Source organism: Gymnoscopelus microlampas (assembly GCF_963454915.1).
Source record: "Gymnoscopelus microlampas genome assembly, chromosome: 4".
NCBI lineage: Eukaryota > Metazoa > Chordata > Actinopteri > Myctophiformes > Myctophidae > Gymnoscopelus > Gymnoscopelus microlampas.
In genome coordinates this window covers 24,787,881-24,859,969 of record NC_139941.1, presented here as the reverse complement: position 1 = coordinate 24,859,969, position 72,089 = coordinate 24,787,881, and the positions used below count along the sequence as shown (strand labels likewise).

Below are 72,089 nucleotides of genomic sequence, written 5' to 3'. Positions count from 1 at the left end.
CTGTATCTGTCTGCACAGATACAGTAGTTTATCTCAACAAAAGTTTGGGACTGTGGCACTTTTACTTAAAACAAGAACAACAAAACAAAACACTAAGAAATCCTGACTGATGTTGTGAGACCCAGTCTCTTGAATCTGCATACAAATAACACAGCTTTATATATGCCATATGGACTTAGCCTGGTAAACACCTCCCTCCGGAAATCTCATTTGGTTCACCAGGCTATTATGGACCGCCATACAAGTCCAATTTATTTAAGCTATTGAGCTTTTGGGCTTTTTTTTTTAACCTTTATTGGGTAGTTACAGTGTAGGGAAACACGGAGAGAGAGTAGGAGAATGACATGCAACAAATAGTCTTGCATATGCGGCAAATGGTCCGGCCAGCTGGGAATTGAACAAGGGACTTAAGGCATTAGAGCCCATATGGTACACACCTAACCTCTTGGCTATATTACATGCATATGACAAGTAATTCCCATTAACTTCTACAGAGAGCAGATGTGTGCTTATACAATGCTTGAATGTCACATTACTGCCAACTTTCCACTGAACATGTACTATTTAAAATGGTTTTGGCATTTAAATGCAATTTGGTAACATTGGAGACGTGCATACTATTTTTTCAATGAATGAATGATCTTTAGTTTGTTGTTACAAATTGTTACAAATGGCTCAGTTTGTAACAAAATGAAGAAGCTCACACAAACGTAGAATGATTAAAATATTTTATTAACATCAAAATGCAAACGGTAAGACTTTATATTAAGGTTGGGTCTATAATGCGTCATAACCACATATACACTGCATTATAATGCACCTATACGGAATTATACCACATATTATAAATAATAAGTTATAATAAGGTTTATGAAGTATTCCAAATTGCTGGTCATAATTCATTATAAACTCAGTGGAACAGCACATTATAACTACCAGGTAACACTTAAAGGCTGGTTCTATGATGCATTATAATCACATTTATAATGCATTATAATGCATTGTAATGCTTTATAACACTCATTATAAATGTTTATAATTATGCATAACAACTTAAAACAAAGACACTATAACTAACTAAATTACGGTAGTTATAATGTGCTGTTCCACTGATCTTATAATGCATTATGACCAGCACTTATAATACGTTATAAACTGTGTTATAAGTTGTCATACATGATTATAAACATTTATAACGAGTGTTATAATGCCTTATAAGCGCATTACAAGTACAGTTTTACCGTATGGAGTGTGTGTGTGCAAAGCATAGTTTAACCAACAAAAAACAAAGGCTGGAGCGCCCCCAGTGAGCTACATGAGAGAGCTGAAATCCCGGCCCAGCAGCCTCTTATATAGAGGGCAATCCATCCAGGTGGGCCAGATCTCCACTGATGACATTCTCCGAACCCCAATCACTGGAAGACAGACACCAGATTAGTTACCATGACAACCAGGTTAGTAACCCTGACAACCCCAGGGTCGTCACAATCAGTGCGATGATGTTTGCCGCAATCACTATGCTGCTGCCATGCATTTAAGATGGATATTTTTGAAATGAGCAGCAGTGAATGGTGCCTTTTTTTATTTGAGATTGGAGAACGTGCAAAAGGATATTTTGGATTTCAGGAACTGATGTTAAGCATTTCCAGCTGTGAATAAATGTTTTAGCTTCTCCCTGTGCTTGGTGGATTAAGTGCCCTTAAGTGGGCATATGCCTGAGTGAATATTTTTTTCAAATATATTTATGCAAGCAATCTTACAGATCATGTATGTCCTTCCATACACGTTCATATCCAGCTGTTACACAAACTCTGCATTTGGGAGTCACGCAGTATGACCAAGGCCTTTCATTGCTGGCTGAGTGAATTGTGCATGTGCATGTGCATGTTTGTGTGGATGAGGCATGTGGGCTTCTAAACAATATCTTATTTCTTCTTATAATCTTATATTAATTGCTTGAGTGTGTGAGTGAAATATAGTATGAGGCAGAGAGAGAAATAGATAAAGGCCACAAGAGCCGGAGAGAGAAGAGAGAAAAAGAGAGAGAGCGAGAACCCTGTTGGAAGCGTTTTATTTTATTTTATGTGCTAGTTATCCTTCCATCCTCTTACCCCCATTCCATTCCCTTGCTCTCTTCTGCGCTCCACCACTTTCCCTTTCATCTCTTCACCCTCCACCTCTCTCTTCCTCTCTTCTCGTCTCCCCCACTATACCCTCCTACAGCTCCTCACATTGCTCCCTCTCACCATCCCCCATCCCCAACTAAAACCATCCTCCTTGGTAAAACCCGAGGTACTGGGTGCCAACTGCCAATCAAAGCATCTTTCATTTCCTCTTCCCATGATGTTGCACGCACGCACGCACGCACGCACGCACGCACGCACGCACACACACACACACACACACACACACACACACACACACACACACACACACACACACACACACACACACACACACACACACACACACACACACACACACACACACACACTCTCTCTCTCTCTCTCTCTCTCTCTCTCTCTCTCTCTCTCTCTCTCTCTCTCTCTCTCTCTCTCTCTCTCTCTCTCTCTCTCTCTCTCTCTCTCTCTCTCTCTCTCTCTCTCTCTCTCTCTCTCTCTCTCTCTCTCTCTCTCTCTCTCATTCTTGCTCAGGACTTAGATGTGTCGGAAATGAAAGTGTGTGTTTGACTTCTATGCAACACTGATGGTGGTTTTCAGTGCGGTCATCAACATCTGAGAGGGGGATGGGGAAAGAATAAAGAAAAAGTTAAACCCCAAATTATTGAAGACATTCCAAATAATAAGTCAATTCACAATTCACCTTAGGCAACAAACAGTAGACAAAATCAACAATAAAAGATATAGGCCTTTTATTCAGGCCTGCATGAGGAAAGTCTACACGACCGAAACGTTGCTCCCATATTAAATACCTTCTCTTGAACATGCAAGTGGCAGTGTGCGGGTAAATCTTTTATTGTTGACTATCAATAGAAAACATGCATTAATTGATAAGTAATCATGTATTATAAGTTAAGCTACCGAGCAGCACATCAGCTCCACTTTTACCAGCTGCAACATTAAAGTGATGAACACATTAATGAATTGCTAATTACTAATATGATTGTGAAATGGCCAATTCTGCATGACAAGTAGGCTACTTAGATGTTTAGATTAGATTAGATTAGATGTCTTTATTATCCACAAGGGAAACGTGTTTTGCTCTGGTCAATGCATATATTCAAACAAGACAATACATAAATATACACCACAATTAAAACACCATTACATGTGTGCATGCATGTATGTAAGTCCATGGAGCGATTAGCACAGAGTCCAGCTCATCCAGGTGCCTGTGTGTGTGCGCGCGTGTGTGTGTGTGTGTGTGTGTGTGTGTGTGTGTGTGTGTGTGTGTGTGTGTGTGTGTGTGTGTGTGTGTGTGTGTGTGTGTGTGTGTGTGTGTGTGCGTGCGTGCGTGCGTGCGTGCGTGCGTGCGTGCGTGCGTGCGTGCGTGCGTGTGTGTGCGCATGGGGGGGGGCATTAGCAAGCAAGTCCAGTTCAACTAGGTGAGGTGGATCAGGTATTAGGGGGTTTGTGTTTATTTAGGAGCCTAATGGCAGAGGTGAAAATGGCACTGCCCTTTGCCTTCCTAAATAGAGAGGCACCATATCTCCTACCCGAGGGCAGGACCTGAAAGCAGGTGCTGAGGTTATGAAATGGGTCTCTCGCGATCTTTCCTGCTTTCTTCACTGTCCTCTGGTCATAGATATGCTGAAGGGCAAGCTTTCTATATGGCAGATGTAAAAGCTGCGAAGGATGGGAGGGGTAACATCCATGCGTCTCAGTAGGTCTGCTGCAGTGCTGCTGGCACTTTGTGAAGATGTGTTGTCATTAAAGGTCAACCCACTGTCAATAGTGGTCCCAAGGTATTTGCAACTGCTAACCCGCTCCACTACCTCACCACCAAGTGTCCGCTGTGGAATCGGGTCGAGGTCATCCTTCCACTGGGGGAATGTTACAGTACATTTTGATGCCAATACTACACCAACTACCCTATTGTGCTAATCCAGCAGGGAATTAAGGTAAAAGAAACTCCTCCTGTGTCAATATGACACAACTACTGTACATATTTCAAGGATCGCAGAGGGCCTGAGATCAATACAGTATAACATTACAATCTTTACTTGTATGAGAATCTAAGCTGGCCTGGTACCTGTGAATAATCCCAGAGCGTTTAAACAGACATTCTGGGCCTCGGGCTGACAAACATACTCAACTGATCCAGCAATGTTCATGCTGGAGCTCCCTAAACCAATGGTTCTCAAACTTAAAAGTGTCAAGGTCTCCCCTTAATTCTGACAGTATACAAATGGAACCAAATGGACCTGTCAGGGTCCATTTGGTTCCATTTGTATAATGTCAGAGTTACAGACTTGTAAGGGTCAATTTAGACCCCCCTAAAGCAACCCAGAAAGTCCCTGGAATCCAGAAACACTGCCCTAAACCCTGTGTGAACCTACTGCACTGGCAGATGAACTTCTCGAGATCTCTGCCTATTGATAGTCCAGCTATGCGAGACTAAGAACACCTATAACTATTCAATCCAAAAACGAGTGGCATCTGTGTTGCATTCTAAATTGGCAGCTCATGTACTCATCAAATAGGACAGTTCAATGTGTGTCTTAGCCCACGTTAACTTTTATTTTGTTAATTTAGGATGTAATGGATGCTTAATGTGCATATACACTTTTGTTACTTTTCACTTAGACACAGCCCTGTAAGCACGTTCCATAATAACAGTATAACTGTTTGTTTCTGTCTAATAACGCCTTTTGTTACGTTTCATTCAATTTGTAATTAGAACATAATTAAGGGATAATAGTGGAAAATAAGGGTATAACAACGTTTGTTTCTTTCTAATAAAAAACATTATTGCTAATAAGAAACACATTATTTGTAATAACGGCTTATAATGTCAAATTAGTGTACCGTAAATTGTGCTGCGACCCATTTTCTTATGGTGGAGAATGTTGTGATTTGTGTAGTTATCACACCTATTTTATGCCTTTGGAGAATTAGCTTGGATCTTTAGTACAAGCGTACCTTTGAATGTCACAGAAATTGTCATCAACTTGTCATGTCATCCAGCACGCTGTTCTATCTTAACTCCACCAGTTTGATTTTATTTTATTTTATTAAGGATCCCCATTAGCTGGTGCCATAGCAACCAGCTAGTCTTCCTGGGGTCCACAATATTATACGTCAAACGTTATACGTTTGATAAGTTGCCTTTGAACCATTTTCCCATGGTGGCTATTTTGCTCTTACTTCATACTTGGGGAGTGTGGGTTCTAGTAGTGCTGTTCTGAAATTTATTTTGTTAATTCATCTTCCCTTGTGTAGTGATCTTTTATTCCTCCCTCCCTCCTCATTTGTTTTCATCTTTATTTCTGCATTAGTTGGCCTACATCTGAACTGGAGCAATTACCCTGTTTGTTCTCTTATCAGCACCTCCTATGTGAGTCTGATTCCAGCGTTGCTAATTGCATGAACCCTGTGGTGATTTAGTTCTAGCTGGCTCTCTGCTGACAAATTTGGTCATATAGGCCAGTGGTTCCCAAACTGGGAGTCGGGACCCAGGGGGGTCCCCAGGTGATTAGCTTAATGTGCAACATTGTTTTCTCACTCAACAGTAAACAAACCAACTTACAGTATAAGTGTATACACAGGGTATCTTCACATTCTAAAGTGACATTTTAATGACTTTTTAATACCTCTAATAGTCAAAAGTAACCAACATACTATGCTTTTAAAAATTGTCAAGAATTTTGAATATAGCCGATCTACAATCTCACAACCTCGCAGTGCGAGGTGTTATGAGCTTGTAGATCAGCTAATTTCACAATATTTATGGAACCGAGTCAAACTAAATGTAACGCCTCAACTCCAATTCCGAGCTTGTCAGGGTGGGGGTCCCCAGTTCAAATATGATTCTTTTGGGGTGTCACAGCCTGAAAAGTGTGATAACCCTTGATATAGGCTATACAATACAGTGGGCCCATAAGATGAACACCCCCCAAAAATGTAAGGGATATTTCTTTCTTTCTTTCTTGCTTGCTTTCTCTGTTTCTCACTATTTCAGTATCTTGCTGTCATTTTGATCACAAACAAAAAGTACTGAGGGTCGGGACAAACTGGGGGGCGTGGTAAGCTAATATCATAAGTGCAATGCAATTCAGTGCCTCTATTTAAAAAATAATTAATCATCTCCTTTTGCTCTCAGATTGAGTTGGTATTGCAAAAGATGGATGGAACAGTGGGGTGGTTCAATACCCATTTATAGAGCTCAAATTCACCATGCACTGATAACCTAATCACTCTCAGTTGTCATCAATATGGCCTGTCAAAGCAAATTGATATACAGCTCATTTTTTATTGGCTCAAGATCACTTGAGATTGGAGGTGTATGAGATATATTAGATTTATTGGTATAGATCTAGACCTGCCTAGACCAGGACACACATCTCATGAGATATTTTTCATCAACGTTCCCCATGGGCTGGACTTTACTCAGTGTGTTTTTATAAAGGACGGCAGGCTGTTTATCAATTATTTAGTTCCATTGCTTTTATTGTTTCAGTGCGACAAAGCTCATGATGTAGGACGGAAACACAGCTCTGGTCGTCTGATGGAATGCATGGATTCAGCACACTGTATGACACGTCTTGCATGGTAACACAATGATGGTTGCCTACAGGGTTAGCTACAACATTGAATAAACAGGAGGATGCGCAGTAAAAAAATGTCATGTCTTGTGTCTTGTCTCTTGTTATCATCAGTAGCCGAGGAGGCCAGATTTTTTTTTCTAACAGACTTCATTAGTCAATTACTCGCAGCAAGGAGACTGTCCCTGAAAGTATAAGTCTGCATGTTCTTCTTTTTTTTGCATTTCACACAATCAGTAAAATGTAACATTTCAGGCTGTCCTTTAAATCAATTGTTCAAATGAAGTCAACACAAACACAAATGGCAGGATTTTGCCAGGTCAAGGTCTAGAACAGTGGTTCTCAAACTTTTAATTTTCAAGGTCTCCCCTTGACTCTGACAGTATACAAATGGAACCAAATGGTCCCCAAGGGGTCCATTTGGTTCCATTTGTGCACTGTCAGAGTTAAGGGTCTTGTAAGGGTCCATTTAGACCCCCCTAAAGATACCCAGAGAGTCCCTGGAATCCACTTTGAGAACCACGCTGGCCTAGAATTTGCATTTGATGATCTTCTTGAAAGCATTTTGAAAGTCTTTGTTGAAGTAAGCATAAATGATGGGGTTGAGGAGGGAGTTGGAGTAGCCCAGCCAGTTTATAACGGCGCCCAGCCACTCGGGCATGTAGCAGCTCTCCGCACAGAAAGGCAGCACCAGCGCCACGATGAAGAACGGCAGCCAGCAGAAGATGAACGTCCCCATGATGATCCCCAGAGTCTTGACCGTTTTACGCACCCTGGCGATCGCTATTTTCCTCTTCGCCTCAAGATTCTTGTCGTTCATGTTGTCGTGCCCTTGCGAGGAGGACTGCGGCGTGTTGGGCAGAGGCAGATGAGTCTTTGAGTTGTTTGCAACTTCGACGATTTCCAACGACTCGCCCTCCTCGCCGTGCTTCACCGCGCCGTTTACGCACGCCGGGGAGCCGGGTTTGGGTTCTACGCTGCGCTTCCAGCCTTTCACCGCGGTTTCTCCGTTGGGTTTCTTGTGAAACGCCACCGGGGACAAAGTTAAGCACTTGTCCGGCACTTTTGCTTTCTCGGCGGGTTTCTTCACTGTCTTTCGAATTCGGAACCGAGCAGCCTTGAATATCCTCCCGTACAAGACCAGCATGAGAATAAGGGGGATGTAGAAAGCCCCGAAAGTGGAATAGATCGTGTAGCCCGGGTCCGGACTGATGGTGCAGGCGTCCGGGTTAGCCCTGTCCTCGGCGCTCCTCCAGCCTAACATAGGCGGAATGGAGATGGAGAAACCGATCAACCAAGTCACGCTGATCAGAAGCGCAGCTCGTCTAGGCGTTCGCTTGTTGACATAGTCAATGGGGTCCGTGATGGCCCAGAACCTGTCCAAGGCGATAGCGCACAGATGCAGGATGGACGACGTGCAACACAACACGTCCAGGGAGATGAATATGTCGCAGACCACCTGCCCCAGGGTCCATTTGTTCAGAACCTGATAGAGGGCCGCCATGGGTAGCACCAGCACCGACACCATGAGGTCCGTCACGGCCAGAGAGCCGATCAGGTAGTTGGCCACGTTCTGGAGCGATCTCTCCAGGGCGATCGCGGCCACAACGCACGCGTTCCCAAACGTGGAGCAGAGGATCAGCGCCCCCAAGAACAACGAGGTGATGATCTGGTAGCTCAGGTCCGGCTGAGACGAGTGAGAGCCACCGGACGCCGCTGTGGTGCCGTTGTCGACCCCGTCCCAGTCCGTAGCGACGACGTCGGGAAACCCGGTGGTCGCGTTGCTGTCATTGGTGCTTGTTGTTGTGAAATCCATAGTGCACCCCTCACGGCGCGCTTAGAGCGCACTTTAGGGAACCAAGCAACAGGGGGGGAGCGCCGGTACCAGTCAGTCCCTCACGCCGGTACTGTTGCGCTTACTGTCAGGGTCCATCGGAGTCTCCGACTCGGTGCCGTCGCTCTTGGGACGCATGACGCAGACGTGTTTATATGTGTGTGTGTCTGTGTGTGTGTGTGGGGGGGAGGGGGGCTGTGACTGTCTGATGTATAGCCTGTTGAATGTTGGCTCTCACTGATACACTGCGAATCATCTGAGCCTGATGGTGACGCCGTGCATTCATTTATACCAGGAGCTCTGGATCCTACGTCAGTCCGTGAGGAGGTCGCTCTGGAGTTTTGTTCCTGTGCGCTCGTGTCCTTCGCTGCAGACAGACAACCGATTGGGAAGCGATGAGAGCTCTCCTCTCCTTTTTACCTTCTTTTGCATGTCTCCAGACTTTTAGGTTCCTTTTTCTTTCTTAATTTTTATTTTTTATATTTTGTGGATTCAAAATGTTTTTTTTAATTAATCACTTATACGGTTTAAGTGATTAATTAAAAAAACATTTTGAATGTTTAAGTTAAACCCCATATGGGTAACCGGAGTTCCTTTAGGGCTCAATACTAGCGTATTTTCTGTTTTCTGTTATTGTGGGGAAAGCTTTCGCTGAAAATAGCAGATCGACAAGCTTACAATGTTGTGAGCTTGTGATCTGTTATTTTCAGCGAAAGCTTTCCCCACAATACCGATGCTGGGGTTTAAGTGGGTAATAAATAGTTGTGTGCCCAAATACAAATAACATTGCTTAATAATAAACATTCAGACACTGGAAAGATGTATTCGACTTCGTTGAGAAATATTTTTTGAAGATAACGTGTCTTTATTAATTTCACTTAAGCTGCTTTTAATTTAAAACAACGTTGAACAGGAATTGGGACATATTAATTCATAATTAAATACGAGTTGAGACACTTATCAAAGGACACAACAAACAACAAGTCATTTGGGGGAAAGAAGCAACATGTTGAAACAGCAAGTGGATTCAGTACCAAGGACAGCGCCACGCTCCAGTTCAGAGCGGAAGCTTGTTGCCATCTGCTGGACATGGCAGATACTGCATGGCACACACACACACACACACACACACACACACACACACACACACACACACACACACACACACACACACACACACACCTACCTGCTACTATATTTTAGTGTGCCTCAAACTGATTGCTTGAAGTGAGCCAAATGATTGTCCAGGAGTCGTGCGCGTGCGTGCATGCATGCATGCCTGCCTGCGTGTGTGCATGCCTGCGTGCATGTGTGTGCATGAGTGTGTGCGTGCGTGTGTGCGTGTGTGTGTGTGAGAGAGAGAGAGAGAGAGAGAGAGAGAGAGAGAGAGAGAGAGAGAGAGAGAGATATTTGTTGAAAGAAAACACAATATATGTGACAGATTCCCCATTTTCAAATAAAGTATGATAAGAATCACAAGATGACCAGCACTCACTTCAACATCTTCTGAGTTATTACAAGGCACTGGCAGCACGGATACAGGACCCTGTGGGTGGAGGTATGCAGGCTGCTGCAGTCAGTGGTGTAAAGTCACTAAGTACATTTACTAAAAGTACAATTCTGAGGTATTTTTAACTTTACTGGAGTATTTCCAATTTTCAGTAGGCCTACTTTTACTTCTCCACTCCACTACACCTCAGAGGCAATTTTACTCCACTACAATTATTTGAAGACTAGTTACTTTGTAGATTTGGATTATTATTACAAAACATACATTACCCACTTCAGCCCTTTTTTTGGCCATTTGAAAATAGCCTACAAGCTCACAATGCTATTTTCAAAAGATTTTTATACATTTTATACATTTAAAAACTTGTGAAATGTGAGATTCTGCATAATGAGATACTTTCTACTTTTGGTACATTTTGATGCAATACCTTTGTACTTTTACTCAAGTAAATTTTGAATTCCGGACTTTTACTTGTAACAGAGTATTTCTACATTGCAGTATTGATACTTTCACCTAAGTAAAAATGTGAGTACTTCTTCCACCATCACTGGTTGGAGGTATACAGGTTGCAGTTCACTACAAACTATAAAAAGTGCTCCACGGAGCACAGGTCTTCGCCAGGTCAGGTAGGTTATTGTGGGCTAGAAATGTTCGGATTTCGCCAATCTGGATGGAATATGAAAAATAGGACGGATCCGTCTTGATCGCTTGACTATAGAGATAGTGTGTAGGCCTACCTATTTGCGTGATGTTTGGACAACAAACTAAACAAACTTTAGATGTCAATCTTAGTCAAAAAATGTGGGGAAAAAAATCTGATTTACGTCATTCCGTTTAATGACTATAGAGATAGACACCTCAGACACTCAGTCACTGGCTGCACCATAGACACTGCTCTTGTTTCCTCATACAATAAGCTGCTGTGAAGAAGCTCAGTGCACTTCATCACAATAAGGCATATTGCATTTGGCATCTATAGGATCTGCAATATGACGCACGTCATACACGTTGAAGAAAAAGGAAATGATGAATGACACACACCATTTTTGCTCCACCGCAATATATACTTTTATATTAGTGGCCGAACTAGTTTAGACATGGTGTGGCTCATTTAACTTTTAAATGAGCCACACTGAGCCTGCACATAAGTGGCAATTGTTGGTAGTCAGCTCTTCAGACAGTGATACTTTGGGGGAAATAATCTTTCTTTACCACTTTTATTTTTTTAAACCTGGATAAGGATTTCATGAAAAAATGCATATAATTTAGTTTGTATGATTTTCTCAACTGTTTTGGGGACCTTCTGTATACTACTGAGTTTCTTTCTGTGACTTGATATACCTCTTTAATAAATAAAAATACTCAATAAACACTGATCAAGTCCTTGGTTCACATACATGGATTTGATAGAATATATGGAAAGCTGTCTTCCCTAATAGAACTATTGAGAAACACGGTTGTGAAATGTCTCCCTTCTTTACACATGATCACAGTCAAATGTATCTCAATAACGGAACGTCTGAAGCCTGTACTGGATGGGACTCTCCAGACGTAAAAACAGATGATGATGAAAGTAAATATTAAAATGAAATAATAGCATACATAATACTAGCACCAGCAACTATGGAATGAGTAGCCTACATTAGAGAACAATAAAGTAAGTTATGGACAAGAGTTGCTTATAGCAATATAAGAATTGTTGAATATATAAAAATAAATGGATGATGGAACAATTGTAATGCAAATGCATTAAGTCATATACATTCACCTAAAACGTTGACTGGCTCAGAAGAGCAGACATCTGAACATCAGCAGGTTCCTGGGTTTATCCTGGCTCCCTCTAGTATGATGAAATGTGCGCTTGCTGTTGACAGACACACACACACACACACACACACACACACACACACACACACACACACACACACACACACACACACACACACACACACACACACACACACACACACACACACACACACACACACACACACACACACACACACACACACACACACACACTGCTGCATGTGCAAAGCTGCCTTGCCTTGCAGAAATGAAGCTATCTTGCAGATTATGGAAGATATTGGATTAAGGCACTTGGAAGCCTCAACAATTTTGTTTATCTACGACTTCTGTCAAGTATAACTTAGTGGCAAAAGATATTCTTGCTCCTTAAGTCCACCAAAGAGCTCTAAAATGCACCAGCTTTCCAAAACACAAATTCATTACGTTTTTGATCAATGCAACAGCTGTGGTACTTGTTCACTATGCATAGGGTTGGGTACAAATCTCAATGTGAAAAAACTAATTAGAGGGCCAAGCAGTGCTTAGGCACCCTATTGTATTTGTTAGTTTTGTTATGTTTTTTATTATGCTTTTTGCAGTTCTGGCATAAGTGTGCCTTCCTTTTTACGAAACTTGGCAGAATGACAGATGACCATGGCAAAAGTCCAAGAAACAAAGCTCACAAACATTGGGTAAATCTTATTTTAAATTTTTTATTTTACCTTTATTTTACCACAAAGTCTCATTGAGATCAGAAATCGCTTTTACAAGAGAGACCTGGCCAAGATAGAAGCCATATAAAACAACAAAACTCACGCATTAAAACACATGGCTAAAGGGTGGCGCTGTAGCACTCAATTGAAAAATGCTAATTTGAACAGGTATAACTCATACCTCGTTTCACCTACAGCCATGGAACTTACTTGTGCTCGTCCTCAAGAGGAACAATTGCTGCTTTGACCTATGATCTCTGCCTCTTTTTTCGCCATTTAAAATGTTATGAAAAACAGTTAAATCCTTACTCTATTGGTATTATTTTTGTTAGCAAAGTTTTGTCTTAACTGAATTTTTATACTAGTTTGCAATCTGCTATTACATTCAAAATAATAAAGAGATAGACTTCAAAATCCACAATCCATCAGCACTCTGTTAATTGCATGAGCTTCTTTCTGCTCAGGAGTTACAGTGTCAACCTGTGAGTCAGAAGGTCTCCAGTTCAAACCTCAGCTTATCCAAGCTTTTAATTGTCGCACACAAATCATGACCTAATTAATGCACACTTTTTAAACGTGAAATGGCATTTTTACTGAATTTCATTTCAGTATTGTGACGTGAAACAGGGGCTTGGTGCATGACAGATAGAAGGCAGTAGCATAATTAGAATACTACAATATATGCTTTAATTCAGTGTGAATATCAGGATTTTGCTAAGCTCGGCCCAAATGCAGGAAAACTCGATTGGACTCTACTTTGTGCAAACAAAGTTCTTTATTCTCCAGTCCTCATATACACAGGGTGGCAAAACCGACAGAAAATAGAAAAGGATCCAATAAACATTCTTCTTTTCTTGTCTACATTCCTCCTTGCAGTTTTCCATCTACCACACCTCCTACTTCCCCAACAAACTGCAGTGACATGTCCGTACTGCTAACGACAGAAACACCTGAGTGGTGCTCTTTCGTAGGGCCTGACCCTATAACATCAATAATCCAAATACACTCAAGCTGGAAGTGCATCCCCTTCAAACGTTAAGTATATTGATGTAGTTTCCTCCCGAACCCCTTCTCTAAACCATGTAAGTCTTTTCGCCTCACATACACCGTCAACATTATAAAGAAATGCTTCCTGCTTCACTGACAGTGGTAGCCTACAGTACATAACGTATTACTCCCTCCTTTCTTTTATTCCAGGCAAGTCGAAAAAACATTCAACGGACACTAGTCTCGCGTTACCAGACTGTTGCCTCCCACAATTTTCAAATGTTTCCGACATACAGTCTGGGACTCGGAAATTCTGATCATGATTAGAATATCATGATCAGAGCCTCCTCTCCATTTCCGTTTCGTCTTTACAGTCGCGCAAATTTATCCTAATATAAATACAAATCATCTAAGTATACATAGCTTGCCGCTTAGCAGAAATGAAAATTGAAAAGTAATGTGTAAAGATATTTTAAAATATATTTTCGTGAACGGAAGTGCCAGTTTCCTCTCTCGGATTTTGGGAGTTGTAGTTCCAGACTCTATATAGCATTCAGAGATTATGGAATAGTTGTATGGCTACGTGAGACTAACTGACACCCTCCAAACCAATATACCTGTATATCCAGAGCTTTGTACATCTGATCCCTGTTTTTGCATTCTACTATGACCATCCCTCTTCTACTTCTTCTACTCTTCTTAACTCTCACTGACTTTTCAACAACAAACTTTCCCACAGCATGTGGATCACTGAAGAGGCCATCAGTGTGTTTCTCTGCTACCATCCCAATCACATATTTCTGTTCTTGGTCACTTCCTTCAATTATCTTTATTTTCTTTTTATTTTCATAGCCTCTTGTGTCTTCATCCTCAATAACACTGACAGCTGAATATTCAGAAACCGATTCCATTCCGAAACGCCCACTTCCGACAAACACTCACAGAACCAAACAGGAATATTACAGGGAACAAATTATACACAGAAAGGTGCAACTCAAACACAATCAACATTGGGATTGGCTGGGGCAAACAGGACACAGGTAACATAAATGAACAATTTAGGTGAGACAAGACAGACAACAGCTACAAGAACGACAGGAAACATCAAGTCAAACCTAAGTACACTACAGAAAACACAAACACATTGCTACAAAATATAACACATGGAAACAGATCCTGGCAGTAAATCCATATAGTTTTTTCACTTGTGAGGCCTGGGTGATGCGGAATGAATATGCCATCACCTACTCAGTTATTGTGTTTTGTGGATTAGAGACATGCTTTCACATAACACCACAAAACCTTATGATGAAAAGGTAGAGAGGCCGCCTGGGAAACAGATGGTCCCAGGTTTGATTCCAGGCCTCGGCTATTTGTTGAGGTGTCCCCCCACACACACACACACACACACACACACACACACACACACACACACACACACACACACACACACACACACACACACACACACACACACACACACACACACACACACACACACACACACACACACACAAACAAGTAACACTGATTCACAGCCCTGCTGATCAACCAGAAAGAGAAAAAGCTGACACCATGGTAGTTGGAGAAAAATAGGTGACTCTGGTTATTTCACCTTTTTTTGTGTGTTCAGTGTCTATATTGTTGCGGCACAGCAGTGTGTTTTTCATAGGCCTCCCGGGACAATGGTGAGTCTGTGAACGGTGCACCCATTGTAGTGGGGCTCAGGGGGGGAGGGGGGCTTTGGCTTTGTCAACATTGTGGAATGTCCCAGGGGAGCTAACTGGGGCAGGACACGGCACAGGGCTGAGAGCTACACTGCTCACCTCTGTTAATGACTGGGGGGTTGACATTGAGCTGGAAGGCTCTTCTCTCAGCCCTCAGAACAAGAGCTCCGGCCTATGCCATCCAGAACTACTGCAGACACAACCAGAGAGATGGGGGAAGGGGGAGGGGAGGAGAAGAGAAAGTGACAGAAGGAAAGAGTGAAAGGTCAGAGGGCAAGTTAGAGCAAGGCAGAGAGAGGGGCGGAAACAGGGTAAGGGAGTAGGAACCAGGCGAAGGATAAGGCCATGTTAGCTGGTTGGGGCTGGACCGGGTAAAAGCATCATCATGAGTTCCCGTGTGGGAGCCACTTGTGTACATGGTCCTCCAGACAGAGGCGGAGGTGGTGGAGATGGAGATGACACCAGTGGAGAGAGCGGTGAGAGAGAACGGACACGGCCGTCCGAGGCTCCGTTTCTGGAGGTACACCTGAGGAGTGCAGGCCCCGCTGGAGAGGGAAGTTCCTCTGTGGTGGGGCAGCTGGTGAGGCCTGCCCTGCTGGGGAGGAAAGCCCACAGAAAGGCTCACGGCGTGGACAGGAACAGGGAGAGGGAGAACGGTGGTCTGAGAGGGCGGAACAGTGACAGGGACGATGCAAGTGAGGAGAGTGTTGGTGGAGTCAGGCAGGGGGATGACATGGAACGAGAAAGGCGAAGGCAGAGGAATACGGAGAGAACTGGAATGGACCAAGAGAGACCCAGAGACAGAGAAGGGAGAAGGACTAGAGGGATGGAAAACGAGGGATTGGAGAGAATGCAGAGAGATCAAGTTTCTCCTAGGCCACACAACAACATCTGCTCCTCGACGAGCAGCACCAGTACTGGCTCCCACTCCCCCCGACCAGCCGCGGGCCCCACGCCCTCGGACCTAGAACGATCTTCCATCCGGACCGGAGCTACAACTTCGACACCACAAAGACCATCACCAAGAATGGCTGCCGGGGTGCCTAATCACAGCACACGTCACACCTCCACAGAGCCAGATGCATTCTGGGTAGCGGTGAGGGCGGGGGAGGGGGCGGGCCAGTCGACGTGGAGCAGCCGTGGGTCCCAGACACGCCTCCGGCCTCAAACAGGCTCTGAGCTAGGAGAGGAGGAGGAGGAGGAGGAGGTGCAGGAAGAAGGGGTAGTGGAACTGGAAGAAGGAGACGAGGAAGAAGAGGAAGAGGAGGAGGTAGTGGAGGTAGGGATGAGTGGTGTGTCGGAGGTCCTGACCCCGCTGATGCTGACACCTTCTGCTCTGGCGCTGGTGGATAGGAGGACGAGTAAAAGAGAGAGAAACAGGATGAGGTGTCTGAGGAGGAGGCAGAGGAGGAGGGAGAGATGGAGACAAAGTCAACTGCAGGAAAACAGACAGGTGAGACACGTATGGAGGAGGGTCGGTAGGAGGTGCACTCTAAAAAATATATATACTGTATATTAACTCTGAGATTGCACAAATGTAACCAAAATGTGACCAAAAGGACCTTGTCCGATGTTTGGTAACATTTGTACATTCTCAGAGTTACACATTCTTTTTTTGGTTTGGGGATTTACTATGCTATTTCAAGTTCATTTTACAAGGTGTTTTTGAGCGGTGCCAGCCGCCCCAACAAGTAACAACAGCTGCAGCTGATTGCAACACAAAGATGCAACCAGTTACACTAATTAAACACAAACATGAGACAGTGCAGCACATGCAGCACTTAAAGACAAGTCAAGCACACACACACAAAGTAAACATGCGTGCACGCATGAGTGTGTGTGTGTGTGTGTGCGCACACACACATACACACACACACACACACACACACACACACACACACACACACACACACTAAAATGACTGATCTACAATTTGAGTAAAAGTACTTTAACTACTTAAAAGTAAATACAGTGAGTAAAGATACTTAAAAGCAGGCACGGACTGGCACAGAAAATCGGCCCTGGCATTTGTGATCTTCACCGGCCCATAGCGGGGTCGGCCGCGCGCCGTTCTGGCATTTGCCAGAAGTGCCAGACCGTCCAATCCGGGCCTGCTTAAAAGTAACAAAAGTCAGAAACAGTAACTACTTTAAGTAAAAGTACTTGAAAGTCACTAAACTGAGTACAGTATATATATATATATATATATATATACACACATACACACATACGCACACGCGCGCGCGCACACACACACACACACATTTTTTTATCAATGCAGCCATCAGTGACAGGCTATTTGGACTCTGTTTGGTAGAGTGCACCCATAACAATCTAAATAATTGTATACAAAATAACTCTAATAGTGCATACAGTAGCTGTATTGTAGCTTTAAACTATGTTATTGATGGATTAAAAACCTAACACATTTTATGGTGCTTATGTTTGCGTTTACATTTATTGTAATGTACGGTACATTGACCGGCGTCCGTTTCCGCCAAGGCTCTATACTAGAACCCCTTCTTTATTTCCTCTACACCAAATACGTTTGCCAAAAATAGCTGAATCGTGACACAACGAATTGTGAACTTGTAGATCTGCTGTTTTCGCTGAACGTTTGCCCCAGAATAGGGACTCTAAGGGTTCATTTGGTTAAACAAGTCAGCCAGTTTTTTTATTGAGGGTTATCTGACATATGGGAGTGGATGGGGTGGAGTTCACACCCATTACCTGGCTCTCGGTGGTGTTGAGGACACGTGTGTGTGCGTGCGTGCGTGCTTGCGTGCGTGCGTGTGTGTGGTGGGGGGGGGGATTGTGCGTGTGTGCTGGTGAGAATAAATGAATGAATAAACAGATGGAGCTTAAATATTAATATTATTATATGTATTTAGTCTATTCTTGGGTATGCATGTACACGACTGCACATGCATGTTCGTATCTGTGTTCACTTTGTAGACAGTGACTCACAACAGGATTACCAGCGGCCAGCTCATCTCAATGGCAATTGTCTGTGTGGTTTAAAGTGGGGTTACATTTGAATTAGTTGCACGATGAGGCTTGGGCAGATAGCCCTTCAAAAACGACCCACACAAAAGAACAGATTCCAGCTTGATTGTCTACTGCAGATCTGCAGTAGACAAGAATTATTCTGACCGCTAAATGAGAAACGGTGGGTTCTAATTTCAAGAAAGAATGACCCCAGCTGCTGTGATTGTTTTAGTAGATGTATTCCTCATTCTACATACGATTGATTTGACTAATGTTCTTCCATAATTTGGATACATAATACCCACACCGTTTCTGGCTGATGGAATTGTGTCTATTATGTAACTCTGTTTGCAGGGGACTTTGTGCCACCACAGTGACACTGCATAGAACAGGCCGGAAAGAAAATATCCAAGAATGTTGTTCGGGAACAATGACACACATTCAAAACGCTAATTTAACACCTGGTATAAATTTCAAATTATGTTTCAAAAAAAGCAACAACAAAAATAGTAGATATATAAGCTCACAAGAGAGCAATTGTATAGTTTTTTTTTATATGAAGTGGTAATGAATGTATGAGTGAGTGCGCTTGAATTTCTAGTAGACAGTAGCAGCATAAGAAAGATGTTCAGGAACGCTCCACAGTACCTTGAACAATCATCTCTTGCTATGTCCTCCTGAAATGCGATCATGTAATTTTGACCTTTACCTTGATTGCGACCTGGACCGTAGACCTACTGAACATTCCCAACAAGTTTCATGAAAATTGGGCCATCTGTGCTCAAGTTATTTAAACAGACAGACTCAAACGCACGCACGCAGGCACAGGCACAGGCTCGCATGCACGCACACAGTATGGACACACACATTGCTGAGGACAGAGTAAAAATATACAAGCTTTGCTACTGTGAAACCATACTCTGCTCTGTGGGTTTTTACAGCTAAACAAGGGGGAAGGGTAATTGCTATTAACATTTACTTTTATCTTTGGGAAATCGATTGACAGTTACAGAGCAATGTGTAAAGTTTGTGATGACACACAAGATGCTATCCACCCCATTCATTCCCTCTAGACTTGCTTCAACTGTGCTGCATTTTCTTTCTTCATTTGTTCGTTTCATACCATAGTAGGAGTATGGCAAAACCAAACCACCTGAGTATAACCTCTTGCAGGAATGGCAAAGGTCAGTGCAGGTGTCATTTAGTTCCCACAGTAAGTGTTGTCTTGTGACTGAGAGGTAAAGCGGATAGGGATGTATACTCAATTTGATGAATCCTGCATCGATTGATTATCTGTGTGGCTTCATTTGCTGTGAGTTGTATGACCATCTTCCGTAAATTTGAATGCAATTTCACAGAAATATACTCCTATCTATCTATCTATCTATCTATCTATCTATCTATCTTGCAAGTCGGGAAAATGCTAATTGGGAATGCATGCCCCACCTGGTTATGCAATAGCCATTGTACCCCGTTTTCAGAGTACCTGTTGCACCCGTCTGTCTGTCTATCTGTGTCCCTTTTATGCCCATATATGGATATCTCTGTATCCGTCTGTCCATGTCCCAAGTCGGTCGGACGATTCTTGAGATACGTGAACTACAGACGGACGGACGCAGATTTTGTGCAGTTACTGTAAGCTGATACTAAGCAGTGGCATTGGCAGGGTTATTCTGACTACAACGATCAGTGTGTTCGGGTTCCGATACCCAGCATTGGCTGGGTTATTGCAAGGATGATAGGCGCTCTCTCTTCCTCTCTCCCTCCCCCCCCCCCCCCCCCCCTCTCACTTTGCCTCTCCCTACCCTTCTCTTCTCTACCTATCTCACCCAAGTAACTGTTGCCAACAACGCCAATTTCCACATGTCCTTATTTGGGCACATCTGCGTGCCCACCGGCAGATAACGTGGCTCGATCTACCTATATGGGCATCATCTGGCACACACCCGCGATATCATATCTCCATGTATGGGGGTGTGACTGCCCATACTTTTGCACCATTTGACATTTCTTATATTTGCCCTGATATCAGCCTGCCTGTCGTTTCTGGTTTACTGCATTGACAATGCGTCACAATTGTCCAGTCCATTTATGGGCATATGTATACAGTATGTGCATTCCACCATAGACACACAGACGTACAGACGTGTAACTTGGACTTTATATTACGTGTGTGTGCAGTATACAGTATTATGTAACAATCTAAACCTTTGACTGCTCTACCAGGCCACAGTGTCTCTATCTAGGGGGGCGGCCATAGCTGAGTGGTTAGTGAGCCCGCCTAGGGAGCCAGAGGCCCTGGTTGCCCCAGGTTCGATTCCAGGCCAAGTCAGCATATGTGTCGATGAAATGAAATGTGTCCCTGAGCAAGACTCTTAACCCCTAATTGCTCACAGGTTCTCATTGGAAACAAGACCGCAAGGACTTTCATGAACGACCTGTTAAAAGGAATTATCCTTATCCTTATCCTCTACCATGCATTATTTATGCAACGAATGGTTATGTGCCATGGGGGGGTTGCTGCAGCAGCCATGATTTTGTAAAAAGCTCTATTGTGTGTTCCATTATAAAAACACTCCTTGGGAGACAGTGGTGGTGTGACAGGGAGGTCCTTGGAGCTCCCCGTGGGCACAAAACTGGTCATTACGCTGAACACAATGAAGTCTCTTTTTCAAGTGTGAACTGGCCAAGAGGCAGAGAAATTACACAGCTTGATATTTCTGGTTAAAACAACGTTTTTGTTAAAAGGTTATATATTCTGATAGTAATCATTGTTATAGAGTATTTGTTCAGTAACAGGGGCCTGTCTGACTCTCCAGCTCTTTAAAAAAAAGGTGAGTCAGGAGAGAAAACACCCCCTGCTTGTGATCCAATTCCACTTTTGTCTGCTCATTTGTTTCGTCTTGTATCCTGTATATTATAAGTTATTTCTTCTAATTGGATGAAGTTGGAGCCCTGAGTTGAAAATGTATATTTTCTGTTTATGAAAGAGCTGGAGAGACTATTTCTGAACAAACACTCTATAGCAATGATTACTATAAGACAGTATATAGAGCTATCTAACACTTATTTTAACAAACAAATATCACTTACAGCACTTTTAATAAATGAATGACAAAATGACATTGCGATACAACAAAATAACACTGATATCTTTCTGAAATGGCTCTGTGCAGGAGAGGTTTTTGTAAAGAGTGCATTACGTTTCAGTTGAGGTCTGGGCACACTGACCTTTCCAGAATTTCCCTCATGGGATCAATAAAGGTCTTATCTCTCATCTTATGACAGGAAAAATTCTCAATGCTCATTTCACACCTCAATCCCTCATATTGTCGCTGTCAGGTGGAAACCTTTTATGTCCAAAACCGAAAAAAAGATCCTGACTGTGTTCCAAAGGATCCAATGTATAGTTATTATTTAGTTGCAAGTTATTTTTTTAAACTTTCACTTTCAAAATGTTTCAGCTATTTCTGCTACTTTTGTGTGACTTGTGTGACAAAGTAGGTCATACATTTACGAAAAAACACAAAAGGTTTAAATACGGAGGTACGAAGTTTCTGCCCGACAGTAACGAGTCAGTACACCCAACAAACAGATACACATACTGTAAAGGAAATATATTATAATGTAATGTAGCTTCAACACATCCTCTCATTAATTACCTTTCACAGCATGAGGCACTCCCTTGTAGATTGACACTGTAAAATGTGTGAGAGAAAGGGAGACAAGAGAGTTAGCTTAACACTAATGATATTTACTGGAAAACTATCACAATACCATATGATCATGACTTGAATCTCCTGCAAACACACACACGTTTAAAAGGAAAAAAAGCCCTTGTCCTTGAGGAAGTTAATCTCTCTCCACTTAATCTCCTTTTACAAAGAGTTCAACAGGGAACGCGTCCAGCAGCAGCAGTGAGGACGATGACGATCTGAGTGCAGGGGACAGAGAGGGTTATATCTGCGCTGTGTGCCTGGACGTGTACTTCAGCCCTTACATGTGCCACCCCTGCAACCACATCTTCTGTGAACCCTGTCTAAGGACACTGGCCAAGAACAGCCCCACCAACACCCCCTGCCCCCTCTGCAGGACCGTCATCACGCATGTCTTCTTCCAAAAGGGTGAGAGAAAACAGTCACTTAAAGGAACAATGCACATTGTATGTACTGTAAGGTTCCTCTTATAATTAAAACTGAAGTGCAATGATTATCAGCTCAAGATGAAACTAATTGTCAAACAATGGTAGAATTTATACAACTGGATGTATGGCATATTGATCAAAATATACTGTAGACATAATCATATAATCACAAATTATGTCATACAGTACTTGGCTCATCAGGTGTAAATCCATGTAACATGGCATCAGACATGAGCTTCTGTAGTCTTCAGTGAGTGTTTGTTGATAATGAAGGCAAACCGATGAAATCTGTAATCTAAGCTGTGGAGAGGACTCAGCTGCAAGTCCCCCATAGGGAGAGGAGCAAACTGTTGGCTCAGCTCTGTCCAGATGAGTCATCTGGACCCGGCCGACATAATGTAATACAATTCCACACCTTTATTTGGATACAGTTAGCAGTTTAATGACGTATTCACTTATACTGTATAGCATGACAAAGTATGAAGTCTGTGATATATATATGCCATATTATGTCGACCACAATTTGCATTCAGTGACCTATTTTCATTGTGCCATTGTTAACTATCTGTTCTTGCTGATTAGATAGGAACATATCATGTCACACAGCAATCCAAGTCTGATTTGGATATATCTATGAATACCTAATGAGGTTACGTGATTCATTTTTGGCCTACTTCTAGCAGTGGGAAGGAGAGAGACCGAGAGGGACAGGGACAAAAAAGCAGAGTGGCTGACCAGACACATTAAGGGCTCTTGATGGTGATTAGGTGGCAAGGATTTTAGATAAGATTCTTGTGTTGATTACCAAAGCCAAGGTCAGAAGGAGATAGCTGTAGAGTGACAAGACGCTGCCCTATGTGTTGATGCAGATGATGCTTTTTCTCCGATTGCTTGAATACATTGCATAAAATCAAGCATAATCTAAACAGACTCTGGAGAGAAGGAGCAGGATAAGAGGCCTTCACTTAAATCTGAGCTCATCTTCTGATTGTTCATGTGCCTCTCTTACAGAGCTGAATCAAACAGCAAGGACATTCTTCCCAAAGGAGTACCTCTCTCGGAAACAGAACTTCCAGAAAGCAAGTTGCGCAAAGTGGCCTCTCCCAAGCTGCAGGAAACTTTTTCGCATCTTCGGAGGCAAGTTTATCAATCCTTTCAGTCTGAGACCCCTGAAACAGTTGAGAATTAGCAATTGTGTTCACTACTATGAATGTGACCAGTTGCTCCATTTGTCCCCATTCCCAGGCTTCCAGAGACAAGCCAGTCCCATCGCCCGACGGCAGTTTCCCCATGGAGGAGGCTACCGTCTGGACGCAATGGACTTTGAGGATTCCCCCCGTGGTTGGCGCTTCGACATGGACATGGTCATCATCTACATCTACTCTGTCAACTGGGTCATTGGCTTCTTCGTCTTCTGCTTCCTGTGCTATCTCTTCTTCTCTTCTTTTTAACAATCCTGACAAGATCAACGGGTTGATGCGAATCATGAACCGCTGGATGGAATAACCAATGGATAAACAGGAAACAGTGCGTGACTGTTGGGAAGGTTGGATAGTAGAAAAACTACAGTTGTCTCACATCAATAAATCATTGAAATGGGGAAATGTGTAGGGGGACATTTGGGAATCAAATGTTCTCTGTTCCCCGCCTATACACATGATGCTCATATAACATGGGTTATACAACACGGCAGGTCCGGATCTGCTTTTGCTACGCTTTTCAGGGATTACTTGCAGATAATTTATGCGCCACTTAATATTGTAAGAGTCAATCAGTGGAAGAGCTCCAATTCAGTAAGGTATTCAAATTATATTCGGATACTTTGAATTCTTCTCTGTAAAATGTTCATTGGTTATGATGTTCATCTTGAAATTTATTTCAGTTCATGGTTTGTTATTTGAGTGGTTTTACCATCATCTCTACGGTACATAAAAAGATGAGAAAACCTATTCATACCCTGGCTTTGGAATAACTCTGGGAAGCAGTGTGTAACTTGGAAATTAATTACTCAACTGGCTCAACTGGACAGTTGAGCCAGTTGAGTTATTCATTTCCAAGTTACACACTGCTTGCCATATATGGCATGCCTTAATTGTAACCACAGTTACCACATAAAAAGATACAAGATTTGGCTTGGCAGAGGCTCTTGAGTGTGCAGTAAATAGAATCAATCTCGCGTCACCAGGCTTTCCACATGGAAGAAAGCCTGGCTTTTGTTCCAAATTGACTAGTGTGATCTCGACAGGTCAAATATGGATATTAGGAATTTATTTGTCCCGTATCAATATCTGCATCGGGTTGGGTGCCGTAAGTACAAATTACTCAAGTAACGTGTACTCGACTAATTTATTAACCAGATACTTTTTTTTACTTGTACTTGAGTAGTTCAACTCAAATGGTAATGTGTAATTTTACTTGAGTAATTTTTATAGGAGTAATGGTATTTTTAGCGGTGCCAACGGCTCTACATTTGACTCTGTCCGTGTGTCCGTCCGTCCGCCCGTCCGTATGTTATGTCCCTCCGTATGCTTGAACACGGCAAAACACATGCACCACTTCAACCCACAAACGCCAATACTGCACACATGCGCACACACGCACACACACACACTTGACGTCCGTATGTCCGTCCGTATGTTATGTCCGTTTGAGCACGGCATTTAACCAGCAATAACTTCTGTTCGCAGCATGCTACGGACTACAAATTTAGTACATGGACTAAAACCACCAATAGGCACGAACTGAAATTAATTAAGCCCCGCCCCCTCTGTCTTCCTATTGGCTGGGCTTTAAACAGCCGTAAGTCCAGTTTGCAGCATGCTACCAAGTACAAATTTGGTAAGTGGACTCAGACCACCAATAGGGACGAACTGAAATTAGTTAAGCCCCGCCCCAAAGGCACCGCTTCCTTCACACAGGGTGTGATTTTACTTGAGTACTAGATTTCCAGTACTCTACCCACCCCTGCCCACACCTCAAACCTTTAACCACATGACCATCAAACTGCATGAATATATGCATTATACATATTTATTCCTAAGATCTTGCAGATTCCAATCAGCTTTTGTTAAAATAAAATTAAAAAAAATGAATACAGAGGTTGAAACATCAGAGATGCATGGTATGGAAGCCCATTTCTGGTGCTGAATAAAATACAATTATTTGTTTATTTTCGCACAATTCTGACTTCATATCACTCAAGATTTCTCACATTAACCCCTCAGAGTACCGAATTATAACTTTTTGAGAACCTAGTGACGGAGATGGGCTTCCAGATGACTTCCAGAGTGGATACTGCTCTAGCTTCATCTGCTCCATTGCCTATGGACTGGCTGATGTGTGGATTTATAGCATATTTCTGCGTTCTTTCCACCCTGCATTTTGTCACTTGAAGTTCATTTCATAGTAGTGCTATTTCTTGACCAGAATATAGCTAACAAATTTGTACATTTGTTCTGTTAAACATTCTGTTCAATGGATGGATTTCACATTCATTTCCAGTGGATGAGCTCCTGAATGACAACAGCATACAGTAGCTCTTTTCTTCTGGCTTTTAGATATAATTGTCCATGTTTAGAGATATTAACTACACTGTCTAAGAAGATCAAAAGAATAGTAACGTGTATTAATATTTTGGATTTTCATTCATCACTAGACTAATTCATTTGATGTTTCACATTAGTTCCTCTTTGGCGTGAAATTGTGGATCATGTTTGTAGATCCATGCTGTTAGGTGAACCTGTTTTTTTTTTATCATCATATTGTATATTTCTTGTGTAGATAAGTAATTTAGATCTCACATTGGAAATCAATGTTTTCTTACAGTGAAGCCTATGCCTCAAAACGTGAAGATCTTGGCAAAATAATGGCAATACTTACAAGTATTTATGTCTCAAAGGGGTGTTGTACATTTATAGAGGCATAACTTATTTTTTTATATGAAAAGGAAATATTTTGTTTTCTTTGTGGAGTAATAACCCCAGGAGGGAATGGACATGTGTTTTACACTGATTGTGCAAAGTCAGCATGTTTTTTAAACAAATACATTTTACACAAAGTACAGGTCTGAGATTAAAAAAAGAAATCTATTTATGACCTTAAGGATGCTGATGTTTTGTTTATTTGTTTTTCCCCACACTTTGTTCCACTTTACATAATCTATATCCAGTTGTATTTTACTCGTAGTTACTCAAGTAAGCCTATTGTTTCCCACAGCTAACTACGCCATACCAATTGCTTAATGTACTGCTGTAATACAGTAGTATTAGTCTGCTTAGGTTCAATTTAGCCTATATTACACACTTTTCCCCATGCTTTCCTGTTCCCTTTACTGTAAGAATCATATTCTTGTTTAGTTAGCAAAAGAGTAATGCACTTTGTTTACATACAGCATACTCTATAATTTCCACCATGGCATATTTCATAATAGCAAATATTCATGATTATTCATCTTGAATGTTTTTTACAGGCTGAAATAATGGTGAAGTCCAACTGATGAATTTATAGGATCTTTAATAAATCAACGTGAAAACTAAAACAAAGGGGGGGAGGGACAAAAGAAAGCATCAGGGTAAATACTCATAAAATAAAGACATTTATACAAACGGCAACACAAGTCTAAACATACACAGTAGGTCTACACAAATAACATGATCTACACAAGTACATGATACATCCAATAAATCATTACTGTGCATAGCTCAAACCTAATCAAAATGCAATACAGTGACAACGGTATCAACCATGAAAAATAAAACCCCAACAATAAGACCATATGAAACTCCAGGAACCATCAATACAACAATATAGTTTTCATAACACTTAAAGACATTCATTCATCTACCTTGTTCCCCTTCCAGCTGGGTGCTAAAACCTTAAAGACCATGGCGCAGCAGTTTCTTTGGCAACATAACTGAAACAACACATTGCAAGTGTTAAGCCCAGATTCCATACAGATGTCATGTTGATATATTGTTTGGAAAGATCAAACGTCACTCACAATCAGTCACTGAAGAGCTTTCCCGTCCGTCCTTATGGGTGTCCTTCCAGTGGCCAAACAACTTTTATTTGTCCCGTCCGTCCCAAACAAGGTGCATAGTTAATTGAGCATTGTTTGACCGGGCTGCAATGTTGAATGAGGCGATCTAGTGTCTCTGCTAACTAGTGCTAAGTAGCAAAATGCTGGCTTCAGCAACACAGGTGAAATCAATGCCATCAATCACAGCCCTCTGCAGAGCTGTGTTCTGTGAGCAGCAATAATCGGCTAGTGAGCTCTTGACTTCGCATGGGTTTTCACAATAAAGGTCTTCCATATAAACAAACGGAGGGTCCGTTACCACTTCCCCCATTTTCATCCATTAGTGAGGACCATATAATTGGTCCTCATAAATGCTCATTATAATATGGTACCATTTTTGTCTATTCACTCTGTGTCTCTGTGGCAAGTTCAGAAACCTGCCTACCAGTGACATCATCGATGGGAAATCAAAGCTAATAGAAACTGCAGGCTTTCTATTCCTGGAAAGTTAGCATAATAGAAGCCATTGTTCTTGCATTATTAAAATGATCAAAACTGTCTACAGATTATGTCACTGGTAGGCGGGTTTCTTAACTGTCCACAGCCCTCTAATACATGTTAAAGTAATATTATGCGACATCTTTTTAACTTTGTAATATTGTATAAATTAAAACTTTAGTTAACACACACCTTTGGTAAATGATTCGTAACATTAGTTAGCCTAACTGTTGATTCATGCTTAATGCTGTATTAACAAATGTAATTGTCATGGTCTAAGTCAGGGCAGATTGTAGGACCCAAGTGCAGGAGGAGACAGAGGCTGAACAGGTCGATTCAAAGTGCCTAATAACTCAAAAGGTAGTAATACAAACAAGGAACTGAACCATTGATAATACTCAAGCAACATAAGACAATGAACGAGCAAGGGCCAAAGGGCAAACACTGGGGTTAAATAGACAGGGAAATAATAAGACACAGGTGAACACAACAGACAATCAACACTGGGATAGGCTGAGGGACTAAGAGGACACAGGAGGAGAACAACTAGTAATCAACAGGGAGGTAAGACAAGACAAGACAAGACAGGTAACAGTAACTAAGCAGAACAGGAAACAATACTACAAAATAAAGGAACACAAAAGCAGGGCAAAGGCAACAACAGAGTAACAGAACACTATAGACGGATTTCCGCGCGACGTCATCACAGAGCAGAATGCGCAATCTGCGCATGCCCGGGTGAAAGGCGCGTTCGAAAATACAGCCCTGAGCGGCAGTGAGCGCACTGGCCAATACAAACTAATAGGCGAGTGTGCTCCGGTGCGTAATTTCCAAACGCACCCATAGGCTTCCCCCTCCTCTGCGCGGTCATATTCCTCTCATGTTTACTAACACGAAACCCGTCTATAGGAACGATACAACAGAAGTCCTAATAGGTCCATGACCTTATAGGGGCAGAAAAGTAAAAATAATAAGTCCAAGGCCAGAGGAGCGGACCGTGACAGTAATTTAATATACCCTACTTATCTCTGCAAGGTGTTCGGGGATGATCAAACTACTGGACCAGTGAGCACCAAACCTTTTGTTCTTGCTGTCAGATGGTCAAGGAAGTCAATCTCTGAATATGTTTCCAATCCGTCAACAACAATTAATCCGTCAACAACAATTATGTTATTTCATATTTTTGTGAATACATTACCTCACGCCCATGGTTCCTCCAGTACAATCATATCCTCGTTACATATAAAAGTGCTTCTATCAGCTATACTGTACACATACACATACAGGTCTGCAGGTGGTGAATTGGCTCTACCTTGAGGCCATTTGTCAATCAAAATGATTTTTTTTCTTCCCTTAGCCCAGCGTATGTTTTGAATTGTTTTCAATAGGAACGCCATGTATTTACAGTATTCTACACAACAGTAGCATGATGAGGCGCTGAGCGGTGCATGTTTGGTGTTTTTATCTGGGAAGGTTACTGCAGGTCGTTGGGGGGAGGGGTTAGCGTTTCCCAAGCTTATTTTTTCCTTTGTCTGGCCAGATTGTTCATTGTTATAAAATAGATTGTTAGGCCGGGTATAACATTGTGACATCCTGTTTGTCCTAGTGATGATGACAACGCATGAATATGTGACGGTGGCCAGGCTGTCACATGTAACTTTGCCACTTCTTTTCAGAATGCTGACCTTTTCCAATAAGTAATTTATCATCCACATTTAAGCTCACAACAATAAAATATAGAGTGCACAATAAAGTGCGGGGTGCGTAATTATTGTGAGGATAATAATGGTGATTCTACTGCAAGACTACGCCACCCTTTTATTTAAGAGGTAGGGTCCTCTATAACAATGTCTTAGGCTATTCACAGGTTCAGTTTTGCCCAGGTAAGAACAACACTTTGCAACATCCCACAAGAGAATTGGACGGACACAGGTTTGTATAAAAAGGTAACGGATTTTATTAAGCTAAAACATTGGCATCTATAAGCCTTAAAACTGAAAAACATAAACACAATATAACACTACACTAAAACCCTCAACCTCCTAATGCGCCCACTAACTAACTAAAATACAGGAATACAGACAATCACAAAATACTTAAAACAAACAGGGCTTGTGCAACCTATAGCAAATAAATAATGAATTTAGCGTTAAAGTGCCAACTATTACTGAAGCAGTAAAGTGCCAAGTGCCAATTCAAATGCTATATCATATACTCATCACGGTTCAATGCAAAAGGTGGGAATGTCCTTGTATGGGGTTTAACTGGAGCGGGGGTTTAGGCCAAGAATCACTGTCTCTTCTTGTCTTCGTGCGTATTGCCTGCAATCATAGAAACTAGAACCAGTTCATCTGTTCAGGTATATTTCACATATGGGGTTTAGGACCGTGGGTTTGTAAAGGTAACGTTGCATAGAAGAACACTTACTCGCAAGCCAGACAGGTGTCTGGCTATGAGTGTATGAAGCGCGCAACGTTATCGCCAACTGGACCTCTCCTCCGTTCCTGGGTTCGTCTGTCTGTCCTCCCCGTCTCTGCTGCTACTGCGCCGTCTGCTCACCGTCCGCTGCTGGTGCCTTGGTACGTGCCGCGATCGCTGTATTCTCCACCTCTGCTCCGTGGTATGTCTGCTCCTCCTGTGCACAACCGTCCCTTCTGGCTGTCACTTCCACACTGCCCCTGTGTGCCTGTCTCTCTCCTGTTCGAATGGCCCGCGCCTACTTTTGTATTTGTGGCGGCCACACCCTACTCCGCCCTCATTTGCTCTGCCACCAGCGTGACCTGGGGACATTGGCCGTCTGGAGTCACAAGGTCAATGTCACGCAGCCTATAGGGGAGTCCAATGTCAAGTGGCTCGGGGACCGGGGGGAAATACATTGTCAACCATAAAACATGCAGTGCAGAAATACATTTAAGAGAATGATGTTTTTAAGTGCATAATACAGGTTTTTCATCATCAATAAAAAATGTTACAAAATGGTTTCACCCCCTGCTTTGACCCTGTCACATCCCCCCCCACTTTTCCGTTGCCAGTCCCTGCAACTGTCCCTAATCATGTCCATACCTCTGGGGTGGCTGGCCTATATTTGCTCTTCCCGAGCGCCGTGGCTCGTCTGGTGCTCTCGGGACGGAGAAAAACCCATAGTACTGCGGCGTTGTTGCTTCTACCTGCTCGGGCTGCACTACAGCTGGGGGGTCCTCGTGGGGCGACCTGGGGGCTACACACACTTTCAACGCATTTCTATGTATGGTCTTTTCTCGCCCCCCCTTCTCGGGTCTAACTCGGTACACCAACCCCGTAGCTCCCACCTGTTCCATCACTGCGTAAGGCTCGGGGTCCCACCACGTACTCAATTTCCCCTGCCCGTCCCTCTTCCGATTCCTAATCCACACTCGTTCTCCTGGTAATAAGGGTGTAATACCGGCCCTACGGTCATAAACCTGCTTTCTCCTCTTGGCCGTTTCTCCCATCCTCTCCCCTGCGGTCCTATAAGCTGTCGCCATTCTCTGTTGGTGGTCCTGTACCCAGCCACCCACTCCCATGCGCTCTTGCGCTGACTGCACTCCTAACTGGACATCTATAGGGCGCCTCAAATGTCGGCCAAACATTAAGTAGGCGGGGGCATAACCCGTAGCACTATGGATCGTGTTGTTATAAGCATGAACTAACTCGGGTAAGTGCTCATTCCATCTTCCTTGTTTATCAGTGTCTAGTGATCGCAACATGTTCAGTAATGTCTGATTAAATCGTTCCACTCCACCGTTCCCAGCCGGGTGGTACGGAGTGGTGCGACTTTTTGCAATACCATAAGTCTGACATAAATGGTGCATTAACTCGGACTCGAAGTTGGGGCCTCGATCTGAGTGGAACCGGGCCGGACAGCCGAACGGCTGGATAATATGCGTCCATAACGCACGGACAGTGGTGTGCGCAGTCTGGTCTCGGGTGGCAATAGCCCAACTATAACGGGTGAATAAGTCAGTAGCTACCAGAATGTTTTGCCACGCATCAGCAGGCCTACCTAATGTGAGGAAATCAATGGCTATTACTTCTAGTGGATATGAGACTTCAAAGGGTTGTAAGGGGGCCCGGGGCTCTGACCTGTTCCTCTGCAGGCTGCAGGCGACACAACCCTGTTGTAACTGACGCACCGCTCCCTCCATGCCTGGCCAATAGAACCGACGCCGCAGCTGGGCCAAGGTCCTCTCCAACCCAGCATGCGCCGCGGCCGCGTGGATCCCTTTCCACACCTCCTCTCTGCGTGAACCTGGACAAATGATCTGTGAGTATTGTTCTTTGGTATAGGGATCGGTCACTTTCCTATATAACACATGATTTTGTATGATCAATTTGTTCCACTGGCGTAACAGTTGCCGCGCTCCTCTAGTCCAATTCTTCCTCTCCACCATATTAGGAGCTCTCCCTCGTTCCACACACCTCTTCACTACGCGCACATCTGGATCCCGATCCTGCGTCTCTCTCCACTCATCCTCCCTCGCTGCTGGTGTCAGCTGTACAGCCGCCACGTCTACAGGCTGTATTGGGAACCGCGATAGGGCGTCAGCGTTTGCGTTGTTTTTGCCCGGTCGGTACTTAATGTCGAACGTGAAGGACGCAAGCTGAGCAGCCCACCGTTGTTCCACAGCTCCCAATCTAGCCGTTTGGAGATGCGCAACGGGGTTATTATCCGTGAATATAGTGAACTGCGCGCCAGTGAGGTAATCTTTAAACTTCTCGGTCACGGCCCACTTAAGGGCCAAAAGCTCCAGTTTGAAGGAGCTGTAGTTCGCATCGTTTTGCTCAGTTGGATGTAAACTACGGCTCGCATACGCTATTACACGTTCATGACCATCTTGGACCTGCGCTAAAACCGCCCCCAATCCACGGCCACTTGCATCGGTGTAAACCACGAAAGGCTTGGTATAATCGGCATAGGCTAACACCGGAGCTTGTGTGAGGGCACTCTTTAACGCATCAAACGCCCGCTGGCACTCTAAAGTCCACTCTACTTTACACTGGTGTGATTTTACATCGTTCTGGATTCCTATCAATAGGTTGTTTAAGGGCCGTGCCATGGCGGCAAAAGAGGACACGAAACGCCTATAGTAGCCCGCTAAACCTAGAAAAGCGCGGACCTCGCGGACCGTAGAGGGGGGTGTCCAGTCTCGCACCGCTGCCACTTTCTCCGGATCAGGTCGCACTCCCTCTTGGTCTACTACATGGCCCAGGAACTTCACTTCCCTCCGCAGAAGTTTGCATTTGTCTAACCGCAGCTTCAGTCCATGTCTCCACAGGCGCTGGAATACGAGCTCGAGGTGCTGTAGGTGAGAAGAGAAGTCAGGTGAATATACTATAATGTCATCAAGATACACTAGCAAGGATTCCGTCACCTGACCACTCAAACACTGCTGCATCAGTCTCTGAAAGGTCGCGGGGGCATTACACAGCCCAAACGGCATACGCTGAAATTCGAATAGCCCCAGGGGGGTCGTAAAGGCGGTCTTCTCCCGGTCCCGGGGATCCATTCCTACTTGCCAGTAGCCACTGGCCAGGTCCAACGTGGAGAACCACTGCGCTTTCGTCAGGCTGGTGAGCGTCTCTTCTATTCGGGGTAGGGGGAAGGCATCCTTGTGCGTCACGGCGTTCAGCTTTCTGTAGTCAACACAGAACCTCCAGCTGCCATCCTTCTTCTTAACCAGTACTATAGGTGCTGCCCACGGACTGCAACTCTCCTTGATGACTCCCTTCTCCAACATCTCGTTCAGCAGGGTCTTCATCTCCCGGTACATGGAGGGCGGCAGCGGCCGGTGCCTCTCTCGTATGGGCGCAGCGTCTCCGGTCGGTATCTGGTGCTGCACGGCATCCGTCTGTCCGAAGTCTTCATCATGGATGGCGAACACCTTCTTCCACCTGCATAACATCTCGTGCAGCTCCTTTTTCTGCGCCTCCGGCAGGTCATCACGCTCCGTCAACACTTCCATCTCTTCGGGCAGGGTCTTCAGTGGTCCATCATCTTCCACACTGATTACGGCCACTTCCACCTCTCCGTCGGTCCCCAGGGACAGGCTCAGGTCCCTGCCGCCTCGGACATCCGCTTCTTCCACCGGGTACAGCCTCCCCAGCTTCTGGTGGCGGTCCAGGACCAGACTATATGCGTGTGGGTTGCACACTCGTATGGGAACACGTCCGTGGCGCACCGTGACGAGGGCACGGGCCACTCCCAAATCTTTTCCATCCGGCAAGGCTTCCATCAAGGCCTCGTAGTCCGCTCCATTTGGTCCTCTCCAAGCGCGGCCCCAGATCATCACTTCACTCTGCGCGGGGATTCGAATCTTCCGCCGGCCGACCGGCCACACATAACCGATGGACCCATCTTCGTTCGTCACTGCCTCCACCCTCCTACAGGTGGCGAATGCGTCCTTCCACAGCGTCCTTCCCTGCTGACATGGAAACACAGGCCTCCCAGGCCATTTAAAGAGGGCATGCCATACAGCGTTCACGACATTCATCCCAATAATCAGCGGTTGAGTACAATGTTCATCTTTCACGATTACAACTCCTCTCCCTGGGATCTTCATTCCCTCCAGCTCTAGGTCCAATATGGCATAGCCAGTGTACGGTAAGTCAAGACCATTAGCGGCGCGTAATTTAAAAACAAGGGGCCCATTTCCCAACGTTAGGTGTGAGAATTTTTCCTCAAATAAGCTTTGCTGCATTAATGTGACTTGTGACCCAGTATCCAGTAACCCCCTTAAGTGGACTCCTCCCATAGTGATCCCAATAGTCGGACAGTCCCCAATAAACACTTCATTAGCCCTTGATCTGGCGAGTGTGCGCTGTACCCCTGTCCCCCGGACCTCGGCGACAGGGTGTGCTAGTTTAAATGGTTGGAGTCGGATTTACAAAACCGGGCAATGTGCCCGGACTGCCTACAGTTCCTACATATCGGCCTACCTCCCTCATCCCACTCGTTGCGTTGGTAAGGCGCCCGGCGTCGTTCAGGTGGGGGTGAAGCGCGGGTTCGTGGATCGGTGGTGTCGGGTCGAAGGAGCGGTCGAATCTCCTTCATCAGCTCCTGCGTAAACCCCTGCATTTGTGATTTGACGTCCGCCATAATCTCCTGTTTCAGTTTTTCTCTCCATTCAGGTTCCTGTGAGGTGTGTGGGATAGAGACAGGTTTAACAGCATGGCACAAGATGTCAGTAGCTCCTTCTCGTCTATGTTCGGTGTCTAGTAGGAAGGCCTCGTCTTTTAGAGCTGCGAAGTCTTCGGTGGGGTTTCGACGGGCATATATTCTCAAGGCTTGGCCCAGAGGGCCTTCAGACAGCCCCACAAGCAACTGCTCTCGCAGAATGGCATCGGAGGGAGCGGTGTCTGGGTCGAGCCGCCGCAGCCCGCAGAACAACTCCCTAAGCCTCAGAATATAAGCCTGCACATTTTCGCCTGCGCGCTGCGCACAGCCATAAAACAAGGCACGAGCTTGGGAAGCAGAGATGGATGATTTATATAGGTTATCTAGACATTTGAAAACTTTAGCCACTGTGTTTCGGTCTTCCCTGTCAATCACACTAATTTGTCGTTTAGCTTCTTCCGTAAGGGTTTGCACTACAAAAGCAACTTTTTTCTCTTCCGTCAATTCTTGAGTGCCCAATAATCCTTTAATCTGTTCTTTCCAATCTCTATATTTCTCCTCACCTTCTGTGCCCGAAAATTTGGGTAACCACGGGGCCCCTGGATACACTGGCATCATCATCATTACTTTTCCCAAAAACAAAAACAAAAAGCAGCAAAACAGCAAAATATCAGTACAATTTCTCTTAGGGATTTGTTTGTGTTGTTCTCTACCCAGTCCTGCCGCGCTACGCCAAATATGTGACGGTGGCCAGGCTGTCACATGTAACTTTGCCACTTCTTTTCAGAATGCTGACCTTTTCCAATAAGTAATTTATCATCCACATTTAAGCTCACAACAATAAAATATAGAGTGCACAATAAAGTGCGGGGTGCGTAATTATTGTGAGGATAATAATGGTGATTCTACTGCAAGACTACGCCACCCTTTTATTTAAGAGGTAGGGTCCTCTATAACAATGTCTTAGGCTATTCACAGGTTCAGTTTTGCCCAGGTAAGAACAACACTTTGCAACATCCCACAAGAGAATTGGACGGACACAGGTTTGTATAAAAAGGTAACGGATTTTATTAAGCTAAAACATTGGCATCTATAAGCCTTAAAACTGAAAAACATAAACACAATATAACACTACACTAAAACCCTCAACCTCCTAATGCGCCCACTAACTAACTAAAATACAGGAATACAGACAATCACAAAATACTTAAAACAAACAGGGCTTGTGCAACCTATAGCAAATAAATAATGAATTTAGCGTTAAAGTGCCAACTATTACTGAAGCAGTAAAGTGCCAAGTGCCAATTCAAATGCTATATCATATACTCATCACGGTTCAATGCAAAAGGTGGGAATGTCCTTGTATGGGGTTTAACTGGAGCGGGGGTTTAGGCCAAGAATCACTGTCTCTTCTTGTCTTCGTGCGTATTGCCTGCAATCATAGAAACTAGAACCAGTTCATCTGTTCAGGTATATTTCACATATGGGGTTTAGGACCGTGGGTTTGTAAAGGTAACGTTGCATAGAAGAACACTTACTCGCAAGCCAGACAGGTGTCTGGCTATGAGTGTATGAAGCGCGCAACGTTATCGCCAACTGGACCTCTCCTCCGTTCCTGGGTTCGTCTGTCTGTCCTCCCCGTCTCTGCTGCTACTGCGCCGTCTGCTCACCGTCCGCTGCTGGTGCCTTGGTACGTGCCGCGATCGCTGTATTCTCCACCTCTGCTCCGTGGTATGTCTGCTCCTCCTGTGCACAACCGTCCCTTCTGGCTGTCACTTCCACACTGCCCCTGTGTGCCTGTCTCTCTCCTGTTCGAATGGCCCGCGCCTACTTTTGTATTTGTGGCGGCCACACCCTACTCCGCCCTCATTTGCTCTGCCACCAGCGTGACCTGGGGACATTGGCCGTCTGGAGTCACAAGGTCAATGTCACGCAGCCTATAGGGGAGTCCAATGTCAAGTGGCTCGGGGACCGGGGGGAAATACATTGTCAACCATAAAACATGCAGTGCAGAAATACATTTAAGAGAATGATGTTTTTAAGTGCATAATACAGGTTTTTCATCATCAATAAAAAATGTTACAAAATGGTTTCACCCCCTGCTTTGACCCTGTCACACATTGCTCCAATGCCTTTTCATGCACAGACAATAAGCCCAAAAACATTGCAGCACAGACAGATAGAGGGAGGTAGGGCTTGCCTCCTGGTGGTTATTTGTTCTCTTTTAAATATCTGTAAAAATAGCAATATAAATATTTTTGCCAGACCCAGGGAGTCGGCCTACATGAGGCTTTGTCGGTCGGTCGGTCGGTCGGTCGGTCTGTCCCTCTTTTCCTCTGCACACACGTCATGCGAAGCCATCCAGATCTCAACCACTAGTAGGGGTCTGGCAGTACCAGGTCTCCTGGTTCCCTTCCAAATGTTTCTGCAGAAGAAATTAACCATCATCAACTTTCGGTATGTTATTCCATGTATAACTGTCCTACATCGTCCTACATCAAGCAATAGTAAGTTCATTGTCAATAAATTATTTCTGTATTACAGTATCAACCTTTTTATTTTTTAGAGTTCCATTTTACATTGATTTGCTAAATAAGTGGTGCATTTATATAGCGCCTTTAACCGAAGCACTTTACGATGTGCATTATATTCAGAGTTCACACACCGACTGCAGAGGAAACCATGCAAGGCACGAACCTATTCATCGGGTGCAGTTAGGGGTTAATTGTCTTGCTGAAGGACACTAACACAGGGAGAGCCGGGGATCGAACCAGGAACCTTCAGATTCTGAAGTGGCTGCCCTACATCTTACACCCTGAGCCACTGATGATGATGATAAATGGAGCTCCTAGCAGAAATTAAGGAGCAGGACCATACCTCCAAGCCACCTCCAATCAGGTCGCTTTCCGCTCACATAATGCTCACCTAAGCCACTTGTCCCTCTTTACTCGCATTTGACAACCCCCTTCGCCCCCCTACTACTCTCCCTATTCCCTCTCTCTACTCTTTTAACTCTGGCATCCCTATTATTATTATTATTATTTAAATAGAGAAAATAGAACTGCGGAGTATCCTGCCCTCCACTCTTACCTCTGCCATGCCTCTCCCTCCAATGTTTCACGGACACCTCTCTCTATACAGTAGCTGCTGGAAAAATCCAAGAAATCATTAATCATCATTAATCATTAATGAATGAATAAATCATGTCACTGGTCACCAAAGGACTTCTGGACACCATGATGAGGCCCATACTGTCACCTCATTTACAGGTTGTCAGGCCTCTGATGATCTGAGTAGACTAGTGGTTTATAAGAATGGTGGAAAGGTCCTGTGCCCTTTCTGTCTACCCTCTGAGTAGAGCTAATGAACATGTTATATGCATCTTTTCCCTAGGGAGAATTGAGCATTCAATGACTTCAATGTTACTAGCTTACCCATTATCATGGAAAGTGAACTAAAGGAAGATGCAGATGGAATTTAGACTAGAAGCCTAAAATCTCTCTTAGCCCTTTCATCCCATGCAGGAAATCCATGTTCGCATCCAGGTGGTAAAAAAGGTCACATAGAAGGCAATAGGTAACGTTAAATAGTGTTTATATTATATCATTTATATTGAGGGAAGAATAAAGTTTATCAGATAATGTTAATATCCAAAATGAAAATATCAAAATATAGTTTTCAAGCCAGAGTACCTATGCTTTAACCTGACCGCCACCTCTGGCAGGGTCAGGTTACCTATGCTTAATTTAGAGAACAGAGTTTATTGTAACTAGAATCTACTAAATGAATAAAAACATGAATAAAACATTGAGAGTGCAAAGCTAGACCAATAACCTGAATTCAAAAGTACCACCTCAGCATGAGTAGGCTCCAGCATTGCAGTCCAGAAGTCCACCTCAATGTGGCAAAGGACCTCACCTAGCATGATGTGCTCGCTCACTCTCTTTCTCTTTCTCTTTCTCTTTCTCTTTCTCTTTCTCTTTCTCTTTCTCACGCACGCACGCACGCACACAAACACACACAGATCCTTTCACTTCACACTATTGTATACCATCTGTCTTATTAGACTTATAAACTCCATTATTATATTATATTATATTATAAAATCAGACCTGAATACTGTTGATGTGTTTGCCTACAATCTGTTTTATTCAGAATCATCCTCTAGGTCTTTGGTGGTGACAATCTCATGGCATGTGAACTGGAAAGCCAAAGATAACAAAAGGTGAGGTGAGGTGAGAGTGAGGTTGGACTGTTTCATTTGCATTATAGGCTACCGCATATCAGTATCTGTGTTTCTTCTCTCAAAGGTAATGACACCCTACTCCATCACATCTCAGGTCAAACCCAGGTTACCTGAACCCACATCCACTCTTCACTATCAGTATCTCATATACCTTCAGCACCCCTCCTAAGATCACATCCAATCCCTTTGCTTTTGAAGCTAGCCTGTGAACCTATTGTGGCCAGCGTTATCGTGGCCTCTCTCGCCACTGTGGTGGCCAGTGAGAGGCCATATAGAAGACCTGCACCGCTCCTGCTTTGACTCTCACACTGTCTGTTCTTTGGATGTCTAGGCTTTGACTCTGACACAGACTCTCTGTTCTTTTTGTTTATTACTGACTCCGGATTTGACTCTGGCACTAGCAGTTCTTATGGTTTAATATTTAATCCAGCTTTGATTCTGGCACTAGCTGTTCTCTTGGTTTATTATTGAATCCAGCTTTGACTCTGGAAATGTCTGGTCTTTTGGTTTATTATTGAATTCAGCTTTGACTCTAGCACTGCCTGTTATTTTGGTTTATTACTCACTCCAGCTTTGACTCTGGCACTGTCTGTTTATTACTGCCTCTAGCTTTGATTCTTTCACACTTGCACATGGACATGAGCGACTTACTTATATCACTCATGTATTCATATTTGACAGGCTGTTGACAGACTGTCTAATATTCATTCATATATTCACTGTATATAGACTACCCAGAAACACACTGTTGAAGCATGTTGACACTGTAATTCTGTTGATAGTCTGTACGTAATATCCATTCATATAGCAATTGGCCAAACAGTATGACACATTCATTATCACCGCTTACAGAATGTACATTTATACTTGAATTGATAGACTGTAGGCCTACATATGTCAACCCATTCATTCAGAGACCTACACATTTTTGTTTTTATTGTCTCTTGTCTCTTACCTGTTCCTATGTTTCACTTTGTTATAGCTGCTATGACACCTAGATTTGTTGTGTTTGTTGTGTTTAGGCCTATTCGCTGTGGTTTCCCATTTTGGAGTAAAAATCTATTTACAGTAAAATTACAGTCACTTGTGTCATATACTGTGTATATTGCTAATAAAACCAGAGGATAGTAATATGTTGGGGTCATCTTTTCCAGGAGGACAAAACCAAAACTCTAAATCCATGAGTCATTCAGACTTCAGAGTTAAAGTAACACTCTCAGACTGTGTGTGTGTGTGTGTGTGTGTGTGTGTGTGTGTGTGTGTGTGTGTGTGTGTGTGTGTGTGTGTGTGTGTGTGTGTGTGTGTGTGTGTGTGTGTGTGTGTGTGTGTGTGTGTGTGCGTGCGCGCGTGTGCCTGTGTGCACATGCATACGCCTGGGTGACACAAATGTGTGTCTGAAGCACTTTTGTAAATGGATTTTCTCTGACCTCCTTTGCAAGTACAATAATTAAATAATAATGCACTGTACACGGCACAATGGACTCCTAATTTATTGAAAATATCTACCTATGCAGTGTGGCCAAGTTAAGCAAGGAACGGCTGCCAAAGCTGAAAACGTCCATTGGATTCAGATCTCGGAATTATTTTTAGAGCATGTAACAGCATAAGAAAACTCATTAGCATGTTTTTGTTAGACTGAACACATATTAAAGAATACTCAGGAGTTAGGCATATGAAAAAATCTGATGTTATGCATGAATAATATATTATAGACTTATATTCAGATAACATAGCCTACAAGAAGAAAGAGGACAATTGGCTTTGTAAAAGACCAAATGAACTTCTCTTCCCAGCAGACCTTGGGTCTTCTTCTTCATATGTGAAATTGATATGTAGGGCATGTCCATGGTCAGTAGCCTACTCTACTGTGATGTCAGACATGGCCAAGACCCACAACCAGACAAACAACTTCAACTTTGTAGAAGATTACATTTAAAATAAATACATTTAAAAAAAATATTATAAAGCCATGCTACATGAAGTTTAGGATGTTCAATTGAGTAGGGGTTTTAAAAATGACCAAAAGAAAAAAGGTAAGGTTGCTGTATGACGCTCTAATAATCATATTTGATGGGGACCCCCACCCTGACAAGCACTTGGAATTGTAGGAGTTGAGGCATTACATTTAGTTTGACTCGGTTCCACAGATAAATATTGTGAAAATAGCAGATCTACAAGCTCACAATGTCTTGCATTATGAGGCATTGTGAGCTTGTGGATTGTTTTCAAAAATGTTGCCTCTTTTTTATATTATTTGACAATTTGGCCAATGTTTGACCAGTTTTTATAGTAAATAGTTTGTTGATTACTTTTGATGTGGCGTTGGTATTTTTCTTCTTCTTTTTTTAGGTAGCCTATTAAAAGGGTCTTAAAAGTCCTTAAATTGTCACTGTCATCTGGGGACCCCCCAAAAAATCATGTGGGGACCAGGGGGGTCCCAACCCACGGCCCCAGGTTGAGAACCACTGCTCAAAGATAGACTCTGTCCCATTTAAATTGTGGGGGGAATATAACTTACAGCATTCCTCGCGATTTTTGTAGCTCCGACGGCTCTGGGCGGGGGTCGTACGTACCTATTAGTATTCGTGTCCTATGGGTGCGCAGTGTTGCCAGCTACCGCGCCACGTCAGGCCTGTAGCAACTATCCTCGTCTCATTGTGACTCGCCAAGGTTAGATCTACAGCCTAGTCGATTGGAGACACTCGAAGAAAAAAAAAGAATCAGACATCAGGAACCAAATCGGCACATCGGATAATCAATCAATCACCTGCTTTCCTTTTGCGGAGAACATGATGAACGAAATGTAATTTTTTCATCAACGGTGACATTGGCGACGGTATTTTTTTTTTTTTGCTGGAGTGTTTGCGTAGGCAAATTGGCTGCATAGCAGTGATTTAACAGACCGTTATCACTCAGTCGTCTTATTGGTGCTTAATGGAAAAGCGCAATCATAAAACATGGTTGCATTTGGCGAACATCCGTGATAATATCATTCCGACAAAGGCATCGGTGCGTCAGGAGGAGAGACACCTCCTCAGCTAGCTGGACTCCTGGGCTGGGTGTGAAAGACTGAAGGTGACTCGCAGTCTGTCGAGGCAATGCGGAGAGGAGTTGTTGCAGGCGCTCATCCGGCACTTCTGCGCTGCTGAGGCTTATATCTGCGGAAAGATCGGTTTCTTCGACCACAGGAGGACAACGTGAGGGAGCAGACAGGGCGATAGCAATAATCAGAGAAGCTGAATTCACCGAAAAGGTGAATTGAGTGTTAAAAGGACGAGGGAATAGGACGGTAACCGGAAAACTCGCCCCAAAACACGCTCACCCCCATTCTTCTTCGCGGACCAGCGGTTCTTGTATTCTTGTAGCCTATTTGTTTTACTCGGGATAAGGTTAGAAATAAGTTTAGGGTTAGGCATAGTTTTACTGAGGTTACGTTTAGGAATAAGGTTAGGTTTTAGGCATCGTTTACTGAGGTTACGTTTAGGAATACCAGGTGAAGAATACCGCCGGATTTGCCCCGGGGCGACTGTGTTTTGGGGCGAGCGTTTCAATAGGACACATACACGGCGATAAGACAGAGACAGAGGTGGTGGTGGAGTTTAGGAGAGAGAGGGGGGGAAAACGTTCTGTATTAGAGCTGTTTTATTAGTGTATGTGTATGCATGAGTTCTGCACCGAATGGGCGCAAGAACCGCCCCAGATCCGCCGGGAACAACATCTTCCAGATCGGCAAGCCACCCTACCGAGACCCGGAGAGGAGAGAGAGCACCGAGAGTACCCGCAAAGCCCAGCGCGCCGTGGCCGACTGCAGAATGGTAGGTTTATTGCGACATGTTCGATGCCTGCATGGTGCCTCACAATCTTCAGTGGTTCTCAACCATTTCAGGCCTCGATCCCCTCAAAAGAGTCATATTTTGAACTGGGGACCACCCCCCCCCCCCCCCCCCCCCAAAAAAAAAACATATTTGAGTTGATGAGTTGAGGCATTACATTTAGTTTGACTCGGTCGGTTCCACAGATGAATGTTGTGAAAATAGCAGATCTACAAGCTCACAACGCCTTGCTTTGCGAGACGTTTTGTAGATCAGCTATTTTCACAATCCTCTCTGACTAGTTTTTATAGTAGGCTATAGCTTGCTGATTACTTTTGATGCAGTAATGGTCTTTTTTTTTTATCTTAAAGGTCCTTAAATTATTACTTCACTGTCATCTGGGGGCCCCCCTTCAAATCATGTGGGGACCCCCCTGGGGGGCCCGACCCACAGGTTGAGAACCACTGCCTCAGATCATCAGCACTACTCTGTTATTCTCCCACCCTTCCTTTGTTCTAACCAGGGCGATCGACTGGACTATCCCGTGTGTGTTCATGCAGACGGATTGTTTAAAAATACGAAAAATGATATAAAATGTCATAATGCTACTTATCTGTTTTTTTTTGCATTGCGTTTTGTTGCAGTGAAGCCAGATTGATCCTTAGTGTGCAGAGTGAGCGTGGGATTTGCATGATTGGGGTGTTGAACACGGCTGCTATGATTTGGAAATTATCTCCAAAACTGTCTGAATTGCAGACTTTCATGCAGGGCTGTATCTGTTTTGACAGATGTTTGCAGAAAGGTCCATAATGCAGCCTATTGGCTACTTACAGTGACGAACGCCACATCAGAGTTCATAGCCTACTATTACGAGGACAGCAAAATGCAATGCTGGAGTTGCACAAAATGAGCGAGATCTTCGTCCCAATCGATGGATCCGAAGCTGTGCAAACAACCAAACTTAGCATAACGGGTCGAAAAAAAGAAAGAAGGGAAGAAAGAAAGAAAGAAATTGAAGAAGATGCTCTGTTGAACATGCATTATGTCATAATAGTGATTGTCTTTTTTGGATCTTGGTTAATCTTTGTATATAGGTTATGATATATAGGTTCATGTGCAGGATCGCTGATTACAGCCTAGTGCAGGCAAAACATGATACTTTGCAGTCTATTAGCCTACTGTATGTACCTGCAGTGACATATACCATTTTGTCCCCTCGGAGAACAACTGAAAATATGAGGTATCATAGTCTAGAAGTAGGCTACTGCTCAGCATTTTCACGTTGATAACTCAATATAGGCCGTGTTTAGGCTTCTCCACTGCAATGGATTCTTATCAGGAGGCACTGCTCAAGCAAAAGTTCCCTATTGCATTTTGTAAACGTCTTCTTTTATTGCTTTTGAGTCATCTCTGAATGAATTGATTTTGGGACAATTTTCCTCATTGAATCGCAGATTGTTCAAGAGTTCAATACGCTTGTGGCCCTGTACCGTGAGTTGGTCATCTCCATTGGCGAGATCACAGTCGATTGTCCCGCGCTACGGGCCGAAATGCTCAAGACCCGAACTAAAGGATGCGAAATGGCCAGAGCAGCACACCAGAGCCTCTCCGTGATATCGGGGTGAGTGGTTAAGGTAGCCTGTACTATTGATTCTCAAAGTGGGGTCCTGGGACCCCAAGGGGTCCTTGGGGGGTTCAGCCAAATGTGTTTAGCATCACAATCTTTTTAACCACTTAAACCTTTTATACTTTGGCTATTCAAAAATAGCAGATCTTCTGCGCCACCGAGTGCTGGCTATGAGCTTGTAGATCTGCTATTTTTGAAAAATCGTGAAAATGTGTGCAAACCTTTGAATGTATAAATGTTTTTAAAGTGAACTCAAATTTGTAACTCAAATCTTTGCTCCTGGGGGGGTCCCTGGAACAACATATTTTGAGATGGGGGTCCGCGGCCAAATAGGCATATCATTTTTGGGGTCCTTGACATGAAAAAGTTTGAGAACCACTGGCCTATACTCAACATACTTACTGCTTGGCGCTGTCCGTGGTTCTGAAAGGGATAAACGCCCTGCCGCGGCCAAATGGAGAAGCCTGTGTTGAATTTCCGCCTCTCACATATCAAGGCTGTAATCCTAAAAGCAGACAGATTAACGCACATATATTTTGAGGTTGAAATATTTGTGATTAATTTAGCTTCTGCATTTGTGGGCTGTTGCAATACATTTCAGAGACATTGGCCAACGTCATTCGAACACTCGGATTTGCACATTAGCTGTAACACAAAGGTCTCTATCTGCATTATTATGGAAATATGGAAACTATAGCATACTGTTCCGCATTCAATGGTGTGTCTTTGATAATTTACAGAAATATAGGATGGTCATTAGGTTACTTATTGCACTTCTGAATCAGAAACTGATGCTTTGCTGCTATGATAGGCTATACAGTGGTATTTGATTACAGTCGCTTGTTGCCTGCACTTATCCCAGTATGTATTCTATACTGGTACCAAATGAAGAAGAGCATCCAACAAGGGCAATAATACAGTATCAGCTGATAAGGCACCCACAAATTTAACGAGACTCAAATAAAGCCAAAACAGAAATACATAGAGTTTTGATTGATTGGAGTTTTTTGTGTGGCAAAATGTGCATTTACATATTACCTGACCCTATATTTGTACATATCTTTCAACAAAAGAGTAAAAAAGATCAAGAGCAATTGTGATCCTTTGAGTGCAAATGTATGTGTAAACTGAGTGCCAAGTGCTTTTGGGTAGCAGAGACATTATGTATGATTCATAATAGGTACATTCATACAATTTTGACATACTGTACTATAGACAAGTAAAATAGCAAAGAACAACAAGAGAACTGCAAAGGTACCTGTTACAACTCAACTAATTGATGGTTAGGTCCAGCTACTATTCAGCCAGGTCTTTATGGAGGACGTGAAGTTAAGATATTATTGGTGCAACATCAACATTATTATATCAGTACAAAAAATATTACATTATATACATATAAACAGTATGTTTCATTACGAGATAGATTGCACTATTGATGTCCCCTGTCTGTATGTGTTTCTTTCAGTATACTAATTAGAGTGTACCTTGCTCTATAACCTCCTCATTGATTCAATAATTAATCCTCTTTAAGTGATTTTAGAATGTGTATCCTTCAGTGGCTGTTACACGCATGATGAAATCTTTGCATCCCATGCAGAGGAGTTTCTGAGCCACACATCCGTGACAAGCTGTTCTCACCCATGCCGTGAGCCAGGCAACATGCATGGAACACTCTTCTTGTCTTTTATGGACATGAATCATACAGGCAGGAACAGGCGCAAACTCATCTCAGTTTCTTTTTATCACAAGGCTCAAAATAGCCTTCCTGTTAGAATCTTAAGTGAATCACGGCAGTTTATTTGTATATAGCCTTCCTTCAGTGTTGCACTACTGTAATACAAAGGCCTTTTTATGCTCTTCACTGCTCCTTTCCAGAAATGTGCCCTATAATTAAACAATTAGATGCAATTATATCAGGTCCTCTCCAAGACTGTAAGTACTGTCCATTATAGTGCTGTACTTGAACTTCCTGCAGCTGTAATAGAAATGGAGTTGGTGTGATACCATTACCAAGAACTCTAAGTTCCCACTGATAACAGCATCAACATCATTGTCATAATCATCACAGACGCATCCTTAAACCCTCTTCTCTGAAAGTTCTCCAGGCCATTTCCATGTCTGTCTCCAGCACTAGACAGACATAGAGCTTGAATTAGCCAGCACAGATCACTCCCCTTTAATCAAATAAAACCAGTGTGTCTGAATGGGTTGAGTGATTCAGGGCCTCTCCAATGTGCCAGAGGAAAGCTGATAAGCAGGATGGCATTGATGACAGCTGTACTTTAGATACAGTAGCAGGGAGCACTGTGACCAAACAACGATAGTATAAAGGACAGTCTGCTGTCTGTGGTGGAAAATGTAACAGTGTTAATGTCTGAGAAATATTTTCACCAGGTGCAAATGTCTCACCTTTCGTCTGTGCCACTTTCCTCGGTGATCTATCACACCCTCGGAATATGATCAGCTTTAGCTTTTCCTTTCAATGTTGGGATTCACGTGCATATGTTTTGGTCGGTTCTGCAGTGGCTTCTTAAAAACCTAGCGATCAGAAGTAAACAACATTTCTGATTGTTTTTGGTGAGAGAGAGAGAGAGAGAGAGAGAGAGAGAGAGAGAGAGAGAGAGAGAGTGAGAGAACATTCAAGCATATTTATGCAATCATTGCAGTATCAATAGTTTTGGGTCTTCTAACTTCAGCCAATTGTCTTATTTTGCTATTTAATTGCTCAAAACAACGATGACTATCAATCTTGTGTACATCTGCACTGGACCTAGTGTAGTTTAACCCACAACTTACAGAGCCCTGGCTAGGAAACCCAGCCTGACGAAGATATGTGTTCCGCAAAGCGCCCTTTTTCTAGTTTATCCTACCGTACATACAATTCCAGTAATCTTTCATATAACATTAAGTAGCATTAAGAAAATACTACTATAGGCGAGTTAAATTATGGTTGCAGCCATAAACCAAACCTAAACAAAAACATTAAATACAGAGTCAACAATATGTCATCTGCACTGCAGGCAATGTCTTTCGAGGTCAGGATACTAACCTACAATCTATATCTTTAAAGTCTGACATATTATGTTCTTGGTTCATGATATTCCATATGGTCAGTTATCAGTGTCTGTGTCACTACAGGCCAGAGGATGGGGAGATCCACCCGGAGATCTGCCGGCTCTTCATCCAGCTGCAGTGCTGCCTGGAGATGTACATCACTGAGATGCTCAAATCGGTCTGTCTGCTGGGCTCCCTGCAGCTTCACAGGAAAGGTAGGGGGTGTGGGGGGCCTTACAGGTAGGAGCTGCTTGGAAGATGGGGAGTGTGGGTGGCACTGGGGGTTATGGGGGGGTTCAAACATAGGAAGGGGCCAAGGATGCTTTTTTTTTAAGAGAATCAAACAATCAATAACATTTCTACATTTTGTGGAAAGGCCTTTCCACAAAGTTAGTGAGCCTGGGCTTCTTAGGCAGGTTGTTCCAGAGTTAAGGAGCCCTGGCTGCAAAGGTACTTCAGCCTCGACTCAGGAACAACTAGCAGGTTCCTGCCTGTGGACCTTAGGCTGCTGCACACAGGCTCGTAGAGGAGTTAATAACTCCATAATGTAAACATGCACCAGGCCATGAAGTGCCAGACATGCAACCAGTGTAGGGCAGGACGGTGAAAAAATAAATTGTTGCTAAAATACAGCATTCTATACAATGTTTTGTTGTTGTTGCTTAAAACATGCTAAAACACCATTGCAATGGTAAAGATACTGACACCAGGATACTGACCAGGATATTGACCAGGATACTGACCAGGATATTGACCAGGATACTGACACCAGGATTCTGACCAGGATACTGACCAGGATATTGACCAGGATACTGACACCAGGATTCTGACCAGGATACTGACCAGGATATTGACCAGGATACTGACACCAGGATTCTGACCATTATACTGACACCATGATACTGACACCAGGATACTGACACCAGGATACTGACCAGGACTTCCGCCCAAGGAAATTAGGTTGAGGCTTTACAAAGCAAGTGTTGTGATTGGTCTAAAAAGAGAGTTTCCGGGGGAAATACATACGACGGAAGTCCTGCCCCTATAGACACTGTCTGCATTAAGTCGTGACCAGGCTTTTCTCCTCGGAGATGAGTAAAGGCTGGGAACAAGGCTTGAGGCAAGGTGATATGAAGTCTGTCTCAAGACCCCTCCTACTCTGCCTCTCATTTGTGATTGAATGTGGGTGGCAATCAGAGGCGGAACTGAAGTGACATCTCACATTGTGTTTTATTTGATTATTTTTTTTATTCCTGTGTATAAACCTGTGTAAGTGTCTGGACTGTGTCAATTCGACAGAAAATACAAGATCTGAAAGTATCTATGACATCTCATATTTTCCGTCCCAGCCAAATACAAAATACATACCTTTCAAATACTGCCCATCTCTATGCAGTGTCTGCCCTTGTGATACAAACTCGAATTCTCTAAATCAGGCAGAAATCAGGCTTTAGGCTCAAAATGTGGGTATTACGACCTTAAAGTAGTCTAGAGGTGTAACACATGTAAAATACCACAAACGGAAAACGGTGTACATTTATTACCAGCTAAAGTTAGGATTACATAAATTGAATAGGAGACAAAAAGGGAAGGCATGTATCTTCGGGGAGGCCTAGGCTAACACAACAAACAAAACCTCCACCCTACCTGGAGAGGAATGAAACTAAACTACATCAACCCAAACAAAAATAACAATCTAACCTCCCTAACTAAGCATAAACAGAGTCCTAATGGTAATGAAAATAAATGGCAGCACACCCCTAACAAGCTTCCCTGGTCTTCACTTTAAACACAGTTTTAAAGCTACCTTAAGCACCAAGGATAAGATATGGCACACAGCCACAGTAAACGAGAATGAATGCTATAGCTACAAAAAGGAAGGATTCAGCACAAGGACGTGGCGGATGGCAAAAAGGGCTGAAGCGGAGCTTCTCCCAGGCTTTCATGCTGGCTGGTTAATTGAGGAATGGAGTCCAGGTGTGAGTCCGGACTCCACAGTGTGACTCTGGACTCCACGCCACTCCTCCAATCTCCACTCCACCCCCCAATTACCATGGGGCACTGAAAACACTCATGGAGGGTTAAAACATAACAGTGGGGCGTCCCGAGCTAACCCGAGAGGTTAGGGCGCATAGGTGCAGTGGTTGAAGAAGTACTCAGATATTTTACTTAGTAAAAGTAGCAATAGCACATATAATACTCTATATAAAAATACTCTGTTACAAGTAAAAGGCCTGTGTTCAAAATGTTACTTGAGTAAAAGTACCAAAGTATTGGCATCAAAATATACTTAAAGTACCAAAAGTAAAAGTACTAATGTTTGATAATAGCAGATCTACAAGCTCACAACGTGTCGCGATGCGACGCGTTGTGAGCTTGTAGATCGGCTATTTTCAAATAGCCTAGGTATAAAATAGGGCGAAATTGGTTAATGTATGTTTTATAATATAGTAATTTATATCTGCAAATAAAGAAAAACATCACATGGATGCAACTGGGACGTATCATCAGTGTTGTAGCCTGGGATCATCGGGTGTTTCGGGTCTCGCAACATACAACATACACCCTCGCCCAGGTGACCCAGCCAGGGTTGATCAAGCCCCGACTTACATCCCAGTAGCACCCACGGTCAGTCCTATAGGGAAAGACAGGGCCACTCAGTCCGCTTCTCCGGAAGTACTCTGCCGGGACTCGGGGAGGCTCTGGCATGTGGAGGGACTAGGCTCTGTGGGTTGTCTCCTGGCCGGGCTCCTCCTTCGTCTCACCAGGTCCAGGACCTGAGCACTGCGCCAGATCCGGTGCACCGCCCGATCCAAACATTTCCTTCTGGCGTGATGGTTCCTTGGGCCGTGGTGGTACTGCAGGCTCCACTTGCGGATTGCTTGAATGGCCCTCCTAAAGGCCTCACCGTGGGTTTGTTGGGCTTCTTCCTCACGGAAGACACAGCCTGGGGTGCTAACCCATACTGCTCCCGTGCTGTCACGGTGCGAGGCAGGGAGTTGTAGGACCCAAGCGCAGACAGTGACGCGGAGACAGAACGGATCAGATGCAGGGGTTTTATTAACTAAACAGGGAACACAAGGCAAGGCTAGGTAACCGACAGAACACTGTGACAACAATAATGAATCAACACAGACTGGAAACAGAGGGGCATATAAATAGACAAGGACTAGCTAGATACAGGTGAGAACAAGGACAATTAACACAGGGATTGGCTGGGGCACAACAGGACACAGGTGGAGAACATAACTAATCAAAGGGAGGTGAGACAAGACAGGAAACACTAACTAGGCTAAACAGGAAACACTTGGACATCACTACAAAATAACAGTACAAGGAGAACCGAGAACAATACAACAGAAGGAGGGTCCAAAAGAGTCCAATACCAATTAAGGTCAGACAATGGCTAAATAATAAAGTCAGTCCACGGTCCGGGGAGCGGATCGTGACACGTGCAAAGTAACTAGTAACTAAAGTTTTCAAATAATTGTAAAAGTACAATATTTGCATCTGAGATGTAGTGGAGTAGAAGTAAAAGTATTGCAAATGACTCTAGTAAAGTAAAAAGTTACTCAAAATTGTACCTAAGTACAGTACTTAAGTACATGTACTTAGTTACTTTCCACCACTGCATAGGCGCATTAATCTGACTCTGCCAGATGGAAGAAGCTTGCGTCACATTTGTTTCACAGGCTACTTCCATCTGGGACCTCGGTAGCACAATCGATGAAGGGGCGGTCCCAAGCTACTTGGCAGGTGATTGGATGATCCCACCCCTAGCAGCCACTGATTCCAACACGCAGAGGTGCGGGCACCTCTACTGTCTGAGCGAGTCCAAATGGAGGCTGTATTGTGAAGTCAAGTCAAGTGAGGTTATAGGCGCATACCACATGGGTACAAAATGCTCTGATGAGTGAGTCCTCAGTTTGATTCCCAGCCAGCTGGACCATTTGCTGCATGTCATTCACCCACTCTCTCTGCGAATTTACTGTCTCTCTCCAGACATTATACTTCGTAGCACAACCCTGTTGCTCAATAAATGTTGCAATTTCTTTGGTTGAAAATTGGTAATTCATGAGTTTGAACCATTGTGTTTTTCATGTGTGGTCTAGGTAAGGAGTCCTGCGGGCCTCCCAGGATTGACAGTAAGACAGAAGAGAGCTCAGAAATCCCCATCCTGGAGGACACATCCTCTACCCCGACGGACTGTCCTCAGCTCTGCTGGCAGGTGGCCACTGACATAGACAACATAGAAAGGTGGGTAAAGAGGTGAAATTGCATGTGCGTGTTAAGTATTTGCATGCATGTGTGCATGTGAAATGAATGCATGTGTGCACACTTATGCCATGGGATGTCCAGGGACTGGGGTTGCAAATTAGCCATGACTGCAAACCCTACATACAATATATATATGTGTGTGTGTGTGTGTGTGTGTGTGTGTGTGTGTGTGTGTGTGTGTGTGTGTGTGTGTGTGTGTGTGTGTGTGTGTATTATTTGCTCTCTTTTGAGGACAATATGGTTAAAATAATATAAGTAGTGGTAGTGCAGATACATTGCATACAGTTTGTGCGGGAGAGTGGGTGTGATGATTTGTGGTAATTATTGTACAGTAAAGTGAAACATATGATCTGTCTTTGGCCAGGGATATGAGAGAAATGAAGAACCTTCTCAGTAATCTCAGGGAGACGATGCCTTTACCACTGAAGAACCAAGGTAGGACTTTTTGCATGTGACCCATACATCTTGCACTTTTTTTGATGCTGTCGGCCAGAAACCTTGTATCTCCATATTTCAACTTTTTATGTTTTTAACAGTGCCAATGAAATAAAAGAATATGGTCATACAATTTTATTTTATTTTTTATTTTATTTTATTTTTTATATATATATATATTATTTTTATATTTTTTTAACTCGTTCTGGCACTGAGGGCATTCAGAAAAAACTCGGGATAACTCGTGGCTTGGCACTGAGAGAGTTAATGCCCTACATAACGATACAGTGTCACACAAAAGTAGCAAAAATAGCTCCAAGCCTGTAAATCGGCTATTTTTGCAATAATTGAAATAGTTTTAAGTGAAAGTGGAAGTGCTTAAGTGTGTCTGTGGGTTTTATAAATATTGAACCAATGAAAAGTGCTAACAAGAACTTGTGACCTGTAGCACTTTTTGGGTGCGGGATCCCTACCTGTAGATGCAATCCATACAGTACATGTAGCACTTTTTGAACGTGATCTATACACTGTAAAATTCGGAGGGTTAATTCAACTCTGAGAGTGTACAAATGTAACCAAATGGACCTGTAAATGGATACATTAACACAGAGGTTTTCAGTGTGTACCCTGTAGTTAAGCGACAGGAATGGCTAACTTGGCTCCCCTATCTGTGCTCTTGCCCAGATGACAGCAGCTTACTGAACCTGACCCCCTACCCGCTGGTCCGACAGAGGAAGAGGCGGTTCTTTGGGCTCTGTTGCCTGGTAACCAGCTAAGGGGCCCCGCCTTCCTTCGGTGGGAGGCGGAAACAAACACACCATTACCCACTGTTCTTCACCACTTGTGTCTCCCACCAATCTATTACTGCCATTTTCAAATAAATTGTCTCTTTCTCTTTTTTTTAAAAGCTGCCCATTTTATAATTTTATTTTGTAATACAAAGAAGAATTGTAATTGCAATTTAATGAAAACAATAGTCACGGACATATATTTTAAAATATTTTGCAACGAATTTTCCCTTTTTTGGTAAATGAAGTCAGATACCTTGCTTGTCCAATGTAAGCGGGAATGAGAGGTCATTTGAAATACTGTCAATGTTCGATTACTTCCACAAAACATGATTGCTGAGTGAGTGAGTTGAGGATTCATGTAAAACAAGGCAAAGATAATTGTTTGTTTGTGTCAGAAAATAATAACTGTAATAACTTATTAATAGACCCCATCCAAATACTTATGGGTGGCACTTGCAATGGCAAAGTTACAACTTTGTCTGTCCACACCGAGTTGGCAGAACTGTGCAGAGTATGTTTGTTGTGTATTATGGTCTATGTTTTCCGTTTCTTGCCGTTTCTCTTCTTAATGTACTTAAATTAATTTAGTCTTCCATGAACCAAATACCTGTACCCAACTTTTACTTTCCTGCTTCAAAGAGGAATATATGATACAATACTCGAAAAAGAAAACTTCTTTGCACACGATATCTATCTATAAATGGAGATGTTAGACTTGTATATACACATACTCTTTACGCGATGCGCTATATGAATTACTTTCAGATTTTGGGTTAGTTGGCAAAGAATCTGTTCGGTTGCCATATAAGCAGGGAGAGCCTCCCTTTGTCTGGTGCAATCAGTGCAGACAGACGGTAGGCAGCATGGGTCTTGCTTATTACTGATTGTGATTAATGTTTAGGGCATGGTGAAGATATTGTAGTCAAAGCTGATAAAAGCTATAAGTCATTTTACATTGTTAATAAAATACTTTTGTTATTGAAAAGTATGGCCGGTCTCTTTTCTGAAGCAGTTTTTTTTTGTTTTGTTTGTTATTCAATCATTGTTAAAATACATTTAAACTGCACGTAATCCACCACTTTATCCATTAGATGGAGACAAAGGTTCACAATGGCAAGTAAAAAAAAGAAAAAAGAATCTGTTCTCACTTGGGTACAGGAATCTGGAAGTAGAATGCATTGCCGAACTGATTAGATCCACAGAAGGCAACTGCTTTCAATATGTAACAAACAATAACATAAGTAATCATCTCAAATATGTCTGGAAACTACTAAGCTTTTAAACACCTGCTGTCACTCCCACCTCGAAAAAAAACAACAACTAAATAAATACTTTTTTATAACACTGCTTTCTGCTCTTGATGATTAACATCATCCTTGTCAATTTAAGCTGTGCATTGTACCCTTGCTAAGGCAGTGTTTACAAAGCAACATCTCTCTCTGTGTGTGTGTGTGTGTGTGTGTGTGTGTGTGTGTGTGTGTGTGTGTGTGTGTGTGTGTGTGTGTGTGTGTGTGTGTGTGTGTGTGTGTGTGTGTGTGTGTGTGTGTGTGTGTGTGTGTGTGTGTGTGTGTGTGTGTGAGAGAGAGAGAGAGAGAGAGAGAGTTCAGTATACAGCCAGGTCCCCAGAGAGTATCCAGCTGGTCATCTCCCTGCAGCTGACCTGCATTCCTGACAGTTAAGTATGGCCAAACAAATCTGGAAAGCTTTCCACTACAGCTTTCTATCAACTATCAAGTGGCCCTGACTCCCGTGTACAGTACAGTAGGAGTAGAATATTGTTTGCTAAAACGTATATGGTATGAACAGAGCATCTCTCCTTAAGCTGACTGGCATTTGGACACTAAAAGAGAAAAGCTCAAATTACAACATTTGCATGACTGAAGGTTTTGAGAAGCCCCAACAGACCTTTGTTTGCAACTACAGAATACATTATATATACTATTATGTCCACTTGAAATATATATTTTTTATATAAGTAAGAAGTGGTAGTGTAGTAGGTACATGTAGCTAGCTAGGTAGGTAGGTAGGTAGGTAGGTAGGTAGGTAGACAGACAGCAACCTGTTGTAGCCTAGGTTAGTGGTTCTCAACCTGTGGGTCGGGACCCCAGGGGGGTCCCCATATGACTTTGGGGGGGTCCCCAGATGACAGTGAAGTGACAATTTAAGGAATTTTAACACCTAAAAAAAAGAAAGTAAATAAAAAGACCATTACTGCATCAAAAGTAATCAACAAACTATCCTATAAAAACTGGTCAAACATTGGCCAAAATTGTCAAATAATATAAGAAAGAGGCAAACATTGTGAAAATAGCGGCTCTACAAGCTTGTAGATCTGCTATTTTCACAATATTTATCTGTGGAAGTTGAACCAAGTCCCCAGTCCCCAGTTCAAATATGATTATTTTGGGGGGTCGCGGCCTGAAAAGGTTGAGAACCACTGGCCTAAGTCATAAAGAAAGGATTCATGTCATGGGGAAATTATGTGTAGCTTGCAAGTTAGTTCAGGCAGATTTATTCAAGTGGGTCACCTACTATGTCGGTTATGTGTCAAGCAGCGGCTTATTTAAGCTCACCCTATTCCAATGTTGTTCCTCTTGCAAACACATATCACTGCAGGTTGTGCAGTGATAAGGTATGTGCTTCTTTGCACCACGGTAATTTTTACTTTTTCATTCGTTTTTATTTATTGATTTTTTTTCTATGATTTTGTTTAGTTTTAGTTACTGTAGTTTTGTAAACACACGACATGCAGTTTCAGTTTTCGTCTTTTTGTTTAAAGCCTCTTTTTAGTTAAATTGAAAAATGTAAAATGTTTTGTCAATTTCAGTTTTTGTTATTTAGTCAGTTTTAGTTAACTATAATATATATATATCTCGCTTCTCTTACTACAGTAAATGGTTCTGTCTAATTGTGCTAAGCTGAAAGTGATATGTAGCAGAGCCTGAATGCCAATATCAAAAATATTATTCACACCTTTTGGATAATCTGCCGTTGTGTAAAAGGCATTGCAATGAAGGTGCACACATTTTGTTGGTGTAAAAGGAGTGCATGCGTAACTTGAGTCTACACACATATTCACAGACAGGCATGTGTGGCTATATACACACAGGCTCACATTTATGTGCACACAAGGCAGGAATAGAATGTCAGCGGGGGGTTTTGTTGGCAGACGATGCCATGTCTAGTTTGCAAGGTGAAGGGCATGCACTGAAATAGACCCTCTTATTCTTTCTAACTTCATCATGTGGGATGGGACCCACATTTACAAATAAAAAATGGTTTTAACCCCAAACCTGACTGTTCCCCAGTCAATTGTGCATACTGATCTTTACACATTTTCCACTAAAAGTACAGGGGCTATCTACAGTGCAGACATACATAAAGTACTTACCGTATACCTTCCACTACCTTACAGTGCATTATAACCTTATTTAACAGCTTATGCAGTTTTTTGTTGTGGCCTGCCTCTGAATCCTTTCATTCCATTCAAAAAGACAGTCAAAACACAATGTTCCACAGGAAATTGACACAACACTGTGGGATTTAGAATAGCCTGATATTGTTTTGATACAGTTTGATGCCGTTTCATATGACAAGGCTTTGACTTTACATTATTTTATAAGGGTAACAGCTTTATATGCTGCAGTTACAAGGGTGCTACTGCTATAGCAATGAAACATGAACTCATGATAACATTTCTTGTATGGATAAATCAGTGGTTCTCAACCTGTGGGTCGGACCCCCAGGGTTGTCACCACATGTTTTGTTTTGTTGTTTTTTTTGGGGGGGGGGTCCAGATGACAGTCAAGTGACAATTTAAGGACTTTTAAGACCTTTTTAATACTTCAAAAATAAGAAGAAAAAAAAGAAAGGAAAAAAGTTGGCTTTATCTGTGGAGCCGAGTCAAACTAAATGTAATGCCTCAACTCCTACAATTCCAAGTGCTTGTCAGGGTAGGGGGTCCCCAGCTGAAATATGATTATTTTGGGGGGTTGCGGCCTGAAAGGGTTGAGAACCACCGAGGTAAATGGAGAAATGTAAAACAAAAAGGTGTTGAAATGAGGAGGCTGGGAGGACTGGAGGTGCAGGGGTTGGTGGGGTTAATCTTCATTTTCATTCTTCACAGGACAGGATGCTGACAACTGACACCTGTTCTCCCTTACATCTCCGCAGCCCTGCTTCACACTCGCTCATGGTCTGGTTACCTGCGGTCGCGTCGTCCCCGACACGGATGCACACGCTCATCCCAGGGGATGAGCATTCAGCAGAGTCCTTACAACGGCAGAGGCCGGTTTGATCTGTAAGGGTGGGACGGAGAGATGAGAGATGAGAATGTTCACACACTAAAAAACTGTATGGCTTCAACGATTTTTTTTCAGGCCAAGGACCCCTTAGCTGAGAGAGAGAAAAAGGAAGCAGGGACGCCCACTACATATATTGTACATATTAAACTACATAATTCAAAATTTTCATAGATTTTATAGCTGGCTTCATAGACTTGTTTGACAGCACTATCATGTTGGACTCATGTTCATGTGTATTTTCAGACATTTAACCACTTAAACCGTCAATACTTAGTAAACTTGACCTTTCACTCTGTACTTAGACTGCTCTTTTTTCCCTTCTACACCGAACCCCTTTGCCAAAAGCAGCAGATCTACAAGAGTTTGTAGAAGTTCTCCTCAGAATAGGGATTCTAGCGTTCAAGTGGTTAATGTACGGTAGTTCCAGTAACACAAAGATTTGGCGGCCCCCCTCTAGTAAATCTGAGGACCCCCTAAGGGTCCCGGACCCCCTGTTGAAGACCCCTGTATGGTGATGTTTGTGGATGTCTGCCCCCCCCTTCTTCTTCCCTTTCTCTTTTTATGGAAATAAAAAAAAATTATGGAACTTGCACAAAAATAATAATTTCACCCACGGTTTTAAACATGTAAACCTGTGGCAATAAAGTTTGTGAAGAGTTATTTTATCTAGTCTTGCCTTGTGTTGTGTAACTTGTGTTATATTTCCTTGTGTTGCATTGCCATGCGTTGTGCTGTATTTTGGCTAAATGATGTACTTTGTAGTATGACCATGTTGCTTGCTGAAAAATAACATATTTTCAACAAAAAAAAGCAATGCATTGCGTTATTTTCTGAGAGCAGTTAGGTGCTCTCTCTGCTTTATCCTGTCTTGCATGCTCTCATTGCTTTGCCTCATTTTATTATTTTTATTGTTAATATATTGTTAATTTTCTGTTATGCTCTAAAATGACCTAAGCACTTCATCTAATCTCTGGTGTTCATACCATCACATGTCTCCCACAGGGAACAACTGCTGCACGGTGCACTGGCGCGCTCTCGCCACTGGCAGGCGCTGTTCTCTGCAACCAGGTGGTCCCTGCCGATACATTTCAGGGCATGCATCTTGCACACACTCAGTACAGTTGTAGTTCCTCTCCCAGGATTTCTGGCACACACCTCCAAGGATGAACTGTCATCAACATCATCAATCATTATCATCATCATCATAGTGTGAAATCTGCATAACTGGCACAAACAGATTTTAAAAAGTATAATATGGGTTCATAACCTGGGTTTATAACCCATATGTGTTCAAAAAACATACCTACACTCATTAGGGATCTTACAAATACATTTTCCCCTGATGGATTTCTCCCATGCTTTACATTGCAATGTAGAATTGCTGTGTTGTTGTTGTTGTTGTTGTTGTTGTTGTTGTTGTTGATGAGTAATGACTAAGGAAGAGAGAGAGAAATCAAGGTTCTAATCCTTTGAAATCAATTTCATTTTGTCTCATTAATGTTATGTTACAGTACATCCTGTAATATAGATAAAATAAATATGAACACACAATGACCAAATTACATAATTGCCATCCAATATGTAAAATATAAAATGACAGCAACATTATGAATTATGCATTTAGATTTTTTTTGAAAAAGAAGTCTGATGTTGTAATCTTTCCCTTTCGTGACGGTGAGCAGACAAGGGAAGGATGAACCTCTGCGTGAGACGTACCCTCGCTACATTCGGTGTTTGCTGGGTCTGGCGAGAAGTTCAGGCTGGGGTCACAGATCATCTCCCTCTCCCCTTGAATCTGTCTGCCTTTTGGGCAAGACAGGGTGATCCTCATCCCTATGTCATAGCTCGACATCCGTGGAGTGGCCGTGATACCTTCATTGATGGACTTTATCCTGCACTTTGACACTGGGGGAAATGAAGCAGCAGTTTAAATATGCAAGCCCATACGTGTCTTTGTAATGCTCTTTGTTAAATTATTAAATAGCTGTCGCTGAATCCTGCACCTACGTGTGCAAATCCCAGGTCTCCCAGACCATGTTTGGTCAGATGTGCACTCTAAGATGCTGGTACCAGTCAGGTGGTACTGATCAGTGCAAGTGTACTCAACTCTACTGCCCACCAGGTACACATCCTTAGGATCCTGAGGTATAGACACAAACACCATAGGTCTCATTTATCAAGCATGCTTAAGTGCAGGACCAAAATAAAACTTCACAATGCTCAACTGTACCAGAACATAGCCATTGATGAGAATAGGTGGCACTCCGCATCTTTCTTTTGCTGCAAGAGACAGGTCAAAGCACTGAGGCTCCATTGTCCTGGATACGCATCACAAAACAGACAGGTAAAATGAGAAAGTCTTTACAGGTAAATTGCAACAACTCACAGTATTTGGGTTGCAATACACAACCAAATACATAAAATGAACACATACCAGTTTAATCACACAAATGAACACGAGGGACATTGGGCGAAAAATAACAGATCTACAAGCTCACAAGGCATTGCAAAACGATGTGTGTGGTGTGAGCTTGTACATTGGCTGTTTTCGGTGAAGATACTGTATTTAATGTAGAGGAAAAAAAAAGAGGGGGCTGAGTATAGACCTCTGGGGGACTCCAGTCAAGGGTTTTTAAGTGGTTATTCCAAAGTAAATCATACACTTTGCTCTCACTTTAAATACTCAAGCTCTTGATCGTCACAGTTAGATGTCTCTCTGGGTTCTCCGATACAGTGTTGCCCTCCAGTCCGGGGAGCTGGATTAGAGCAGGATCGTGTTCGTGACCTGCGACCCCCAGAACAAGCGGTCCAGCTCGACCAACAGGTCCAGCTACCATCGATCACGCCTGTATGAGCAAAAACAGGTATGGGGAGGAGGAATATTAGGACACAGACAAGTTATAGGACAAAGGTGGGAGAGGGAGGAGTTACAGTAAGTGAAAGTGAAAGTTAAAATAAAAGTTAATAATTATTCAACCAACAGTGATTAAACCTGTTATGCGCAAAACATGCTCTATTGAAGACTGTGCATCTATACTTTGAAGGCGTTGGGCGATCTGAGAATTGATCTGGCTAGCCTTACATATTTAACAAATAGCTTCCACCAAGAAAGAACAGAAGAACACCCAGCTCACCCTCCTGGTAAGTCCCCAGGTCACAGCGTTCACCATATGTTCCTTTCTTACAGACACATTTACACACATCTCTCTCCATGACAGCCAGGCCGTTGTTCGTGCAGGGCCGACAGTGGCAGGGGTGGTACTCAGCCTGGTACTGTTCTGTGGCCCTGCGCAGGTAATGCTTCTTCAGCCCAGCACACTGCACCTCCTTCACCAGCTCAGACAGCGGCCGTAGCTACAGAACAGCAGCAACACCGAAGCAAGGTTATTATGGTTTTGCATTTTCTGTTAAGTTCAAAAATATTACTTTATTATTTCTCTTCTCGCATATATCAATGAGCTCATTCTGTTCTCCTCTCACCTTACGCTTTATAACCGTTGGAAAGTCCCGAATAGATGCAGCCCAGTTTGAGTACAGTTGCCAAGTCCTGCTGGTATCATCGAAGGAGGTCATGGTCTCTAGGGCTGCGATGTGGGAGACTCCCCCTCCGACCAAAGCCACTTTAAGCGGCTGGTTTTTCTCAGTTTTATCTTTCGGTAAACAAAATAAAGAAGAAAACATTTTTTTCTCACCAGTCTTGAGAGATTCTTTCTTTTCCAACCTAACAATTTGTCTCATGAGTTCTGGTTTCTATGGTACAAATGAATCATACATTAGTCACATACATTATGATCAATGATTGTTTCTTTACCGTCTTGAATAGGATAGTGCTTAATAATATCATCGTCATCACACGTCTTCTTGTTTACGACGCGAAAGAACAAAAACCATACTTGGACCGTTGTGCATTCCTTAAATACATGCCTTGTATCAACTGAAAAACAAGGGCCAACAAAGAAAGAAAACAGATTTGTCACTACTGCCAGAACTATCAAACAAGCTCAGTTTTAGACTTCCCAAGATCAAGAAGCTGCCTGATAAATGATCATTTCTCACCAGTGTGTTTATGAGTCTCCTCATCAATGCTTAAGAAGGCTTTGAAGGAGCCTCCGAAGCTGCCTTCAGACAGGTAGTGTGTTCCGAACCTCTCCAGGACCTTCCGGTAGGCAGCGTAGTCATACACATTTGGCAGCTTGGCCAGTACCTTCCAGAACGCCTCCGATATTGGGAGGTACTGGGGAGCATTGTTTTGGAATTGGGCGACCTCTATGTCATTCTCTAAAACCAACAGCTTCTTTTTCTGCACAGACAATGACAATTATGGTCAACAATAGAAAATGCATTGGTTTTATTCAATTAATTGAGTAAATTGTTTAGTACTTAGGCATTTTGACACATCGTGCATAGCCTACCTTAGTCGTGTCCATCTTCTCATGGTAGTCATAGTTGTTGAATCCTTCCGTGGTACCTGTCACTCTCTGTCTGTTGACAATGTCCTTAGCATAATGCCATTTGCTTTCATAGGAATCCTCACTGTAGCCATTCTTAACTTCAACCTGATGTAACAGATTACACAAGGTTCATGGTTTGTAAAAGTAGGCTATATAATGGTAGGCCATGTTATGCTTTCCTACACTGTAAAATCCACAATGTTCATTCAGCTCTGAGTAAAAAAAAAAATATTTCCTTTTTTTTTTCAATTTGTGATACAGTACATAGGGCTTATCCACTTGAAACTTGAAAACACTTGAAAAACTGGACCTGAGTTGGCTCTGTACTTGGACCATTTTTTTTCTTTCTGTCTACACCAAATCTCTTTGCCAAAAATAGCTGATCTGTAAGCTAATAATGTGCTAATAAATATTGATCTGGTTCCTTAATTGATGGTATATCTACTGTAAGAAGCCCACTTTATCAATGCATTTACAATGTATATAAACCGCTCACAAAATGTAAGGAAACTTGAATTTGGGCCATTATATCTCCCCTTTACTAATACCAATCAGTGAAGTGTTATATATCATTTTTATCGGTGATTAGTCACCTTTACAACGAGGTACAGCTTGTAAGCATCGGGCATTCATGGAATGAGCAACGCAGGCAAACGTGTGGGTAGCGCCGAGCAAAAATGTGCCAAAATCGCCCAATATGCTTTCGCTGGTAATCGCTCTTGTTTTGCGCGACCTGCCACCACACACCTGCTGATAGGTGGGTTCTGCAACTTTGCGTTCTGCAACATGGGTTCTGCAACTTTGTTGAGTTTGTGTATGCTCCAAGCAGCAACACTGCCCCCATAGAAAGATGCCACGTTTGTCCCTTCAGGATAAGGCCCGTGCAATAGGGCAAGTGAAGCTGGTGTTCCGTTACGCAGATTACGCATTATTTGGTCTTAGCTCTGGTACCATTTGCAGGCAGGTGTGTGCCAGTCAAAGGTGTGTGACTGGCACCTGAGCATGGGCCCTGCTACTTTGACAACTGTCTTTGGTACCGTTGTGCATATCTTGCCTGTAAATCTATGGTTCCTCAGTGAAGCAAGGGGTCTGGGTTGTTGTCTTCCTTGTTGACTTCACCAGTCTCACAGAACTTAGTCCTAAGTTTGGAAATGGTACCAGGGCTAACACCAAATAATGCTGTCACTCTGCATAACGGAACACCAGCTTCACTTGCCCTGTTGCACGGGCCTTATCCTGACAAAAGTGGCATCTTTCCATGGGGGCAGAGTTGCTGCTTGGAGCATACACAAACTCAACAAAGTTGCAGAACCCATGTTCTGGCACACACCTGAAGCCCATTGAATGTCATGAATGTCACGACATTGAATGTCAGCAGAAAAGTCTAACAGGCCATTTTGGCACATTTTTGCTCGGCGCTACCCACACGTTTGCCTGTGTTGCTCATTCCATGAATGCCCGGTGCTTACAAGCTGTACCTCGTTGTAAAGGTGACTAATCACCGATAAAAATGATATATAACACTTTACTGATTGGTATTAGTAAAGGGGAGATATAATGGCCCAAATTCAAGTTTCCTTACATTTTGTGAGCTTATATATACGTCTCAATGAAAATGAAGCAAATTAATAAAGACAAATAAAACATGAAAGAGGAAGAATATCTTGAAGTAGAATATAGGGTTAAATTAGGCTACACTTTAACCAACAATACAAAGATGTATTTGCAATATGTAAATGAGGACATATTGAACATATTGATAATTAATCACTAGATATGATATGATATGTTTATTTTAACTACAGAAAGTAGATCCCAACGAGAATTATTTGTAATGTTTATGTGTAAATATATCTGAGTTTATTAAAACACATAAATGAATGAATTCTCTCTGCAACATGTGTTTATTTATCATTTTAACATTTTAATATTTATTAATTATTTTGTGTTGGACATTTTTTAAATTATTTTCTCACTCCTGCTTTGTTGTCTGTTCCTCTCCTTGCAAAGACTGATTTGACACATTTTATTTTATTTTATTTAGTTAAATTCTATACGTGGTTCTTCTTTTGCCGTTCCTTCCAAAGACTAATTCTAAAGTCTTTCTGTCCTCGTGATTGCTTTACTTTAAAAACATTTCCAGAATCAGCAATCCTACAAGTGTTTCAAGGAAACCAACCATGAAGTTAACGTTGAGCGTACTCAGGGGAAGTCTGTAGTTGTTGTTGAAGTTGATGCGGCACTGCCCACCGAAACTCTTAGTGTTAATTACACCCTGCATTGGCGTCCCTGACACAATGTCATACCTAGACAAAACAGACAAACAACTTCATCCCAGATGTCAAAGGTGAGTGTACAGTAAATGGTCTACAGTAGGGGTCTTCAATGTTTCCCCCTTCAAGAACCCCTTAGCTGAGAGACAGATAGTTGTAGTAGCCTAGTAGTAGTAGTAGTAGTAGTAGTAGTAGTAGTAGTACTACTGTACATTATACGTTATTTCAGTGTTGTTTAAATTCATGTTTTTTGTTTGTTTACACGTGATTTGTTCAATTAATTCAGTATGTTGGATTAATGTTAATGTGTATTTTCAGACATTTAACCACTTAAACCCTCAACACCTCGTGAACCTGACCTTTGGCTCAGTAGTAGCCTATACTCTTTTTTCCCCCTCTATACCATATCTCTTCACCGAAAATAGCGGATCTACAAGATCAGAGATCGTGAGCGGGCAGATCTGCTATTTTCCGCAAATATTCCCACCAGAATAGCGATACTAGGGTTCAATTAAGTGGTTCATGTAAAAAAGGGGGGAAAAGGAGTCCTATCACACAAAGATTTGGTGGCCCCCCTGTAGTAACTCTGAGGACCCCCTAGGGGTCCCAGACCCCCTTTTGAAGACCACTGGTTTATAGTGTATGTAGCTGTGTATGGCGTGTGCGTGCGTGCACACGTGCGTGTGTGTGTATGTGTGTGTAATATATTGTATGGTGTTGTGAGTGTATAGTGTAGTGTAGTGTGTGTAGTGTGCATGGCTGTGTTGTTATTTGGAGAAGACCTGAGCCTGCATTTGCACATACAAGACGTTTTTACCACATATGCATTGTGATTGATTGATGATTGATTATATTGTACTGTATGTGAGAACATACCCCTTTCCAGTAAGTTCAAGGTTGGGTGGAACGCCCGCTCTTCCACCTTCACATTCAACGTATCGTGTAGGTTGGTCGCAGCTATGTTCATCCAGATTATCTCCCTCACAATCTTGATCACCGTTACAGACCAGAGACCTATCAATACACATCCCTGTAGGTCATCATGTGTCACAGAGAACAGATGAGGGTCAGGGTGTGAAAAGAGAGATAGAGAGATAGGCTGGGTCATAATTAGAGATACATTACAACAGAGATGGAGACTAAAGATATTCAGGCGTTGTGCTTTCACATTAACCCTTTAAAACCGGGAAAGCATCTGTGTCATTTTAGATTTAGTATTGGCTATTCAAAAATAGCAGATATACTATTGCCGTGCCGTAAGCTTGTACATCTGCTATTTTTTGATATTTTAGACAAATTGTGAAAGTGTGAGAACTACTGATTTAGAAGGCATCTGTAGAATCGGCCTAAAGGTCTTCATGAATTAAACAGTAGAAAAAATGGATCCTTGATTCCTGACCTGATTGGCAGCGGAACCTTCCTCCACATCCTTGGTCTAGAGGGCAGCCTTGTGTGGTTTCACAGGTTCTGCTCCCGGTGCGATCTCCACTGCAGGGGAGGCCCCCCAAAAACTGAGCATATACCTCCATGACACGGCTTCTAGTCTGCAGTGTGTTACACACATAGCAAAGCAACAATGCAACAAAAACTAAAAACTGCACTAGCTTGCCACAGTATCATTTTACACATGGTTATTATTATAGTTATTATGGTTCAAACAATGCTTATAAAAATTGTCCTTTTTTGCTGACTCAAGCAAGTTAAAGTAACAGATCATCAGCACTGCACATCCTTTATTACATTGCAAGACCAAGACAACAACAATAAGAACTACAACCAATTTTATTAATTATTTAATGAACAATTTAGTGATCTTAACCTGTTCTCTGGTGCATGGATTACACTCAGACCACCCTCCCCAAGGCCCCCATTGGCAGTCAATACAAAACCTTAAACATAAAGGAATACAATTAATACAAGTTTTTCGTTTAGTGTTGTGCTTGTTTTTTTTTTTTCTAAATATTTTATCCCACGATTTTGTAACCCTTTTTACACCCAGTGCCAATTTGCTAAGTGATCCTGGGCACTACACCCCCCCCCACCAGCCTAGGGAGGCCAGGGCCGAGCTCATGCCTCCTTCAATGCATGAGAGCCAACTGACCTTCTTGTCACCCGACAGGGGAGAGTTTCCCTGGTTGGACGTAGCGCGTGGAAGGAACACGTTATTCCAACCAGTTCCTTTCCCCTCCATCAGGCGCCCCGGCTGACCAGGGGGAGGCAGTATAGTGACCAGGATTACTACATGTTTTTGTGAGGGTATTAACTACCCTAGGAGACACGGGGAGAACATGCAAACTCCACACAGAGTGTGTTGTGCTTGTTAAACATAATAAAAAACAGAAACAGCTTTACCCTGTGTGTGTCATCATCAGGAGCAGCAGCCAATGCAGCCCTGTTAGACATACTGGTAGAAACTTAGAGAGGAGAGGAGAGTTAGTTAACTGTAAATGAGTGCATAATGAAGGATGCTTTATAAAACTTAATAAGGCATTGTTCCCACTGTAGACCAGGTACTGTAGGTGTAAATAGAATTGTCATAAGTGCATATTAGGCTCTGAGGGGTTCCAGAAGCTGGCATACCCATGTCCTGTTCATTTCCCCATAGCTCCATATGATAGGCTCAGCTGCAGTCAATTAAGTGAAAGAATGAAATCAGCCAATCAAATGAAGCTATGGGAAAATGAACCCTAACAGGATACAATATCATGCCACCTTCTAGAAACCCAGGACTAAAGTTATGTACAGAAAAGGATTTATTAACCATAATAAGGCATTCTTCCCACTTTAGACCTGGTAAATGCAAAAATTGTGGTACACTGTCAATAAGTGAATAAAAAGCTATATGTTTTAATAAAGCTACAAAACAGCTAAAGGCTGAACAATGACATAATGTAAGTTTGTAATGATACTAACAATTATGATACACTTAAGGCTATTAATAATAGCCTACTCTAATACTCTAAGCAGTCTATAAATTGGTAACACGTTTTGTAAAGGACAAAAAAAGGCTTATCAACTAACAATAAACATGTTAAAAATGCTATTATTAACCCTTATATATATATAGAACACATGAGCGCCTTATAACAATAGAAGTTAATACCAAATAATAAAAACATGTTTTGAAATCAGCTTGAGAGTGAATCTTTACCTTCATTGTGAGAAATTAGCAGTTCTATGGCTCTCAGCATGCTTAGTCTTTGGCTTTTTATTTGGAGTATAGCCTACGTCAGTTTCAATCTTTCACAGATATTGATTGCTTTCGGGAAGTTTTGTTTTTCTTCTCTGGAACTGGACTAGAGACGTGTGTGTGCAATTGTGTCAGTGTGTGAGGGGTGCATGCACTTATAAACAAATAGCTGTGTGTGTGTGTGTGTGTGTGTGTGTGTGTGTGTGTGTGTGTGTGTGTGTGTGTGTGTGTGTGTGTGTGTGTGTGTGTGTGTGTGTGTGTGTGTTGGATATAGACCAGAAGAAATATTGACTTTCATTCGCAATAACTCCCCCCAAAAGCCTGTCTGTGGGCTGCTTGACCCATGACATTAACAAACACAAAAAAGATTATGCAATCTAAATTTACTGTCAATGCTCAGGGTGTGCAATCATTATCCACACCATGTCTAAAGTAGTCAACTGACAGACAGGCAGCTATAGTTATTTTATTTATAGCTATAAGTCCAGAGTCAGCTCAAAGTATCTTAGTATTAATTTATTCCACTGTTGCTTCTGCATAAACAAACACAGAGAGCATAGAAGCTAATCAGGAACCACCTGTATTATAGTCATTTGTCCAAGCAAATTCACCTGCACTTGGATTCAGTGTCCAGCTTGGAAGACACTTCAACACAAATGGAAGAAGAGCCAGGGATCAAACCCAGGACCAATTCTGGTTGCTCTACTGAGCCACTGCCAACCGCCACCACTGTGTATGGATATCGTGTATGAAACAATGCTAGTATGCTACACTGAATGAAACAATGCTAGTATGCTACACTGTGCGTTCGGAAATTGCGCACCGGAGCACACTCGCCTATTAGTTTGTATTGGCCAGTGCGCTCAGTGCTGTATTTTCGAACGCACCCTATATATATATATCGTCCGAAAATAAAGAATAAAGGCTACAACACATCTAGAAATGTTGATATTAAATAGATTCTGCTCCCGAATATTGTTGACAAACTTTTAAACTAGCCGTTAATGTTAAATGAATCCATGTTGAGCTGCATGGCCTTTTTCACCTAAAATTGTACCAGAAACTATTTTCTGACAACATAAATCTAAATCATTCAAGGCAGCAGGGTCGTGAAAACAGGCAGGCAGGTAGTTTTCTGCTCCAGGTCTGCACTGCTGCTGCAGCCTCTCGTATTTGGATAGTTGTATTCCTGAGATGTGATACAGTCTAGCTAACACTAGGGGGCAAAACAGGTCCATTTCCTCTCTACAGCTGTTGCCAGTATGATGTACTTTAGTGGCTACTCCTCAAGGACAGGAAAACTCCACCAGTATATAACAGGCTGTTAAAACTTTGGAAGAAAACTGTTCTTAATCCCACGTGAAACTAACATAGCATTGCCACAGTTCACCCCATTTAGTCTAGATTTATTCCATGTAGGCCTGTGATTTCTGCACAAGCCTTTCCTGGTTTTATCAGGGAGTGAGAGATACAGAAAGTGAGAGGGGGCTGACTATGAGAGTAGCCCAATATGACTTGCAAGATAGAGGCAAGATGGTGTCAGATGTGCATATACACAGCAGAGAGGCAGAACAGATTTCCAGAGCAATAAAGTGAACAGAAATACCTTCCCATAAAGCAAACCTGAGATTCTCTGATTTTGAACAGGCAAACGTTCTCATAATTTTCCAGTGAAAACAATATTTTTACAATAACCTGCCTGCTGTTACTGCCAGGCAGGAGGACCAGGCAGGATTGATGTATGCATATCCATCACCTCCTGACAGCTTAAAGGGGAATGCCACTGAATGTTGTTCCTGAGGCCTGTCACCTGTTTTGCAGTTTGTTGCTACTCAGGGATTACTTTATGAACACACAAACACACACACACAGACCCTTTTATCGACGGCTAGCCTCCTATTCAAAGCCCTGCCATAAAAAGCATTTTTTGTTGTTGTGTGTGACCATGTCTTGACAATGATGTAAGTGGAAACAATTTTAAATTCGGATAAGCAATGTTGGGCAACTTACGTTGTCCATTCCTTATCAAGCCGGAGTGACAAAATAATTCATTATTGACTGTCAGATTTCATTTATAGCTTCAGCCTGGGTGGCGTAATGCTTAGCTTTACATCTTATCTTCAGTTTTGTATTACTTTGACAAATAAGCATGCCATTCTAGGTGGAGGATATTTTCATGTTGGCATACATCTCTCTTCTAATGCGATATTTTGCAGAGGACAAATAAGAGTAGGCTACATGTATGGAGTAGTAGGACCATTAGACATTGCCAGAAAAAAAAGTCTTGTACAAGGTTACAGTTGCAATTACCTCCCTCTGTCGGGAGAGGACATAAATCATGGATTTAAATCTTTTTTATACTGAATTATAGATCGACCAATCAAGCTAGCAAGCAAGCAAGCAAAACCATTATAGGCATAGAAGCTTTATTAGATTGGTCATTTCCCACTTAGAACAGTCAATTTCAGTAGAACATACAAAGGTTTGAGTCTTACAACAACAAATTACTCTTTTTCCACACCAGAAATGTGAATGCATGAAAGGTAACAAAATCATTTCGGATGAGGGAAGACACACTGAACTTATGACCCAATGCACAAACCAAATTTTCTTTCTGGATTAATTCTTAATCTTTACAGGGTAACAGTGCAATAAAAAAAAAGGATTTCTGGGGATTTTTCTTAAAGGGTAAAACAAAGGACATTTCCTCATGAGATTTTCTGAAAATAATTTCAGATGAGAGATGTATACCTTTGAATGCATGGCACAAAGTACACCTATAAATACAGTTTGGTTCATGCACAAGCTTACTGAAATACTAAATAAATATGAAAAACTAAATGTACCAGCGCAGGAACACTTAAGATACAATTCTTGTCAATGACTCTAAATATTTACAATTCATCAACAGCAACCTATTTGCAATTACAGTATGTACAAGCTTTTCACAATATGAAAAATAGTTTAACATCAATCAACACTGGAATAAGGGGGGGGGGGGTATTAGTTGGAACTTTCTTTAAATCATTTCAATAGTCTATATAAACTCTTTTCAGTCAATGCTCACTCAGTCAGTGTCACTCAATCAGATGTAACGATCACAAATGTCACAAAAGTTGAAAGAATAAAATAGACAAAAAATGTCCTCACTGTATACATTCTCTGCAGAGATTCCTCACTGATCATAAAGTGGGCGTTTGTATAATATGTTGTGGTATTCATGTATAACGTGTAAAAAACAACCAGAGCAATAATATTGGTTTTCTTTTCTCCCAAAGTGTCAGTTCAAATGGTTGCCCTGTGCTTCTTAACAAAAGATTAGTATTTTGTACAAATCACTTATATTGTAAAACATTTAGTAAATAATCATATTGTACAGCATCATGTTATGCTATATGAACTATGTGGAACAAGACAACATAAATCAGACAATATACTGGATTCAAACATGAAACATCTGACAAGGCAGACATTAAAAACATGACATTGAGGTCCAAACACTTAGGCCTATTGTATGTGTTTGAGTGACATATCACAGCTAGTGCAATCTGAGAACCCCTCGCCAACTGTTCTTGAGAGATTACAGCTAGTGTAGTTTACATTTTTGTCTTTTTTCCCCCGTTCTTTCTTTCTTTATTGTTTTTTTATTTGTTATTTGCACACAAGATACAGGTTTACAATTAAAAAGGAACTACAAAGAGTGACTGGAAATGTGCAGGAGAGAAGATACCCAAAGGGGCTTGTATGAAGAACTCCCCTAACATTTCACTGTTTGTCATATGGAAAATTGTAAACTAAATCAGGATAAAAAAGTGAATAAAAACAAAAACAAAATAATCAAATAGATATCACAAAAAAATGCAACAATCATTGAGTTGGAAAAAGCTGGTTACGTAAACTTAATCATTGTTGGAGAAGATGAACAAGCCCTTTTTAAGCTGTTAAACCTTGGAATCAAACCGTTGAAAGGAAAAAAATAAAAAAATAAATTGATCTTTAGTCTGAAATAAATAGATAATATAATTGGAATGCATTGACATCATAGAAGAATTAAAGGTTTTCGAATAAGGTACCAGAACTGACAAGTCCAGGAAATGTTGATATTCTACGTAGTAAATTGTTTCTGTAATGTTTAAAGGTGTTTGAGGTTTGTCTTGTAGGCAATGTCCCAGACTATATTGCAGTAAGAGAGAAAGGGATATATTAAGGGGTAATACAGAGATATAAGAATATTACTAGGCAGGACATGTCTGATTTAGCTGATGATACCAATATTCAAGAACTAGTTGAATGCCTCATGTCTAAATGTGGGTGTTCATTGAATGAAATGAATAGACACAGTCCTCTATCATGTGCCAGGGCACATTTTGTGATCCTGGAACAGCCTTTTCATTTCACCTCCTGAACAGCCTGCTCTGTTCATGTCCAAACCCACTGGATATAGTTTTTTATTTAACTAACTTTTCACATCTAACAGCAGCAATAGGCTTGCCTTTATCACCTGATTTTGAGAAAGACATAAGACCATGATAGATCTCATAATGCCTTGTATATTGTATATATTGA

The 72,089-nt window shown here is 42.5% G+C and overlaps 3 protein-coding genes and 1 long non-coding RNA gene across 4 annotated transcripts; 1 reads left to right on the top strand and 3 right to left on the bottom strand.

The window, feature by feature from the left end:
- Positions 1-7,253: 7,253 nt before the first annotated feature.
- Positions 7,254-8,540, bottom strand: htr1aa (5-hydroxytryptamine (serotonin) receptor 1A a; the record flags this gene model as incomplete). The annotated part of the gene is made up of 1 exon (XM_084054664.1): positions 7,254-8,540. One exon carries the CDS (start codon positions 8,538-8,540, stop codon positions 7,254-7,256), a length of 1,287 nt encoding a protein of 428 aa, XP_083910790.1.
- A 34,397-nt stretch (positions 8,541-42,937) lies between these two features.
- On the top strand, positions 42,938-53,290 carry rgs7bpa (regulator of G protein signaling 7 binding protein a; the record flags this gene model as incomplete). Its single annotated transcript, XM_084054559.1, has 6 exons — positions 42,938-43,123; positions 44,575-44,741; positions 47,886-48,016; positions 51,914-52,058; positions 52,444-52,514; positions 53,199-53,290. Exons 1-6 carry the CDS (start codon positions 42,971-42,973, stop codon positions 53,288-53,290), a joined length of 759 nt encoding a protein of 252 aa, XP_083910685.1. The 5' UTR covers positions 42,938-42,970.
- A 4,128-nt stretch (positions 53,291-57,418) lies between these two features.
- Positions 57,419-65,761, bottom strand: c7a (complement component 7a; the record flags this gene model as incomplete). Its single annotated transcript, XM_084055455.1, has 12 exons — positions 57,419-57,603; positions 59,326-59,514; positions 59,680-59,749; positions 59,840-59,927; positions 60,284-60,455; positions 60,744-60,963; positions 61,090-61,259; positions 61,666-61,909; positions 62,022-62,165; positions 64,240-64,366; positions 65,210-65,347; positions 65,733-65,761. The coding sequence occupies 12 exons, from the start codon at positions 65,759-65,761 to the stop codon at positions 57,419-57,421; spliced, it is 1,776 nt and encodes a 591-aa protein (XP_083911581.1).
- A 28-nt stretch (positions 65,762-65,789) lies between these two features.
- Positions 65,790-66,812, bottom strand: LOC311043309. Its single transcript, XR_014600595.1, has 3 exons — positions 66,686-66,812; positions 66,153-66,222; positions 65,790-65,877 (listed from the first exon to the last, which is right to left on the bottom strand). It is a non-coding gene; the product is annotated as an uncharacterized lncRNA (long non-coding RNA).
- Positions 66,813-72,089: the final 5,277 nt, after the last annotated feature.